Here is a 71,223-nt window from a genome sequence, read left to right as displayed (position 1 = left end):
AATGGGACCTCCACGTCTTTTCTGAGGGGCATTAAAAGCGTCTTGTTAAGCTACTGGGACCTCCACGACTTTTCAGACGGGCATTAAAAGCGTCTTGTTAAGCTACTGGGACCTCCATGTCTCTTCTGAGGGGCATGAAAAGCGTACCGTTAAGTTACTAGGACCTCCACCACTTTTCCGAGGGGCATTAAAAAAGTCTTGTTAAGCTACTGGGACCTCCACGTCTTTTCTTAGGGGTATTAAAAGCTTCCTGTTAAGCTACTGGGACCTTCACTACTTTTCCGAGGGGCATTAAAATCGTCTTTTTAAGCTACTGGGACCACCACATCTATCCTGAGGTGCATTAAAAGCGTCTTGTTAAACTACTGGGACCTCCACGTCTCTTCTGAGGGTCATTAAAAGCGTCTTGTTAAGCTACTGGGACCTCCACGTCTTTTCTGAGGGGCAATAAAGCGTCTTGTTAAGCTACTGGGACCTTCACCACTTTTCCGAGGGGCATTAAAAGCGTCTTGTTAAGCTACTAGGACCTCCACCACTTTTCCGAGGGGCATTAAAAGCGTCTTGTTAAGCTACTGGGACCTCTACGTCTCTTCTGAGGGGCATTAAAAGCATCTTGTTAAGCTACTGGGACCTCCACGTCTCTTCTGAGGGGCATTAAAAGCGTCTTGATAAGCTTCTGGGAAGTACACTTCTCTTCTGAGGGGCATTATAAGCGTCTTGTTAAGCTAGTGGGACCTCCACCTCTTTTCCGAGGCGCATTAAAAGCGTCAGGTTAAGTTACTGCAACCTCCACGTCTCTTCTGAGGGGCATTAAAAGCGTCTTGTTAAGCTACTGGGACCTCCACCACTTTTCCGAGGGGCATTAAAAGCGTCAGGTTAAGCTACTGCGACCTCCATGTCTCTTCTGAGGGGCATTAAAAGCGTCTTGTTAAGCTACTGGGACCTCCACCACTTTTCTGAGGGGCATTAAAAGCGTCTTGTTAAGCTACTGGGACCTGCACGTCTTTTCTGAGGGGCATTAAAAGCGTCTTGTTAAGTTACTGGGACGTCCACCACTTTTCCGAGGGGCATTTAAAGCATTTTGTTAAGCTACTGGGACCTCCACGTCTTCTCTGAGTGTCATTAAAAGCATCTTGTTAAGCTACTGGCACCTCCTCGTCTTTTCTGAGGGGCATTAAAAGTGTCTTGTTAAGCTACTGGGACCTCCACCACTTTTCCGAGGGGCATTAAAAGTATCTTCTTAAGCTACTGGGACCTCCACGTCTCTTCTGAGGGGCATTAGAAGCGTCTTTCTAAGCTACTGGGACCTCCACAACTTTTCCGAGGGGCATTAAAAGCGTCTTTTTAAGCTATTGGGACCTCCACGTCTCTTCGGAGGGGCATTAAAAGCGTCTTGTTAAGCTACTGGGACCTCCACGTCTCTTCTGAGGGGCATTAATAGCATGTTGTTAAGCTACTGGGACCTCCACGTCTTTTCTGAGTTGCATTAAATGCGTCTTGTTAAGCTACTGGGACCTCCACGTTTCTTCTGACAGGCAGTAAAAGCGTCTTGTTAAGCTACTGGGACATCCACCACTTTTCCGAGGGGCGTTGAAAGCGTCTTGTTAAGCTGCTAGTACCTCCACGTCTCTTCTGAGGGGCATTTAAAGCGTCTTGTTAAGCTACTGGGACCTCCACCACTTTTCCGAGGTGCATTAAAAGCGTCTTGTTGAGCTACAGGGACCGCCACGTCTATTCTGAGGTGCATTAAAAGCGTCTTGTTAAGCTACTGGGACCTACACGTCTCTTCTGAGGGGCATTAAAAGCGTCTTGTTAAGCTACTGGGACCTCCACGTCTTTTTTGAGGGGCATTAAAAGGGTCTTTTTAAGCTACTGGGACCTCCACCACTTTTCCGAGGGGCATTAAAAGCATCTTGTTAAGCAACTGAGACCTCCACGTCTCTTCTGAGGGGCATTAAAAGCGTCTTGCAAAGCTACTGGGACCTCCACGTCTCTTCTGAGGGGCATTAAAAGTGTTTTGTTAAGCTTCTGGGACCTCCACGTCTCTTCTGAGGGTCATTAAAAGCGTCTTGTTAAGCTACTGGGACCTCCAGCACTTTTCCGAGGGGCATTAAAAGCGTATTGCTAAGCAACTAGGACCTCCACGTCTCTTCTGAGGGGCATTAAAAGCGTCTTGCAAAGCTACTGGGACCTCCACGTCTCTTCTGAGGGGCATTAAAAGTGTTTTGTTAAGCTACTGGGACCTCCACGTCTCTTCTGAGGGTCACTAAAAGCGTCTCGTTAAGCTACTGGGACCTCCACCACTTTACCGAGGGGCATTAAATGCGTCTTGTTAAGCTACTGGGACCTCCATGTCTCTTCTGAGGGGCATTAAAAGCGTCTTGTTAAGCTACTGGGACCTCCACCACTTTTCCGAGTTGCGTTAAAAGCGTCTTGTTAAGCTACTGGGAACTCCACGTCTCTTCTGAGGGGCATTAATAGCATCTTGTTAAGCTACTGGGACCTCCACCACTCTTCCGATGGACATTAAAAGCGTCTTGTTAAGCTACTGGGACCACCACGTCTATCCTGAGGTGCATTAAAAGCGTCTTGTTAAGCTACTGGGACCTCCACGTCTCTTCTGAGGGGCATTAAAAGCGTCTTGCAAAGCTACTGGGACCTCCACGTCTTTTCTGAGGGGCATTAAAAGCGTCTTGTTAAGCTAATGGGACCTCCACCTCTTTTCCGAGGGGCATTAAAAGCGTCTTGTTAAGCTACTGGGACCTCCATGTCTCTTCTGAGGGTCATTAAAAGCGTCTCGTTAAGCTACTAGGACCTCCACCACTTTTCCGAGGGGCAATAAAAGCGTCTTGTTAAGCTACTGGGACCACCATGTCTCTTCTGAGTGGCATTAAAAGCATCTTGTTAAGCTACTGGGACATCCACGTCTCTTCTGAGGGGCATTAAAAGCGTCTTGTTAAGCTACTGGGACCTCCACCACTTTTCCGAGGGGCATTAATAGCGTCTTGTTAAGCTATTGGGACCTCCACGTCTCTTCTGAGGGGCATTAAAAGCGTCTTGTTAAGCTACCGTGACCTCCACCACTCTTCCGAGGGGCATTAAAAGCGTTTTGTTAAGCTACTGGGACCACCACGTCTATCCTGTGCTGCATTAAAAGCATCTTGTTAAGCTACTGGGACCTCCACGTCTCTTCTGAGGGGCATTAAAAGCGTCTTGTTAAGCTACTGGGACCTCCACGTTTTTTCTAAGGGGCATTAAAAGCGTCTTGTTAAGCTACTGGGACCTCCACCACTTTTCCGAGGGGCATTAAAAGCGGCTTGTTAAGCTACAGGAACCTCCATGTCTCTTCTGAGGGGCATTAAAAGCGTCTTGTTAAGCTACTGGGACCTCCACCACTTTTCCGAGGGGCATTAAAAGCGTCTTGTTAAGCTACTGGGACCTCCACCACTTTTCCGAGGGGCATTAATAGCGTCTTGTTAAGCTACTGGGACCTCAACGTCTATTCTGAGGGGCATTAAAAGCGTCTTGTTAAGCTACTGGGACCTCCACGTCTCTTCTGAGGGGCATTAAAAGCATCTTGTTAAGCTATTGGGACCTCCACGTCTTTTCTGAGGGGCATTAAAAGCGTCTTGTGAAGCTACTGGGACCTCCACCACTTTTCCGAGGGGCATTAAAAGCGTCTTGTTAAGCTATTGGGACTTCCACGTCTCTTCTGAGGGGCATTAAAAGCATCTTGTTAAGCTACTGTAACCTCCACCACTTTTCCGAGGGGCATTAAAAGCATTTTGTCAAGGTACTGGGACCTCCACGTTTCTTCTGAGAGGCATTAGAAGAGTCTTGTTAAGCTACTGGGACCTCCACCACTTTTCCGAGGGGCATTAAGAGCGTCTTGTTAAGCTACTGGGACCTCCACGCCTCTTCTGGGGGCATTAAAAGCGTCTTGTTAAGCTACTGGGACCTCCTCGTCTCTTCTGAGGGGCATTAAAAGAGTCATGTTAAGCCACTGGGACCTCCAAGTCTGTTCTGAGGGGCATTGAAAGCGTCTTGTTAACCTACTGGGACCTCCACCACTTTTCCGAGGGGCATTAAAAGCGTCTTGTTAAGCTACTGGGACCTCCATGTCTCTTCTGAGGGGCATTAAAAGCGTCTTGTTAAGCTACTAGGACCTCCACCACTTTTCCGAGGGTCATTAAAAGCGTCTTGTTAAGCTACTGGGACCTCCACCACTTTTCCGAGGGGCATTAATAGCGTCTTGTTAAGCTACTGGGACCTCAACGTCTATTTTGAGGTTCATTAAAAGCGTCTTGTTAAGCTACTGGGACCTCCACGTCTCTTCTGAGGGGCATTAAAAGCATCTTGTTAAGCTATAGGGACCTCCACGTCTCTTCTGAGGGGCATTAAAAGCATCTTGTTAAGCTACTGGGACCTCCACCACTTTTCCGAGGGGCATTAAAAGCGTCTTGCTAAGCTACTGGGACTTCCACGTCTCTTCTGAAGGGCATTAAAAGCATCTTGTTAAGCTACTGTAACCTCCACCACTTTTCCGAGGGGCATTAAAAGCATCTTGTTAAGCTACTGGGACCTCCACGTTTCTTCTGAGAGGCATTAAAAGCATCTTGTTAAGCTACTGGGACCTCCACCACTTTTCCGAGGGGCATTAAGAGCGTTTTGTTAAGCTACTGGGACCTCCACGCCTCTTCTGGGGGCATTAAAAGCGTCTTGTTAAGCTACTGGGACCTCCTCGTCTCTTCTGAGGGGCATTAAAAGAGTCATGTTAAGCCACTGGGACCTCCAAGTCTGTTCTGAGGGGCATTGAAAGCGTCTTGTTAACCTACTGGGACCTCCACCACTTTTCCGAGGGGCATTAAAAGCGTCTTGTTAAGCTACTGGGACCTCCATGTCTCTTCTGAGGGGCATTAAAAGCGTCTTGTTAAGCTACTAGGACCTCCACCACTTTTCCGAGGGTCATTAAAAGCGTCTTGTTAAGCTACTGGGACCTCCACCACTTTTCCGAGGGGCATTAATAGCGTCTTGTTAAGCTACTGGGACCTCAACGTCTATTTTGAGGTTCAATAAAAGCGTCTTGTTAAGCTACTGGGACCTCCACGTCTCTTCTGAGGGGCATTAAAAGCATCTTGTTAAGCTATAGGGACCTCCACGTCTCTTCTGAGGGGCATTAAAAGCATCTTGTTAAGCTACTGGGACATCCACTTCTTTTCTGAGGGGCATTAAAAGCGTCTTCTTAAGCTACTGGGAAGTACACTTCTCTTCTGAGGGGCATTATAAGCGTCTTGTCAAGCTACTAGGACCCTCACCACTTTTCCGAGGTGCAGTAAATGCGTCTTGTTAAGCTACTGGGACCTCCACGTCTCTTCTGAGGGGCATTAAAAGAGTCTTGTTAAGCTACTGGGACCTCCACCACTTTTCCGAGGGGCATTAAGAGCGTCTTGTTAAGCTACTGGGACCTCCACGCCTCTTCTGGGGGCATTAAAAGCGTCTTGTTAAGCTACTGGGACCTCCTCGTCTCTTCTGAGGGGCATTAAAAGAGTCATGTTAAGCCACTGGGACCTCCAAGTCTGTTCTGAGGGGCATTGAAAGCGTCTTGTTAACCTACTGGGACCTCCACCACTTTTCCGAGGGGCATTAAAAGCGTCTTGTTAAGCTACTGGGACCTCCATGTCTCTTCTGAGGGGCATTAAAAGCGTCTTGTTAAGCTACTAGGACCTCCACCACTTTTCCGAGGGTCATTAAAAGCGTCTTGTTAAGCTATTGGGACCTCCACCACTTTTCCGAGGGGCATTAATAGCGTCTTGTTAAGCTACTGGGACCTCAACGTCTATTTTGAGGTTCATTAAAAGCGTCTTGTTAAGCTACTGGGACCTCCACGTCTCTTCTGAGGGGCATTAAAAGCATCTTGTTAAGCTATAGGGACCTCCACGTCTCTTCTGAGGGGCATTAAAAGCATCTTGTTAAGCTACTGGGACCTCCACCACTTTTCCGAGGGGCATTAAAAGCGTCTTGCTAAGCTACTGGGACTTCCACGTCTCTTCTGAAGGGCATTAAAAGCATCTTGTTAAGCTACTGTAACCTCCACCACTTTTCCGAGGGGCATTAAAAGCATCTTGTTAAGCTACTGGGACCTCCACGTTTCTTCTGAGAGGCATTAAAAGCATCTTGTTAAGCTACTGGGACCTCCACCACTTTTCCGAGGGGCGTTAAAAGCGTCTTGTTAAGCTACTGGGACCTCCACGTCTCTTCTGAGGGGCATTAAAAGCGTCTTGTTAAGCTACTGGGACCTCCACCACTCTTCCGAGGGGCATTAAAAGCATCATGTTAAGCTAGAGGGACCAACACATCTATCCTGAGGTGCATTAAAATCATCTTGTTAAGCTACTGGGACCTCCACGTCTCTTCTGAGGGGCATTAAAAGCATCTTGCAAAGCTACTGGGACCTCCACGTCTTATCTGAGGGGCATTAAAATCGTCTTGTTAAGCTACTGGGACCTCCACCACTTTTCCGAGGGGCATTAAAAGCGTCTTGTTAAGCTACTGGGAACTCCATGTCTCATCTGAGGGGCATTAAAAGCATCTCGTTAAGCTACTAGGACCTCCACCACTTTTCCGAGGGGCATTAAAAGAGTCTTGTTAAGCTACTGGGACCTCCACGTCTCTTCTGAGGGGCATTAAAAGCATCTTAAGCAACTGGGACCTCCACGTCTCTTCTGAGGGGCATTGAAAGCGTCTTTTTAAGCTACTAGGACCTCCACGTCTCTTCTGAGGGGCATTAAAAACATCTTGTTAAGCTTTTGGGACCTCCACGTCTTTTCTGAGGGGCATTAAAAGCGTCTTGTGAAGCTACTGGGACCTCCACAACTTTTCCGAGGGGCATTAAAAGCGTCTTGTTAAGCTATTGGGACTTCCACGTCTCTTCTGAGGGGCATTAAAAGCATCTTGTTAAGCTACTGTAACCTCCACCACTTTTCCGCGGGGCATTAAAAGCATTTTGTTAAGCTACTGGGACCTCCACGTTTCTTCTGAGAGGCATTAAAAGCGTCTTGTTAAGCTATTGGGACCTCCACCACTTTTCCGAGGGGCGTTAAAAGCGGCTTGTTAAGCTACTGGGAAGTACACTTCTCTTCTGAGGGGCATTATAAGCGTCTTGTCAAGCTACTGGGACCCTCACCACTTTTCCGAGGCGCAAGAAAAGCGTCTTGTTAAGCTACTGGGACCTCCACGTCTCTTCTGAGGGGCATTAAAAGAGTCTTGTTAAGCTACTGGGACCTCCACCACTTTTCCGAGGGGCATTAAGAGCGTCTTGTTAAGCTACTGGGACATCCACGTCTATTCTGAGGGGCATTAAAAGCGTCTTGTTGAGCTACTGAGACCTCCACCACTTTTCTGAGGGGCATTTAAAGCGTCTTGTTAAGCTACTGGGACCTCCACGTCTCTTCTGAGGGGCATTAAAAGCATCTTGTTAAGCTATTGGGACCTCCACGTCTTTTCTGAGGGGCATTAAAAGCGTCTTGTGAAGCTACTGGGACCTCCACCACTTTTCCGAGGGGCATTAAAAGCGTCTTGTTAAGCTATTGGGACTTCCACGTCTCTTCTGAGGGGCATTAAAAGCATCTTGTTAAGCTACTGTAACCTCACCACTTTTCCGAGGGGCATTAAAAGCATTTTGTCAAGGTACTGGGACCTCCACGTTTCTTCTGAGAGGCATTAAAAGAGTCTTGTTAAGCTACTGGGACCTCCACCACTTTTCCGAGGGGCATTAAGAGCGTCTTGTTAAGCTACTGGGACATCCACGCCTCTTCTGGGGGCATTAAAAGCGTCTTATTAAGCTACTGGGACCTCCTCGTCTCTTCTGAGGGGCATTAAAAGAGTCATGTTAAGCCACTGGGACCTCCAAGTCTGTTCTGAGGGGCATTGAAAGCGTCTTGTTAACCTACTGGGACCTCCACCACTTTTCCGAGGGGCATTAAAAGCGTCTTGTTAAGCTACTGGGACCTCCATGTCTCTTCTGAGGGGCATTAAAAGCGTCTTGTTAAGCTACTAGGACCTCCACCACTTTTCCGAGGGTCATTAAAAGCGTCTTGTTAAGATACTGGGACCTCCACCACTTTTCCGAGGGGCATTAATAGCGTCTTGTTAAGCTACTGGGACCTCAACGTCTATTTTGAGGGGCATTAAAAGCATCTTGTTAAGCTACTGGGACCTCCACGTCTCTTCTGAGGGGCATTAAAAGCATCTTGTTAAGCTTTAGGGACCTCCACTTCTCTTCTGAGGGGCATTAAAAGCATCTTGTTAAGCTACTGGGACCTCCACCACTTTTCCGAGGGGCATTAAAAGCGTCTTGTTAAGCTACTGGGACTTCCACGTCTCTTCTGAAGGGCATTAAAAGCATCTTGTTAAGCTACTGTAACCTCCATCACTTTTCCGACGGGCATTAAAAGCATCTTGTTAAGCTACTGGGACCTCCACGTTTCTTCTGAGAGGCATTAAAAGCATCTTGTTAAGCTACTGGGACCTCCACCACTTTTCCGAGGGGCATTAAAAGCGTCTTGTTAAGCTACTGCGACCTCCACGTCTCTTCTGAGGGGCATTAAAAGCGTCTTGTTAAGCTACTGGGACCTCCACCACTCTTACGAGGGGCATTAAAAGCATCTTGTTAAGCTAGAGGGACCACCACGTCTATCCTGAGGTGCATTAAAAGCATCTTGTTAAGCTACTGGGACCTCTACGTCTCTTCTGAGGGGCATTAAAAGCGTCTTGCAAAGCTACTGGGACCTCCACGTCTTTTCTGAGGGGCATTAAAATCGTCTTGTTAAGCTACTGGGACCTCCACCATTTTTCCGAGGGGCATTAAAAGCGTCTTGTTAAGCTACTGGGACCTCCATGTCTCATCTGAGGGGCATTAAAAGCATCTCGTTAAGCTACTAGGACCTCCACCACTTTTCCGAGGGGCATTTAAAGAGTCTTGTTAAGCTACTGGGACCTCCACGTCTCTTCTGAGGGGCATTAAAAGCATCTTAAGCAACTGGGACCTCCACGTCTCTTCTGAGGGGCATTGAAAGCGTCTTGTTAAGCTACTGGGACCTCCATGTCTCTTCTGAGGGGCATTAAAAGCATCTTGTTAAGCTACTGGGACCTCCACTTCTTTTCTGAGGGGCATTAAAAGCGGCTTCTTAAGCTACTGGGAAGTACACTTCTCTTCTGAGGGGCATTATAAGCGTCTTTTCAAGCTACTAGGACCCTCACCACTTTTCCGAGGTGCAGTAAATGCGTCTTGTTAAGCTACTGGGACCTCCACGTCTCTTCTGAGGGGCATTAAAAGAGTCTTGTTAAGCTACTGGGACCTCCACCACTTTTCCGAGGGGCATTAAGAGCGTCTTGTTAAGCTACTGGGACCTCCACGCCTCTTCTGGGGGCATTAAAAGCGTCTTGTTAAGCTACTGGGACCTCCTCGTCTCTTCTGAGGGGCATTAAAAGAGTCATGTTAAGCCACTGGGACCTCCAAGTCTGTTCTGAGGGGCATTGAAAGCGTCTTGTTAACCTACTGGGACCTCCACCACTTTTCCGAGGGGCATTAAAAGCGTCTTGTTGAGCTACTGGGACCTCCATGTCTCTTCTGAGGGGCATTAAAAGCGTCTTGTTAAGCTACTAGGACCTCCACCACTTTTCCGAGGGTCATTAAAAGCGTTTTGTTAAGCTACTGGGACCTCCACCACTTTTCCGAGGGGCATTAATAGCGTCTTGTTAAGCTACTGGGACCTCAACGTCTATTTTGAGGTTCATTAAAAGCGTCTTGTTAAGCTACTGGGACCTCCACGTCTCTTCTGAGGGGCATTAAAAGCATCTTGTTAAGCTATAGGGACCTCCACGTCTCTTCTGAGGGGCATTAAAAGCATCTTGTTAAGCTACTGGGACCTCCAACACTTTTCCGAGGGGCATTAAAAGCGTCTTGCTAAGCTACTGGGACTTCCACGTCTCTTCTGAAGGGCATTAAAAGCATCTTGTTAAGCTACTGTAACCTCCACCACTTTTCCGAGGGGCATTAAAAGCATCTTGTTAAGCTACTGGGACCTCCACGTTTCTTCTGAGAGGCATTAAAAGCATCTTGTTAAGCTACTGGGACCTCCACCACTTTTCCGAGGGGCGTTAAAAGCGTCTTGTTAAGCTACTGGGACCTTCACGTCTCTTCTGAGGGGCATTAAAAGTGTGTTGTTAAGCTACTGGGACCTCCACCACTCTTCCGAGGGGCATTAAAAGCATCATGTTAAGCTAGAGGGACCAACACATCTATCCTGAGGTGCATTAAAATCATCTTGTTAAGCTACTGGGACCTCCACGTCTCTTCTGAGGGGCATTAAAAGCGTCTTGCAAAGCTACTGGGACCTCCACGTCTTATCTGAGGGGCATTAAAATCGTCTTGTTAAGCTACTGGGACCTCCACCACTTTTCCGAGGGGCATTAAAAGCGTCTTGTTAAGCTACTGGGAACTCCATGTCTCATCTGAGGGGCATTAAAAGCATCTCGTTAAGCTACTAGGACCTCCACCACTTTTCCGAGGGGCATTAAAAGAGTCTTGTTAAGCTACTGGGACCTCCACGTCTCTTCTGAGGGGCATTAAAAGCATCTTAAGCAACTGGGACCTCCACGTCTCTTCTGAGGGGCATTGAAAGCGTCTTTTTAAGCTACTAGGACCTCCACGTCTCTTCTGAGGGGCATTAAAAGCATCTTGTTAAGCTTTTGGGACCTCCACGTCTTTTCTGAGGGGCATTAAAAGCGTCTTGTGAAGCTACTGGGACCTCCACAACTTTTCCGAGGGGCATTAAAAGCGTCTTGTTAAGCTATTGGGACTTCCACGTCTCTTCTGAGGGGCATTAAAAGCATCTTGTTAAGCTACTGTAACCTCCACCACTTTTCCGCGGGGCATTAAAAGCATTTTGTTAAGCTACTGGGACCTCCACGTTTCTTCTGAGAGGCATTAAAAGCGTCTTGTTAAGCTATTGGGACCTCCACCACTTTTCCGAGGGGCGTTAAAAGCGGCTTGTTAAGCTACTGGGAAGTACACTTCTCTTCTGAGGGGCATTATAAGCGTCTTGTCAAGCTACTGGGACCTTCACCACTTTTCCGAGGCGCAAGAAAAGCGTCTTGTTAAGCTACTGGGACCTCCACGTCTCTTCTGAGGGACATTAAAAGAGTCTTGTTAAGCTACTGGGACCTCCACCACTTTTCCGAGGGGCATTAAGAGCGTCTTGTTAAGCTACTGGGACATCCACGTCTATTCTGAGGGGCATTAAAAGCGTCTTGTTGAGCTACTGAGACCTCCACCACTTTTCTGAGGGGCATTTAAAGCGTCTTGTTAAGCTACTGGGACCTCCACGTCTCTTCTGAGGGGCATTAAAAGCATCTTGTTAAGCTATTGGGACCTCCACGTCTTTTCTGAGGGGCATTAAAAGCGTCTTGTGAAGCTACTGGGACCTCCACCACTTTTCCGAGGGGCATTAAAAGCGTCTTGTTAAGCTATTGGGACTTCCACGTCTCTTCTGAGGGGCATTAAAAGCATCTTGTTAAGCTACTGTAACCTCACCACTTTTCCGAGGGGCATTAAAAGCATTTTGTCAAGGTACTGGGACCTCCACGTTTCTTCTGAGAGGCATTAAAAGAGTCTTGTTAAGCTACTGGGACCTCCACCACTTTTCCGAGGGGCATTAAGAGCGTCTTGTTAAGCTACTGGGACATCCACGCCTCTTCTGGGGGCATTAAAAGCGTCCTATTAAGCTACTGGGACCTCCTCGTCTCTTCTGAGGGGCATTAAAAGAGTCATGTTAAGCCACTGGGACCTCCAAGTCTGTTCTGAGGGGCATTGAAAGCGTCTTGTTAACCTACTGGGACCTCCACCACTTTTCCGAGGGGCATTAAAAGCGTCTTGTTAAGCTACTGGGACCTCCATGTCTCTTCTGAGGGGCATTAAAAGCGTCTTGTTAAGCTACTAGGACCTCCACCACTTTTCCGAGGGTCATTAAAAGCGTCTTGTTAAGCTACTGGGACCTCCACCACTTTTCCGAGGGGCATTAATAGCGTCTTGTTAAGCTACTGGGACCTCAACGTCTATTTTGAGGGGCATTAAAAGCATCTTGTTAAGCTACTGGGACCTCCACGTCTCTTCTGAGGGGCATTAAAAGCATCTTGTTAAGCTTTAGGGACCTCCACTTCTCTTCTGAGGGGCATTAAAAGCATCTTGTTAAGCTACTGGGACCTCCACCACTTTTCCGAGGGGCATTAAAAGCGTCTTGTTAAGCTACTGGGACTTCCACGTCTCTTCTGAAGGGCATTAAAAGCATCTTGTTAAGCTACTGTAACCTCCACCACTTTTCCGACGGGCATTAAAAGCATCTTTTTAAGCTACTGGGACCTCCACGTTTCTTCTGAGAGGCATTAAAAGCATCTTGTTAAGCTACTGGGACCTCCACCACTTTTCCGAGGGGCGTTAAAAGCGTCTTGTTAAGCTACTGGGACCTCCATGTCTCTTCTGAGGGGCATTAAAAGCGTCTTGTTAAGCTACTGGGACCTCCACCACTCTTACGAGGGGCATTAAAAGCATCTTGTTAAGCTAGAGGGACCACCACGTCTATCCTGAGGTGCATTAAAAGCATCTTGTTAAGCTACTGGGACCTCCACGTCTCTTCTGAGGGGCATTAAAAGCGTCTTGCAAAACTACTGGGACCTCCACGTCTTTTCTGAGGGGCATTAAAATCGTCTTGTTAAGCTACTGGGACCTCCACCATTTTTCCGAGGGGCATTAAAAGCGTCTTGTTAAGCTACTGGGACCTCCATGTCTCATCTGAGGGGCATTAAAAGCATCTCGTTAAGCTACTAGGACCTCCACCACTTTTCCGAGGGGCATTTAAAGAGTCTTGTTAAGCTACTGGGACCTCCACGTCTCTTCTGAGGGGCATTAAAAGCATCTTAAGCAACTGGGACCTCCACGTCTCTTCTGAGGGGCATTGAAAGCGTCTTGTTAAGCTACTGGGACCTCCATGTCTCTTCTGAGGGGCATTAAAAGCATCTTGTTAAGCTACTGGGACCTCCACTTCTTTTCTGAGGGGCATTAAAAGCGGCTTCTTAAGCTACTGGGAAGTACACTTCTCTTCTGAGGGGCATTATAAGCGTCTTGTCAAGCTACTAGGACCCTCACCACTTTTCCGAGGTGCAGTAAATTCGTCTTGTTAAGCTACTGGGACCTCCACGTCTCTTCTGAGGGGCATTAAAAGAGTCTTGTTAAGCTACTGGGACCTCCACCACTTTTCCGAGGGGCATTAAGAGCGTCTTGTTAAGCTACTGGGACCTCCACGCCTCTTCTGGGGGCATTAAAAGCGTCTTGTTAAGCTACTGGGACCTCCTCGTCTCTTCTGAGGGGCATTAAAAGAGTCATGTTAAGCCACTGGGACCTCCAAGTCTGTTCTGAGGGGCATTGAAAGCGTCTTGTTAACCTACTGGGACCTCCACCACTTTTCCGAGGGGCATTAAAAGCGTCTTGTTAAGCTACTGGGACCTCCATGTCTCTTCTGAGGGGCATTAAAAGCGTCTTGTTAAGCTACTAGGACCTCCACCACTTTTCCGAGGGTCATTAAAAGCGTCTTGTTAAGCTACTGGGACCTCCACCACTTTTCCGAGGGGCATTAATAGCGTCTTGTTAAGCTACTGGGACCTCAACGTCTATTTTGAGGTTCATTAAAAGCGTCTTGTTAAGCTACTGGGACCTCCACGTCTCTTCTGAGGGGCATTAAAAGCATCTTGTTAAGCTATAGGGACCTCCACGTCTCTTCTGAGGGGCATTAAAAGCATCTTGTTAAGCTACTGGGACCTCCACCACGTTTCCGAGGGGCATTAAAAGCGTCTTGCTAAGCTACTGGGACTTCCACGTCTCTTCTGAAGGGCATTAAAAGCATCTTGTTAAGCTACTGTAACCTCCACCACTTTTCCGAGGGGCATTAAAAGCATCTTGTTAAGCTACTGGGACCTCCACGTTTCTTCTGAGAGGCATTAAAAGCATCTTGTTAAGCTACTGGGACCTCCACCACTTTTCCGAGGGGCGTTAAAAGCGTCTTTTTAAGCTACTGGGACCTCCACGTCTCTTCTGAGGGGCATTAAAAGCGTCTTGTTAAGCTACTGGGACCTCCACCACTCTTCCGAGGGGCATTAAAAGCATCATGTTAAGCTAGAGGGACCAACACATCTATCCTGAGGTGCATTAAAAGCATCTTGTTAAGCTACTGGGACCTCCACGTCTCTTCTGAGGGGCATTAAAAGCGTCTTGCAAAGCTACTGGGACCTCCACGTCTTATCTGAGGGGCATTAAAATCGTCTTGTTAAGCTACTGGGACCTCCACCACTTTTCCGAGGGGCATTAAAAGCGTCTTGTTAAGCTACTGGGAACTCCATGTCTCATCTGAGGGGCATTAAAAGCATCTCGTTAAGCTACTAGGACCTCCACCACTTTTCCGAGGGGCATTAAAAGAGTCTTGTTAAGCTACTGGGACCTCCACGTCTCTTCTGAGGGGCATTAAAAGCATCTTAAGCAACTGGGACCTCCACGTCTCTTCTGAGGGGCATTGAAAGCGTCTTTTTAAGCTACTAGGACCTCCACGTCTCTTCTGAGGGGCATTAAAAGCATCTTGTTAAGCTTTTGGGACCTCCACGTCTTTTCTGAGGGGCATTAAAAGCGTCTTGTGAAGCTACTGGGACCTCCACAACTTTTCCGAGGGGCATTAAAAGCGTCTTGTTAAGCTATTGGGACTTCCACGTCTCTTCTGAGGGGCATTAAAAGCATCTTGTTAAGCTACTGTAACCTCCACCACTTTTCCGCGGGGCATTAAAAGCATTTTGTTAAGCTACTGGGACCTCCACGTTTCTTCTGAGAGGCATTAAAAGCGTCTTGTTAAGCTATTGGGACCTCCACCACTTTTCCGAGGGGCGTTAAAAGCGGCTTGTTAAGCTACTGGGAAGTACACTTCTCTTCTGAGGGGCATTATAAGCGTCTTGTCAAGCTACTGGGACCCTCACCACTTTTCCGAGGCGCAAGAAAAGCGTCTTGTTAAGCTACTGGGACCTCCACGTCTCTTCTGAGGGGCATTAAAAGAGTCTTGTTAAGCTACTGGGACCTCCACCACTTTTCCGAGGGGCATTAATAGCGTCTTGTTAAGCTACTGGGACATCCACGTCTATTCTGAGGGGCATTAAAAGCGTCTTGTTGAGCTACTGAGACCTCCACCACTTTTCTGAGGGGCATTTAAAGCGTCTTGTTAAGCTACTGGGACCTCCACGTCTCTTCTGAGGGGCATTAAAAGCGTCTTGTTAAGCTACTGGGACTTCCACGTCTCTTCTGAAGGGCATTAAAAGCATCTTGTTAAGCTACTGTAACCTCCACCACTTTTCCGACGGGCATTAAAAGCATCTTGTTAAGCTACTGGGACCTCCACGTTTCTTCTGAGAGGCATTAAAAGCATCTTGTTAAGCTACTGGGACCTCCACCACTTTTCCGAGGGGCATTAAAAGCGTCTTGTTAAGCTATTGGGACTTCCACGTCTCTTCTGAGGGGCATTAAAAGCATCTTGTTAAGCTACTGTAACCTCACCACTTTTCCGAGGGGCATTAAAAGCATTTTGTCAAGGTACTGGGACCTCCACGTTTCTTCTGAGAGGCATTAAAAGAGTCTTGTTAAGCTACTGGGACCTCCACCACTTTTCCGAGGGGCATTAAGAGCGTCTTGTTAAGCTACTGGGACATCCACGCCTCTTCTGGGGGCATTAAAAGCGTCTTATTAAGCTACTGGGACCTCCTCGTCTCTTCTGAGGGGCATTAAAAGAGTCATGTTAAGCCACTGGGACCTCCAAGTCTGTTCTGAGGGGCATTGAAAGCGTCTTCTTAACCTACTGGGACCTCCACCACTTTTCCGAGGGGCATTAAAAGCGTCTTGTTAAGCTACTGGGACCTCCATGTCTCTTCTGAAGGGCATTAAAAGCGTATTGTTAAGCTACTAGGACCTCCACCACTTTTCCGAGGGTCATTAAAAGCGTCTTGTTAAGCTACTGGGACCTCCACCACTTTTCCGAGGGGCATTAATAGCGTCTTGTTAAGCTACTGGGACCTCAACGTCTATTTTGAGGGGCATTAAAAGCATCTTGTTAAGCTACTGGGACCTCCACGTCTCTTCTGAGGGGCATTAAAAGCATCTTGTTAAGCTTTAGGGACCTCCACTTCTCTTCTGAGGGGCATTAAAAGCATCTTGTTAAGCTACTGGGACCTCCACCACTTTTCCGAGGGGCATTAAAAGCGTCTTGTTAAGCTACTGGGACTTCCACGTCTCTTCTGAAGGGCATTAAAAGCATCTTGTTAAGCTACTGTAACCTCCACCACTTTTCCGACGGGCATTAAAAGCATCTTGTTAAGCTACTGGGACCTCCACGTTTCTTCTGAGAGGCATTAAAAGCATCTTGTTAAGCTACTGGGACCTCCACCACTTTTCCGAGGAGCGTTAAAAGCGTCTTGTTAAGCTACTGGGACCTCCACGTCTCTTCTGAGGGGCATTAAAAGCGTCTTGTTAAGCTACTGGGACCTCCACCACTCTTCCGAGGGGCATTAAAAGCATCTTGTTAAGCTAGAGGGACCACCACGTCTATCCTGAGGTGCATTAAAAGCATCTTGTTAAGCTACTGGGACCTCCACGTCTCTTCTGAGGGGCATTAAAAGCGTCTTGCAAAGCTACTGGGACCTCCACGTCTTTTCTGAGGGGCATTAAAATCGTCTTGTTAAGCTACTGGGACCTCCACCATTTTTCCGAGGGGCATTAAAAGCGTCTTGTTAAGCTACTGGGACCTCCATGTCTCATCTGAGGGGCATTAAAAGCATCTCGTTAAGCTACTAGGACCTCCACCACTTTTCCGAGGGGCATTTAAAGAGTCTTGTTAAGCTACTGGGACCTCCACGTCTCTTCTGAGGGGCATTAAAAGCGTCTTGTGAAGCTACTGGGACCTCCACCACTTTTCCGAGGGGCATTAAAAGCGTCTTGTTAAGCTATTGGGACTTCCACGTCTCTTCTGAGGGGCATTAAAAGCATCTTGTTAAGCTACTGTAACCTCACCACTTTTCCGAGGGGCATTAAAAGCATTTTGTCAAGGTACTGGGACCTCCACGTTTCTTCTGAGAGGCATTAAAAGAGTCTTGTTAAGCTACTGGGACCTCCACCACTTTTCCGAGGGGCATTAAGAGCGTCTTGTTAAGCTACTGGGACATCCACGCCTCTTCTGGGGGCATTAAAAGCGTCTTATTAAGCTACTGGGACCTCCTCGTCTCTTCTGAGGGGCATTAAAAGAGTCATGTTAAGCCACTGGGACCTCCAAGTCTGTTCTGAGGGGCATTGAAAGCGTCTTGTTAACCTACTGGGACCTCCACCACTTTTCCGAGGGGCATTAAAAGCGTCTTGTTAAGCTACTGGGACCTCCATGTCTCATCTGAGGGGCATTAAAAGCATCTTGTTAAGCTACTAGGACCTCCACCACTTTTCCGAGGGTCATTAAAAGCGTCTTGTTAAGCTACTGGGACCTCCACCACTTTTCCGAGGGGCATTAATAGCGTCTTGTTAAGCTACTGGGACCTCAACGTCTATTTTGAGGGGCATTAAAAGCATCTTGTTAAGCTACTGGGACCTCCACGTCTCTTCTGAGGGGCATTAAAAGCATCTTGTTAAGCTTTAGGGACCTCCACTTCTCTTCTGAGGGGCATTAAAAGCATCTTGTTAAGCTACTGGGACCTCCACCACTTTTCCGAGGGGCATTAAAAGCGTCTTGTTAAGCTACTGGGACTTCCACGTCTCTTCTGAAGGGCATTAAAAGCATCTTGTTAAGCTACTGTAACCTCCACCACTTTTCCGACGGGCATTAAAAGCATCTTGTTAAGCTACTGGGACCTCCACGTTTCTTCTGAGAGGCATTAAAAGCATTTTGTTAAGCTACTGGGACCTCCACCACTTTTCCGAGGGGCGTTAAAAGCGTCTTGTTAAGCTACTGGGACCTCCACGTCTCTTCTGAGGGGCATTAAAAGCGTCTTGTTAAGCTACTGGGACCTCCACCACTCTTCCGAGGGGCATTAAAAGCATCTTGTTAAGCTAGAGGGACCACCACGTCTATCCTGAGGTGCATTAAAAGCATCTTGTTAAGCTACTGGGACCTCCACGTCTCTTCTGAGGGGCATTAAAAGCGTCTTGCAAAGCTACTGGGACCTCCACGTCTTTTCTGAGGGGCATTAAAATCGTCTTGTTAAGCTACTGGGACCTCCACCATTTTTCCGAGGGGCATTAAAAGCGTCTTGTTAAGCTACTGGGACCTCCATGTCTCATCTGAGGGGCATTAAAAGCATCTCGTTAAGCTACTAGGACCTCCACCACTTTTCCGAGGGGCATTTAAAGAGTCTTGTTAAGCTACTGGGACCTCCACGTCTCTTCTGAGGGGCATTAAAAGCATCTTAAGCAACTGGGACCTCCACGTCTCTTCTGAGGGGCATTGAAAGCGTCTTGTTAAGCTACTGGGACCTCCATGTCTCTTCTGAGGGGCATTAAAAGCATCTTGTTAAGCTACTGGGACCTCCACTTCTTTTCTGAGGGGCATTAAAAGCGGCTTCTTAAGCTACTGGGAAGTACACTTCTCTTCTGAGGGGCATTATAAGCGTCTTGTCAAGCTACTAGGACCCTCACCACTTTTCCGAGGTGCAGTAAATGCGTCTTGTTAAGCTACTGGGACCTCCACCACTTTTCCGAGGGGCATTAAGAGCGTCTTGTTAAGCTACTGGGACCTCCACGCCTCTTCTGGGGGCATTAAAAGCGTCTTGTTAAGCTACTGGGACCTCCTCGTCTCTTCTGAGGGGCATTAAAAGAGTCATGTTAAGCCACTGGGACCTCCAAGTCTGTTCTGAGGGGCATTGAAAGCGTCTTGTTAACCTACTGGGACCTCCACCACTTTTCCGAGGGGCATTAAAAGCGTCTTGTTAAGCTACTGGGACCTCCATGTCTCTTCTGAGGGGCATTAAAAGCGTCTTGTTAAGCTACTAGGACCTCCACCACTTTTCCGAGGGTCATTAAAAGCGTCTTGTTAAGCTACTGGGACCTCCACCACTTTTCCGAGGGGCATTAATAGCGTCTTGTTAAGCTACTGGGACCTCAACGTCTATTTTGAGGGGCATTAAAAGCATCTTGTTAAGCTACTGGGACCTCCACGTCTCTTCTGAGGGGCATTAAAAGCATCTTGTTAAGCTTTAGGGACCTCCACTTCTCTTCTGAGGGGCATTAAAAGCATCTTGTTAAGCTACTGGGACCTCCACCACTTTTCCGAGGGGCATTAAAAGCGTCTTGTTAAGCTACTGGGACTTCCACGTCTCTTCTGAAGGGCATTAAAAGCATCTTGTTAAGCTACTGTAACCTCCACCACTTTTCCGACGGGCATTAAAAGCATCTTGTTAAGCTACTGGGACCTCCACGTTTCTTCTGAGAGGCATTAAAAGCATCTTGTTAAGCTACTGGGACCTCCACCACTTTTCCGAGGGGCGTTAAAAGCGTCTTGTTAAGCTACTGGGACCTCCACGTCTCTTCTGAGGGGCATTAAAAGCGTCTTGTTAAGCTACTGGGACCTCCTCGTCTCTTCTGAGGGGCATTAAAAGAGTCATGTTAAGCCACTGGGACCTCCAAGTCTGTTCTGAGGGGCATTGAAAGCGTCTTGTTAACCTACTGGGACCTCCACCACTTTTCCGAGGGGCATTAAAAGCGTCTTGTTAAGCTACTGGGACCTCCATGTCTCTTCTGAGGGGCATTAAAAGCGTCTTGTTAAGCTACTAGGACCTCCACCACTTTTCCGAGGGTCATTAAAAGCGTCTTGTTAAGCTACTGGGACCTCCACCACTTTTCCGAGGGGCATTAATAGCGTCTTGTTAAGCTACTGGGACCTCAACGTCTATTTTGAGGGGCATTAAAAGCATCTTGTTAAGCTACGGGGACCTCCACGTCTCTTCTGAGGGGCATTAAAAGCATCTTGTTAAGCTTTAGGGACCTCCACTTCTCTTCTGAGGGGCATTAAAAGCATCTTGTTAAGCTACTGGGACCTCCACCACTTTTCCGAGGGGCATTAAAAGCGTCTTGTTAAGCTACTGGGACTTCCACGTCTCTTCTGAAGGGCATTAAAAGCATCTTGTTAAGCTACTGTAACCTCCACCACTTTTCCGACGGGCATTAAAAGCATCTTGTTAAGCTACTGGGACCTCCACGTTTCTTCTGAGAGGCATTAAAAGCATCTTGTTAAGCTACTGGGACCTCCACCACTTTTCCGAGGGGCGTTAAAAGCGTCTTGTTAAGCTACTGGGACCTCCACGTCTCTTCTGAGGGGCATTAAAAGCGTCTTGTTAAGCTACTGGGACCTCCACGTCTCTTCTGAGGGGCATTAAAAGCATCTTGTTAAGCTATTGGGACCTCCACGTCTTTTCTGAGGGGCATTAAAAGCGTCTTGTGAAGCTACTGGGACCTCCACCACTTTTCCGAGGGGCATTAAAAGCGTCTTGTTAAGCTATTGGGACTTCCACGTCTCTTCTGAGGGGCATTAAAAGCATCTTGTTAAGCTACTGTAACCTCACCACTTTTCCGAGGGGCATTAAAAGCATTTTGTCAAGGTACTGGGACCTCCACGTTTCTTCTGAGAGGCATTAAAAGAGTCTTGTTAAGCTACTGGGACCTCCACCACTTTTCCGAGGGGCATTAAGAGCGTCTTGTTAAGCTACTGGGACATCCACGCCTCTTCTGGGGGCATTAAAAGCGTCTTATTAAGCTACTGGGACCTCCTCGTCTCTTCTGAGGGGCATTAAAAGAGTCATGTTAAGCCACTGGGACCTCCAAGTCTGTTCTGAGGGGCATTGAAAGCGTCTTGTTAACCTACTGGGACCTCCACCACTTTTCCGAGGGGCATTAAAAGCGTCTTGTTAAGCTACTGGGACCTCCATGTCTCTTCTGAGGGGCATTAAAAGCGTCTTGTTAAGCTACTAGGACCTCCACCACTTTTCCGAGGGTCATTAAAAGCGTCTTGTTAAGCTACTGGGACCTCCACCACTTTTCCGAGGGGCATTAATAGCGTCTTGTTAAGCTACTGGGACCTCAACGTCTATTTTGAGGGGCATTAAAAGCATCTTGTTAAGCTACTGGGACCTCCACGTCTCTTCTGAGGGGCATTAAAAGCATCTTGTTAAGCTTTAGGGACCTCCACTTCTCTTCTGAGGGGCATTAAAAGCATCTTGTTAAGCTACTGGGACCTCCACCACTTTTCCGAGGGGCATTAAAAGCGTCTTGTTAAGCTACTGGGACTTCCACGTCTCTTCTGAAGGGCATTAAAAGCATCTTGTTAAGCTACTGTAACCTCCACCACTTTTCCGACGGGCATTAAAAGCATCTTGTTAAGCTACTGGGACCTCCACGTTTCTTCTGAGAGGCATTAAAAGCATCTTGTTAAGCTACTGGGACCTCCACCACTTTTCCGAGGGGCGTTAAAAGCGTCTTGTTAAGCTACTGGGACCTCCACGTCTCTTCTGAGGGGCATTAAAAGCGTCTTGTTAAGCTACTGGGACCTCCACCACTCTTACGAGGGGCATTAAAAGCATCTTGTTAAGCTAGAGGGACCACCACGTCTATCCTGAGGTGCATTAAAAGCATCTTGTTAAGCTACTGGGACCTCCACGTCTCTTCTGAGGGGCATTAAAAGCGTCTTGCAAAGCTACTGGGACCTCCACGTCTTTTCTGAGGGGCATTAAAATCGTCTTGTTAAGCTACTGGGACCTCCACCATTTTTCCGAGGGGCATTAAAAGCGTCTTGTTAAGCTACTGGGACCTCCATGTCTCATCTGAGGGGCATTAAAAGCATCTCGTTAAGCTACTAGGACCTCCACCACTTTTCCGAGGGGCATTTAAAGAGTCTTGTTAAGCTACTGGGACCTCCACGTCTCTTCTGAGGGGCATTAAAAGCATCTTAAGCAACTGGGACCTCCACGTCTCTTCTGAGGGGTATTGAAAGCGTCTTGTTAAGCTACTGGGACCTCCATGTCTCTTCTGAGGGGCATTAAAAGCATCTTGTTAAGCTACTGGGACCTCCACTTCTTTTCTGAGGGGCATTAAAAGCGGCTTCTTAAGCTACTGGGAAGTACACTTCTCTTCTGAGGGGCATTATAAGCGTCTTGTCAAGCTACTAGGACCCTCACCACTTTTCCGAGGTGCAGTAAATGCGTCTTGTTAAGCTACTGGGACCTCCACGTCTCTTCTGAGGGGCATTAAAAGAGTCTTGTTAAGCTACTGGGACCTCCACCACTTTTCCGAGGGGCATTAAGAGCGTCTTGTTAAGCTACTGGGACCTCCACGCCTCTTCTGGGGGCATTAAAAGCGTCTTGTTAAGCTACTGGGACCTCCTCGTCTCTTCTGAGGGGCATTAAAAGAGTCATGTTAAGCCACTGGGACCTCCAAGTCTGTTCTGAGGGGCATTGAAAGCGTCTTGTTAACCTACTGGGACCTCCACCACTTTTCCGAGGGGCATTAAAAGCGTCTTGTTAAGCTACTGGGACCTCCATGTCTCTTCTGAGGGGCATTAAAAGCGTCTTGTTAAGCTACTAGGACCTCCACCACTTTTCCGAGGGTCATTAAAAGCGTCTTGTTAAGCTACTGGGACCTCCACCACTTTTCCGAGGGGCATTAATAGCGTCTTGTTAAGCTACTGGGACCTCAACGTCTATTTTGAGGTTCATTAAAAGCGTCTTGTTAAGCTACTGGGACCTCCACGTCTCTTCTGAGGGGCATTAAAAGCATCTTGTTAAGCTATAGGGACCTCCACGTCTCTTCTGAGGGGCATTAAAAGCATCTTGTTAAGCTACTGGGACCTCCACCACGTTTCCGAGGGGCATTAAAAGCGTCTTGCTAAGCTACTGGGACTTCCACGTCTCTTCTGAAGGGCATTAAAAGCATCTTGTTAAGCTACTGTAACCTCCACCACTTTTCCGAGGGGCATTAAAAGCATCTTGTTAAGCTACTGGGACCTCCACGTTTCTTCTGAGAGGCATTAAAAGCATCTTGTTAAGCTACTGGGACCTCCACCACTTTTCCGAGGGGCGTTAAAAGCGTCTTGTTAAGCTACTGGGACCTCCACGTCTCTTCTGAGGGGCATTAAAAGCGTCTTGTTAAGCTACTGGGACCTCCACCACTCTTCCGAGGGGCATTAAAAGCATCATGTTAAGCTAGAGGGACCAACACATCTATCCTGAGGTGCATTAAAAGCATCTTGTTAAGCTACTGGGACCTCCACGTCTCTTCTGAGGGGCATTAAAAGCGTCTTGCAAAGCTACTGGGACCTCCACGTCTTATCTGAGGGGCATTAAAATCGTCTTGTTAAGCTACTGGGACCTCCACCACTTTTCCGAGGGGCATTAAAAGCGTCTTGTTAAGCTACTGGGAACTCCATGTCTCATCTGAGGGGCATTAAAAGCATCTCGTTAAGCTACTAGGACCTCCACCACTTTTCCGAGGGGCATTAAAAGAGTCTTGTTAAGCTACTGGGACCTCCACGTCTCTTCTGAGGGGCATTAAAAGCATCTTAAGCAACTGGGACCTCCACGTCTCTTCTGAGGGGCATTTAAAGCGTCTTTTTAAGCTACTAGGACCTCCACGTCTCTTCTGAGGGGCATTAAAAGCATCTTGTTAAGCTTTTGGGACCTCCACGTCTTTTCTGAGGGGCATTAAAAGCGTCTTGTGAAGCTACTGGGACCTCCACAACTTTTCCGAGGGGCATTAAAAGCGTCTTGTTAAGCTATTGGGACTTCCACGTCTCATCTGAGAGGCATTAAAAGCATCTTGTTAAGCTACTGTAACCTCCACCACTTTTCCGCGGGGCATTAAAAGCATTTTGTTAAGCTACTGGGACCTCCACGTTTCTTCTGAGAGGCATTAAAAGCGTCTTGTTAAGCTATTGGGACCTCCACCACTTTTCCGAGGGGCGTTAAAAGCGGCTTGTTAAGCTACTGGGAAGTACACTTCTCTTCTGAGGGGCATTATAAGCGTCTTGTCAAGCTACTGGGACCCTCACCACTTTTCCGAGGCGCAAGAAAAGCGTCTTGTTAAGCTACTGGGACCTCCACGTCTCTTCTGAGGGGCATTAAAAGAGTCTTGTTAAGCTACTGGGACCTCCACCACTTTTCCGAGGGGCATTAATAGCGTCTTGTTAAGCTACTGGGACATCCACGTCTATTCTGAGGGGCATTAAAAGCGTCTTGTTGAGCTACTGAGACCTCCACCACTTTTCTGAGGGGCATTTAAAGCGTCTTGTTAAGCTACTGGGACCTCCACGTCTCTTCTGAGGGGCATTAAAAGCATCTTGTTAAGCTATTGGGACCTCCACGTCTTTTCTGAGGGGCATTAAAAGCGTCTTGTGAAGCTACTGGGACCTCCACCACTTTTCCGAGGGGCATTAAAAGCGTCTTGTTAAGCTATTGGGACTTCCACGTCTCTTCTGAGGGGCATTAAAAGCATCTTGTTAAGCTACTGTAACCTCACCACTTTTCCGAGGGGCATTAAAAGCATTTTGTCAAGGTACTGGGACCTCCACGTTTCTTCTGAGAGGCATTAAAAGAGTCTTGTTAAGCTACTGGGACCTCCACCACTTTTCCGAGGGGCATTAAGAGCGTCTTGTTAAGCTACTGGGACATCCACGCCTCTTCTGGGGGCATTAAAAGCGTCTTATTAAGCTACTGGGACCTCCTCGTCTCTTCTGAGGGGCATTAAAAGAGTCATGTTAAGCCACTGGGACCTCCAAGTCTGTTCTGAGGGGCATTGAAAGCGTCTTGTTAACCTACTGGGACCTCCACCACTTTTCCGAGGGGCATTAAAAGCGTCTTGTTAAGCTACTGGGACCTCCATGTCTCTTCTGAGGGGCATTAAAAGCGTATTGTTAAGCTACTAGGACCTCCACCACTTTTCCGAGGGTCATTAAAAGCGTCTTGTTAAGCTACTGGGACCTCCACCACTTTTCCGAGGGGCATTAATAGCGTCTTGTTAAGCTACTGGGACCTCAACGTCTATTTTGAGGGGCATTAAAAGCATCTTGTTAAGCTACTGGGACCTCCACGTCTCTTCTGAGGGGCATTAAAAGCATCTTGTTAAGCTTTAGGGACCTCCACTTCTCTTCTGAGGGGCATTAAAAGCATCTTGTTAAGCTACTGGGACCTCCACCACTTTTCCGAGGGGCATTAAAAGCGTCTTGTTAAGCTACTGGGACTTCCACGTCTCTTCTGAAGGGCATTAAAAGCATCTTGTTAAGCTACTGTAACCTCCACCACTTTTCCGACGGGCATTAAAAGCATCTTGTTAAGCTACTGGGACCTCCACGTTTCTTCTGAGAGGCATTAAAAGCATCTTGTTAAGCTACTGGGACCTCCACCACTTTTCCGAGGGGCGTTAAAAGCGTCTTGTTAAGCTACTGGGACCTCCACGTCTCTTCTGAGGGGCATTAAAAGCGTCTTGTTAAGCTACTGGGACCTCCACCACTCTTCCGAGGGGCATTAAAAGCATCTTGTTAAGCTAGAGGGACCACCACGTCTATCCTGAGGTGCATTAAAAGCATCTTGTTAAGCTACTGGGACCTCCACGTCTCTTCTGAGGGGCATTAAAAGCGTCTTGCAAAGCTACTGGGACCTCCACGTGTTTTCTGAGGGGCATTAAAATCGTCTTGTTAAGCTACTGGGACCTCCACCATTTTTCCGAGGGGCATTAAAAGCGTCTTGTTAAGCTACTGGGACCTCCATGTCTCATCTGAGGGGCATTAAAAGCATCTCGTTAAGCTACTAGGACCTCCACCACTTTTCCGAGGGGCATTCAAAGAGTCTTGTTAAGCTACTGGGACCTCCACGTCTCTTCTGAGGGGCATTAAAAGCGTCTTGTGAAGCTACTGGGACCTCCACCACTTTTCCGAGGGGCATTAAAAGCGTCTTGTTAAGCTATTGGGACTTCCACGTCTCTTCTGAGGGGCATTAAAAGCATCTTGTTAAGCTACTGTAACCTCACCACTTTTCCGAGGGGCATTAAAAGCATTTTGTCAAGGTACTGGGACCTCCACGTTTCTTCTGAGAGGCATTAAAAGAGTCTTGTTAAGCTACTGGGACCTCCACCACTTTTCCGAGGGGCATTAAGAGCGTCTTGTTAAGCTACTGGGACATCCACGCCTCTTCTGGGGGCATTAAAAGCGTCTTATTAAGCTACTGGGACCTCCTCGTCTCTTCTGAGGGGCATTAAAAGAGTCATGTTAAGCCACTGGGACCTCCAAGTCTGTTCTGAGGGGCATTGAAAGCGTCTTGTTAACCTACTGGGACCTCCACCACTTTTCCGAGGGGCATTAAAAGCGTCTTGTTAAGCTACTGGGACCTCCATGTCTCATCTGAGGGGCATTAAAAGCATCTTGTTAAGCTACTAGGACCTCCACCACTTTTCCGAGGGTCATTAAAAGCGTCTTGTTAAGCTACTGGGACCTCCACCACTTTTCCGAGGGGCATTAATAGCGTCTTGTTAAGCTACTGGGACCTCAACGTCTATTTTGAGGGGCATTAAAAGCATCTTGTTAAGCTACTGGGACCTCCACGTCTCTTCTGACGGGCATTAAAAGCATCTTGTTAAGCTTTAGGGACCTCCACTTCTCTTCTGAGGGGCATTAAAAGCATCTTGTTAAGCTACTGGGACCTCCACCACTTTTCCGAGGGGCATTAAAAGCGTCTTGTTAAGCTACTGGGACTTCCACGTCTCTTCTGAAGGGCATTAAAAGCATCTTGTTAAGCTACTGTAACCTCCACCACTTTTCCGACGGGCATTAAAAGCATCTTGTTAAGCTACTGGGACCTCCACGTTTCTTCTGAGAGGCATTAAAAGCATTTTGTTAAGCTACTGGGACCTCCACCACTTTTCCGAGGGGCGTTAAAAGCGTCTTGTTAAGCTACTGGGACCTCCACGTCTCTTCTGAGGGGCATTAAAAGCGTCTTGTTAAGCTACTGGGACCTCCACCACTCTTCCGAGGGGCATTAAAAGCATCTTGTTAAGCTAGAGGGACCACCACGTCTATCCTGAGGTGCATTAAAAGCATCTTGTTAAGCTACTGGGACCTCCACGTCTCTTCTGAGGGGCATTAAAAGCGTCTTGCAAAGCTACTGGGACCTCCACGTCTTTTCTGAGGGGCATTAAAATCGTCTTGTTAAGCTACTGGGACCTCCACCATTTTTCCGAGGGGCATTAAAAGCGTCTTGTTAAGCTACTGGGACCTCCATGTCTCATCTGAGGGGCATTAAAAGCATCTCGTTAAGCTACTAGGACCTCCACCACTTTTCCGAGGGGCATTTAAAGAGTCTTGTTAAGCTACTGGGACCTCCACGTCTCTTCTGAGGGGCATTAAAAGCATCTTAAGCAACTGGGACCTCCACGTCTCTTCTGAGGGGCATTGAAAGCGTCTTGTTAAGCTACTGGGACCTCCATGTCTCTTCTGAGGGGCATTAAAAGCATCTTGTTAAGCTACTGGGACCTCCACTTCTTTTCTGAGGGGCATTAAAAGCGGCTTCTTAAGCTACTGGGAAGTACACTTCTCTTCTGAGGGGCATTATAAGCGTCTTGTCAAGCTACTAGGACCCTCACCACTTTTCCGAGGTGCAGTAAATGCGTCTTGTTAAGCTACTGGGACCTCCACCACTTTTCCGAGGGGCATTAAGAGCGTCTTGTTAAGCTACTGGGACCTCCACGCCTCTTCTGGGGGCATTAAAAGCGTCTTGTTAAGCTACTGGGACCTCCTCGTCTCTTCTGAGGGGCATTAAAAGAGTCATGTTAAGCCACTGGGACCTCCAAGTCTGTTCTGAGGGGCATTGAAAGCGTCTTGTTAACCTACTGGGACCTCCACCACTTTTCCGAGGGGCATTAAAAGCGTCTTGTTAAGCTACTGGGACCTCCATGTCTCTTCTGAGGGGCATTAAAAGCGTCTTGTTAAGCTACTAGGACCTCCACCACTTTTCCGAGGGTCATTAAAAGCGTCTTGTTAAGCTACTGGGACCTCCACCACTTTTCCGAGGGGCATTAATAGCGTCTTGTTAAGCTACTGGGACCTCAACGTCTATTTTGAGGGGCATTAAAAGCATCTTGTTAAGCTACTGGGACCTCCACGTCTCTTCTGAGGGGCATTAAAAGCATCTTGTTAAGCTTTAGGGACCTCCACTTCACTTCTGAGGGGCATTAAAAGCATCTTGTTAAGCTACTGGGACCTCCACCACTTTTCCGAGGGGCATTAAAAGCGTCTTGTTAAGCTACTGGGACTTCCACGTCTCTTCTGAAGGGCATTAAAAGCATCTTGTTAAGCTACTGTAACCTCCACCACTTTTCCGACGGGCATTAAAAGCATCTTGTTAAGCTACTGGGACCTCCACGTTTCTTCTGAGAGGCATTAAAAGCATCTTGTTAAGCTACTGGGACCTCCACCACTTTTCCGAGGGGCGTTAAAAGCGTCTTGTTAAGCTACTGGGACCTCCACGTCTCTTCTGAGGGGCATTAAAAGCGTCTTGTTAAGCTACTGGGACCTCCACCACTCTTACGAGGGGCATTAAAAGCATCTTGTTAAGCTAGAGGGACCACCACGTCTATCCTGAGGTGCATTAAAAGCATCTTGTTAAGCTACTGGGACCTCCACGTCTCTTCTGAGGGGCATTAAAAGCGTCTTGCAAAGCTACTGGGACCTCCACGTCTTTTCTGAGGGGCATTAAAATCGTCTTGTTAAGCTACTGGGACCTCCACCATTTTTCCGAGGGGCATTAAAAGCGTCTTGTTAAGCTACTGGGACCTCCATGTCTCATCTGAGGGGCATTAAAAGCATCTCGTTAAGCTACTAGGACCTCCACCACTTTTCCGAGGGGCATTTAAAGAGTCTTGTTAAGCTACTGGGACCTCCACGTCTCTTCTGAGGGGCATTAAAAGCATCTTAAGCAACTGGGACCTCCACGTCTCTTCTGAGGGGCATTGAAAGCGTCTTGTTAAGCTACTGGGACCTCCATGTCTCTTCTGAGGGGCATTAAAAGCATCTTGTTAAGCTACTGGGACCTCCACTTCTTTTCTGAGGGGCATTAAAAGCGGCTTCTTAAGCTACTGGGAAGTACACTTCTCTTCTGAGGGGCATTATAAGCGTCTTGTCAAGCTACTAGGACCCTCACCACTTTTCCGAGGTGCAGTAAATGCGTCTTGTTAAGCTACTGGGACCTCCACGTCTCTTCTGAGGGGCATTAAAAGAGTCTTGTTAAGCTACTGGGACCTCCACCACTTTTCCGAGGGGCATTAAGAGCGTCTTGTTAAGCTACTGGGACCTCCACGCCTCTTCTGGGGGCATTAAAAGCGTCTTGTTAAGCTACTGGGACCTCCTCGTCTCTTCTGAGGGGCATTAAAAGAGTCATGTTAAGCCACTGGGACCTCCAAGTCTGTTCTGAGGGGCATTGAAAGCGTCTTGTTAACCTACTGGGACCTCCACCACTTTTCCGAGGGGCATTAAAAGCGTCTTGTTAAGCTACTGGGACCTCCATGTCTCTTCTGAGGGGCATTAAAAGCGTCTTGTTAAGCTACTAGGACCTCCACCACTTTTCCGAGGGTCATTAAAAGCGTCTTGTTAAGCTACTGGGACCTCCACCACTTTTCCGAGGGGCATTAATAGCGTCTTGTTAAGCTACTGGGACCTCAACGTCTATTTTGAGGTTCATTAAAAGCGTCTTGTTAAGCTACTGGGACCTCCACGTCTCTTCTGAGGGGCATTAAAAGCATCTTGTTAAGCTATAGGGACCTCCACGTCTCTTCTGAGGGGCATTAAAAGCATCTTGTTAAGCTACTGGGACCTCCACCACTTTTCCGACGGGCATTAAAAGCGTCTTGCTAATCTACTGGGACTTCCACGTCTCTTCTGAAGGGCATTAAAAGCATCTTGTTAAGCTACTGTAACCTCCACCACTTTTCCGAGGGGCATTAAAAGCATCTTGTTAAGCTACTGGGACCTCCACGTCTCTTCTGAGGGGCATTAAAAGCGTCTTGTTAAGCTACTGGGACCTCCACCACTCTTCCGAGGGGCATTAAAAGCATCATGTTAAGCTAGAGGGACCAACACATCTATCCTGAGGTGCATTAAAAGCATCTTGTTAAGCTACTGGGACCTCCACGTCTCTTCTGAGGGGCATTAAAAGCGTCTTGCAAAGCTACTGGGACCTCCACGTCTTATCTGAGGGGCATTAAAATCGTCTTGTTAAGCTACTGGGACCTCCACCACTTTTCCGAGGGGCATTAAAAGCGTCTTGTTAAGCTACTGGGAACTCCATGTCTCATCTGAGGGGCATTAAAAGCATCTCGTTAAGCTACTAGGACCTCCACCACTTTTCCGAGGGGCATTAAAAGAGTCTTGTTAAGCTACTGGGACCTCCACGTCTCTTCTGAGGGGCATTAAAAGCATCTTAAGCAACTGGGACCTCCACGTCTCTTCTGAGGGGCATTGAAAGCGTCTTTTTAAGCTACTAGGACCTCCACGTCTCTTCTGAGGGGCATTAAAAGCATCTTGTTAAGCTTTTGGGACCTCCACGTCTTTTCTGAGGGGCATTAAAAGCGTCTTGTGAAGCTACTGGGACCTCCACAACTTTTCCGAGGGGCATTAAAAGCGTCTTGTTAAGCTATTGGGACTTCCACGTCTCTTCTGAGGGGCATTAAAAGCATCTTGTTAAGCTACTGTAACCTCCACCACTTTTCCGCGGGGCATTAAAAGCATTTTGTTAAGCTACTGGGACCTCCACGTTTCTTCTGAGAGGCATTAAAAGCGTCTTGTTAAGCTATTGGGACCTCAACCACTTTTCCGAGGGGCGTTAAAAGCGGCTTGTTAAGCTACTGGGAAGTACACTTCTCTTCTGAGGGGCATTATAAGCGTCTTGTCAAGCTACTGGGACCCTCACCACTTTTCCGAGGCGCAAGAAAAGCGTCTTGTTAAGCTACTGGGACCTCCACGTCTCTTCTGAGGGGCATTAAAAGAGTCTTGTTAAGCTACTGGGACCTCCACCACTTTTCCGAGGGGCATTAATAGCGTCTTGTTAATCTACTGGGACATCCACGTCTATTCTGAGGGGCATTAAAAGCGTCTTGTTGAGCTACTGAGACCTCCACCACTTTTCTGAGGGGCATTTAAAGCGTCTTGTTAAGCTACTGGGACCTCCACGTCTCTTCTGAGGGGCATTAAAAGCATCTTGTTAAGCTATTGGGACCTCCACGTCTTTTCTGAGGGGCATTAAAAGCGTCTTGTGAAGCTACTGGGACCTCCACCACTTTTCCGAGGGGCATTAAAAGCGTCTTGTTAAGCTATTGGGACTTCCACGTCTCTTCTGAGGGGCATTAAAAGCATCTTGTTAAGCTACTGTAACCTCACCACTTTTCCGAGGGGCATTAAAAGCATTTTGTCAAGGTACTGGGACCTCCACGTTTCTTCTGAGAGGCATTAAAAGAGTCTTGTTAAGCTACTGGGACCTCCACCACTTTCCCGAGGGGCATTAAGAGCGTCTTGTTAAGCTACTGGGACATCCACGCCTCTTCTGGGGGCATTAAAAGCGTCTTATTAAGCTACTGGGACCTCCTCGTCTCTTCTGAGGGGCATTAAAAGAGTCATGTTAAGCCACTGGGACCTCCAAGTCTGTTCTGAGGGGCATTGAAAGCGTCTTGTTAACCTACTGGGACCTCCACCACTTTTCCGAGGGGCATTAAAAGCGTCTTGTTAAGCTACTGGGACCTCCATGTCTCTTCTGAGGGGCATTAAAAGCGTCTTGTTAAGCTACTAGGACCTCCACCACTTTTCCGAGGGTCATTAAAAGCGTCTTGTTAAGCTACTGGGACCTCCACCACTTTTCCGAGGGGCATTAATAGCGTCTTGTTAAGCTACTGGGACCTCAATGTCTATTTTGAGGGGCATTAAAAGCATCTTGTTAAGCTACTGGGACCTCCACGTCTCTTCTGAGGGGCATTAAAAGCATCTTGTTAAGCTTTAGGGACCTCCACTTCTCTTCTGAGGGGCATTAAAAGCATCTTGTTAAGCTACTGGGACCTCCACCACTTTTCCGAGGGGCATTAAAAGCGTCTTGTTAAGCTACTGGGACTTCCACGTCTCTTCTGAAGGGCATTAAAAGCATCTTGTTAAGCTACTGTAACCTCCACCACTTTTCCGACGGGCATTAAAAGCATCTTGTTAAGCTACTGGGACCTCCACGTTTCTTCTGAGAGGCATTAAAAGCATTTTGTTAAGCTACTGGGACCTCCACCACTTTTGCGAGGGGCGTTAAAAGCGTCTTGTTAAGCTACTGGGACCTCCACGTCTCTTCTGAGGGGCATTAAAAGCGTCTTGTTAAGCTACTGGGACCTCCACCACTCTTCCGAGGGGCATTAAAAGCATCTTGTTAAGCTAGAGGGACCACCACGTCTATCCTGAGGTGCATTAAAAGCATCTTGTTAAGCTACTGGGACCTCCACGTCTCTTCTGAGGGGCATTAAAAGCGTCTTGCAAAGCTACTGGGACCTCCACGTCTTTTCTGAGGGGCATTAAAATCGTCTTGTTAAGCTACTGGGACCTCCACCATTTTTCCGAGGGGCATTAAAAGCGTCTTGTTAAGCTACTGGGACCTCCATGTCTCATCTGAGGGGCATTAAAAGCATCTCGTTAAGCTACTAGGACCTCCACCACTTTTCCGAGGGGCATTTAAAGAGTCTTGTTAAGCTACTGGGACCTCCACGTCTCTTCTGAGGGGCATTAAAAGCGTCTTGTGAAGCTACTGGGACCTCCACCACTTTTCCGAGGGGCATTAAAAGCGTCTTGTTAAGCTATTGGGACTTCCACGTCTCTTCTGAGGGGCATTAAAAGCATCTTGTTAAGCTACTGTAACCTCACCACTTTTCCGAGGGGCATTAAAAGCATTTTGTCAAGGTACTGGGACCTCCACGTTTCTTCTGAGAGGCATTAAAAGAGTCTTGTTAAGCTACTGGGACCTCCACCACTTTTCCGAGGGGCATTAAGAGCGTCTTGTTAAGCTACTGGGACATCCACGCCTCTTCTGGGGGCATTAAAAGCGTCTTATTAAGCTACTGGGACCTCCTCGTCTCTTCTGAGGGGCATTAAAAGAGTCATGTTAAGCCACTGGGACCTCCAAGTCTGTTCTGAGGGGCATTGAAAGCGTCTTGTTAACCTACTGGGACCTCCACCACTTTTCCGAGGGGCATTAAAAGCGTCTTGTTAAGCTACTGGGACCTCCATGTCTCATCTGAGGGGCATTAAAAGCATCTTGTTAAGCTACTAGGACCTCCACCACTTTTCCGAGGGTCATTAAAAGCGTCTTGTTAAGCTACTGGGACCTCCACCACTTTTCCGAGGGGCATTAATAGCGTCTTGTTAAGCTACTGGGACCTCAACGTCTATTTTGAGGGGCATTAAAAGCATCTTGTTAAGCTACTGGGACCTCCACGTCTCTTCTGAGGGGCATTAAAAGCATCTTGTTAAGCTTTAGGGACCTCCACTTCTCTTCTGAGGGGCATTAAAAGCATCTTGTTAAGCTACTGGGACCTCCACTACTTTTCCGAGGGGCATTAAAAGCGTCTTGTTAAGCTACTGGGACTTCCACGTCTCTTCTGAAGGGCATTAAAAGCATCTTGTTAAGCTACTGTAACCTCCACCACTTTTCCGACGGGCATTAAAAGCATCTTGTTAAGCTACTGGGACCTCCACGTTTCTTCTGAGAGGCATTAAAAGCATTTTGTTAAGCTACTGGGACCTCCACCACTTTTCCGAGGGGCGTTAAAAGCGTCTTGTTAAGCTACTGGGACCTCCACGTCTCTTCTGAGGGGCATTAAAAGCGTCTTGTTAAGCTACTGGGACCTCCACCACTCTTCCGAGGGGCATTAAAAGCATCTTGTTAAGCTAGAGGGACCACCACGTCTATCCTGAGGTGCATTAAAAGCATCTTGTTAACCTACTGGGACCTCCACGTCTCTTCTGAGGGGCATTAAAAGCGTCTTGCAAAGCTACTGGGACCTCCACGTCTTTTCTGAGGGGCATTAAAATCGTCTTGTTAAGCTACTGGGACCTCCACCATTTTTCCGAGGGGCATTAAAAGCGTCTTGTTAAGCTACTGGGACCTCCATGTCTCATCTGAGGGGCATTAATAGCATCTCGTTAAGCTACTAGGACCTCCACCACTTTTCCGAGGGGCATTTAAAGAGTCTTGTTAAGCTACTGGGACCTCCACGTCTCTTCTGAGGGGCATTAAAAGCATCTTAAGCAACTGGGACCTCCACGTCTCTTCTGAGGGGCATTGAAAGCGTCTTGTTAAGCTACTGGGACCTCCATGTCTCTTCTGAGGGGCATTAAAAGCATCTTGTTAAGCTACTGGGACCTCCACTTCTTTTCTGAGGGGCATTAAAAGCGGCTTCTTAAGCTACTGGGAAGTACACTTCTCTTCTGAGGGGCATTATAAGCGTCTTGTCAAGCTACTAGGACCCTCACCCCTTTTCCGAGGTGCAGTAAATGCGTCTTGTTAAGCTACTGGGACCTCCACGTCTCTTCTGAGGGGCATTAAAAGAGTCTTGTTAAGCTACTGGGACCTCCACCACTTTTCCGAGGGGCATTAAGAGCGTCTTGTTAAGCTACTGGGACCTCCACGCCTCTTCTGGGGGCATTAAAAGCGTCTTGTTAAGCTACTGGGACCTCCTCGTCTCTTCTGAGGGGCATTAAAAGAGTCATGTTAAGCCACTGGGACCTCCAAGTCTGTTCTGAGGGGCATTGAAAGCGTCTTGTTAACCTACTGGGACCTCCACCACTTTTCCGAGGGGCATTAAAAGCGTCTTGTTAAGCTACTGGGACCTCCATGTCTCTTCTGAGGGGCATTAAAAGCGTCTTGTTAAGCTACTAGGACCTCCACCACTTTTCCGAGGGTCATTAAAAGCGTCTTGTTAAGCTACTGGGACCTCCACCACTTTTCCGAGGGGCATTAATAGCGTCTTGTTAAGCTACTGGGACCTCAACGTCTATTTTGAGGTTCATTAAAAGCGTCTTGTTAAGCTACTGGGACCTCCACGTCTCTTCTGAGGGGCATTAAAAGCATCTTGTTAAGCTATAGGGACCTCCACGTCTCTTCTGAGGGGCATTAAAAGCATCTTGTTAAGCTACTGGGACCTCCACCACTTTTCCGACGGGCATTAAAAGCGTCTTGCTAATCTACTGGGACTTCCACGTCTCTTCTGAAGGGCATTAAAAGCATCTTGTTAAGCTACTGTAACCTCCACCACTTTTCCGAGGGGCATTAAAAGCATCTTGTTAAGCTACTGGGACCTCCACGTCTCTTCTGAGGGGCATTAAAAGCGTCTTGTTAAGCTACTGGGACCTCCACCACTCTTCCGAGGGGCATTAAAAGCATCATGTTAAGCTAGAGGGACCAACACATCTATCCTGAGGTGCATTAAAAGCATCTTGTTAAGCTACTGGGACCTCCACGTCTCTTCTGAGGGGCATTAAAAGCGTCTTGCAAAGCTACTGGGACCTCCACGTCTTATCTGAGGGGCATTAAAATCGTCTTGTTAAGCTACTGGGACCTCCACCACTTTTCCGAGGGGCATTAAAAGCGTCTTGTTAAGCTACTGGGAACTCCATGTCTCATCTGAGGGGCATTAAAAGCATCTCGTTAAGCTACTAGGACCTCCACCACTTTTCCGAGGGGCATTAAAAGAGTCTTGTTAAGCTACTGGGACCTCCACGTCTCTTCTGAGGGGCATTAAAAGCATCTTAAGCAACTGGGACCTCCACGTCTCTTCTGAGGGGCATTGAAAGCGTCTTTTTAAGCTACTAGGACCTCCACGTCTCTTCTGAGGGGCATTAAAAGCATCTTGTTAAGCTTTTGGGACCTCCACGTCTTTTCTGAGGGGCATTAAAAGCGTCTTGTGAAGCTACTGGGACCTCCACAACTTTTCCGAGGGGCATTAAAAGCGTCTTGTTAAGCTATTGGGACTTCCACGTCTCTTCTGAGGGGCATTAAAAGCATCTTGTTAAGCTACTGTAACCTCCACCACTTTTCCGCGGGGCATTAAAAGCATTTTGTTAAGCTACTGGGACCTCCACGTTTCTTCTGAGAGGCATTAAAAGCGTCTTGTTAAGCTATTGGGACCTCAACCACTTTTCCGAGGGGCGTTAAAAGCGGCTTGTTAAGCTACTGGGAAGTACACTTCTCTTCTGAGGGGCATTATAAGCGTCTTGTCAAGCTACTGGGACCCTCACCACTTTTCCGAGGCGCAAGAAAAGCGTCTTGTTAAGCTACTGGGACCTCCACGTCTCTTCTGAGGGGCATTAAAAGAGTCTTGTTAAGCTACTGGGACCTCCACCACTTTTCCGAGGGGCATTAATAGCGTCTTGTTAATCTACTGGGACATCCACGTCTATTCTGAGGGGCATTAAAAGCGTCTTGTTGAGCTACTGAGACCTCCACCACTTTTCTGAGGGGCATTTAAAGCGTCTTGTTAAGCTACTGGGACCTCCACGTCTCTTCTGAGGGGCATTAAAAGCATCTTGTTAAGCTATTGGGACCTCCACGTCTTTTCTGAGGGGCATTAAAAGCGTCTTGTGAAGCTACTGGGACCTCCACCACTTTTCCGAGGGGCATTAAAAGCGTCTTGTTAAGCTATTGGGACTTCCACGTCTCTTCTGAGGGGCATTAAAAGCATCTTGTTAAGCTACTGTAACCTCACCACTTTTCCGAGGGGCATTAAAAGCATTTTGTCAAGGTACTGGGACCTCCACGTTTCTTCTGAGAGGCATTAAAAGAGTCTTGTTAAGCTACTGGGACCTCCACCACTTTCCCGAGGGGCATTAAGAGCGTCTTGTTAAGCTACTGGGACATCCACGCCTCTTCTGGGGGCATTAAAAGCGTCTTATTAAGCTACTGGGACCTCCTCGTCTCTTCTGAGGGGCATTAAAAGAGTCATGTTAAGCCACTGGGACCTCCAAGTCTGTTCTGAGGGGCATTGAAAGCGTCTTGTTAACCTACTGGGACCTCCACCACTTTTCCGAGGGGCATTAAAAGCGTCTTGTTAAGCTACTGGGACCTCCATGTCTCTTCTGAGGGGCATTAAAAGCGTCTTGTTAAGCTACTAGGACCTCCACCACTTTTCCGAGGGTCATTAAAAGCGTCTTGTTAAGCTACTGGGACCTCCACCACTTTTCCGAGGGGCATTAATAGCGTCTTGTTAAGCTACTGGGACCTCAACGTCTATTTTGAGGGGCATTAAAAGCATCTTGTTAAGCTACTGGGACCTCCACGTCTCTTCTGAGGGGCATTAAAAGCATCTTGTTAAGCTTTAGGGACCTCCACTTCTCTTCTGAGGGGCATTAAAAGCATCTTGTTAAGCTACTGGGACCTCCACCACTTTTCCGAGGGGCATTAAAAGCGTCTTGTTAAGCTACTGGGACTTCCACGTCTCTTCTGAAGGGCATTAAAAGCATCTTGTTAAGCTACTGTAACCTCCACCACTTTTCCGACGGGCATTAAAAGCATCTTGTTAAGCTACTGGGACCTCCACGTTTCTTCTGAGAGGCATTAAAAGCATTTTGTTAAGCTACTGGGACCTCCACCACTTTTCCGAGGGGCGTTAAAAGCGTCTTGTTAAGCTCCTGGGACCTCCACGTCTCTTCTGAGGGGCATTAAAAGCGTCTTGTTAAGCTACTGGGACCTCCACCACTCTTCCGAGGGGCATTAAAAGCATCTTGTTAAGCTAGAGGGACCACCACGTCTATCCTGAGGTGCATTAAAAGCATCTTGTTAAGCTACTGGGACCTCCACGTCTCTTCTGAGGGGCATTAAAAGCGTCTTGCAAAGCTACTGGGACCTCCACGTCTTTTCTGAGGGGCATTAAAATCGTCTTGTTAAGCTACTGGGACCTCCACCATTTTTCCGAGGGGCATTAAAAGCGTCTTGTTAAGCTACTGGGACCTCCATGTCTCATCTGAGGGGCATTAAAAGCATCTCGTTAAGCTACTAGGACCTCCACCACTTTTCCGAGGGGCATTTAAAGAGTCTTGTTAAGCTACTGGGACCTCCACGTCTCTTCTGAGGGGCATTAAAAGCGTCTTGTGAAGCTACTGGGACCTCCACCACTTTTCCGAGGGGCATTAAAAGCGTCTTGTTAAGCTATTGGGACTTCCACGTCTCTTCTGAGGGGCATTAAAAGCATCTTGTTAAGCTACTGTAACCTCACCACTTTTCCGAGGGGCATTAAAAGCATTTTGTCAAGGTACTGGGACCTCCACGTTTCTTCTGAGAGGCATTAAAAGAGTCTTGTTAAGCTACTGGGACCTCCACCACTTTTCCGAGGGGCATTAAGAGCGTCTTGTTAAGCTACTGGGACATCCACGCCTCTTCTGGGGGCATTAAAAGCGTCTTATTAAGCTACTGGGACCTCCTCGTCTCTTCTGAGGGGCATTAAAAGAGTCATGTTAAGCCACTGGGACCTCCAAGTCTGTTCTGAGGGGCATTGAAAGCGTCTTGTTAACCTACTGGGACCTCCACCACTTTTCCGAGGGGCATTAAAAGCGTCTTGTTAAGCTACTGGGACCTCCATGTCTCATCTGAGGGGCATTAAAAGCATCTTGTTAAGCTACTAGGACCTCCACCACTTTTCCGAGGGTCATTAAAAGCGTCTTGTTAAGCTACTGGGACCTCCACCACTTTTCCGAGGGGCATTAATAGCGTCTTGTTAAGCTACTGGGACCTCAACGTCTATTTTGAGGGGCATTAAAAGCATCTTGTTAAGCTACTGGGACCTCCACGTCTCTTCTGAGGGGCATTAAAAGCATCTTGTTAAGCTTTAGGGACCTCCACTTCTCTTCTGAGGGGCATTAAAAGCATCTTGTTAAGCTACTGGGACCTCCACCACTTTTCGAAGGGGCATTAAAAGCGTCTTGTTAAGCTACTGGGACTTCCACGTCTCTTCTGAAGGGCATTAAAAGCATCTTGTTAAGCTACTGTAACCTCCACCACTTTTCCGACGGGCATTAAAAGCATCTTGTTAAGCTACTGGGACCTCCACGTTTCTTCTGAGAGGCATTAAAAGCATTTTGTTAAGCTACTGGGACCTCCACCACTTTTCCGAGGGGCGTTAAAAGCGTCTTGTTAAGCTACTGGGACCTCCACGTCTCTTCTGAGGGGCATTAAAAGCGTCTTGTTAAGCTACTGGGACCTCCACCACTCTTCCGAGGGGCATTAAAAGCATCTTGTTAAGCTAGAGGGACCACCACGTCTATCCTGAGGTGCATTAAAAGCATCTTGTTAAGCTACTGGGACGTCCACGTCTCTTCTGAGGGGCATTAAAAGCGTCTTGCAAAGCTACTGGGACCTCCACGTCTTTTCTGAGGGGCATTAAAATCGTCTTGTTAAGCTACTGGGACCTCCACCATTTTTCCGAGGGGCATTAAAAGCGTCTTGTTAAGCTACTGGGACCTCCATGTCTCATCTGAGGGGCATTAAAAGCATCTCGTTAAGCTACTAGGACCTCCACCACTTTTCCGAGGGGCATTTAAAGAGTCTTGTTAAGCTACTGGGACCTCCACGTCTCTTCTGAGGGGCATTAAAAGCATCTTAAGCAACTGGGACCTCCACGTCTCTTCTGAGGGGCATTGAAAGCGTCTTGTTAAGCTACTGGGACCTCCATGTCTCTTCTGAGGGGCATTAAAAGCATCTTGTTAAGCTACTGGGACCTCCACTTCTTTTCTGAGGGGCATTAAAAGCGGCTTCTTAAGCTACTGGGAAGTACACTTCTCTTCTGAGGGGCATTATAAGCGTCTTGTCAAGCTACTAGGACCCTCACCACTTTTCCGAGGTGCAGTAAATGCGTCTTGTTAAGCTACTGGGACCTCCACCACTTTTCCGAGGGGCATTAAGAGCGTCTTGTTAAGCTACTGGGACCTCCACGCCTCTTCTGGGGGCATTAAAAGCGTCTTGTTAAGCTTCTGGGACCTCCTCGTCTCTTCTGAGGGGCATTAAAAGAGTCATGTTAAGCCACTGGGACCTCCAAGTCTGTTCTGAGGGGCATTGAAAGCGTCTTGTTAACCTACTGGGACCTCCACCACTTTTCCGAGGGGCATTAAAAGCGTCTTGTTAAGCTACTGGGACCTCCATGTCTCTTCTGAGGGGCATTAAAAGCGTCTTGTTAAGCTACTAGGACCTCCACCACTTTTCCGAGGGTCATTAAAAGCGTCTTGTTAAGCTACTGGGACCTCCACCACTTTTCCGAGGGGCATTAATAGCGTCTTGTTAAGCTACTGGGACCTCAACGTCTATTTTGAGGGGCATTAAAAGCATCTTGTTAAGCTACTGGGACCTCCACGTCTCTTCTGAGGGGCATTAAAAGCATCTTGTTAAGCTTTAGGGACCTCCACTTCTCTTCTGAGGGGCATTAAAAGCATCTTGTTAAGCTACTGGGACCTCCACCACTTTTCCGAGGGGCATTAAAAGCGTCTTGTTAAGCTACTGGGACTTCCACGTCTCTTCTGAAGGGCATTAAAAGCATCTTGTTAAGCTACTGTAACCTCCACCACTTTTCCGACGGGCATTAAAAGCATCTTGTTAAGCTACTGGGACCTCCACGTTTCTTCTGAGAGGCATTAAAAGCATCTTGTTAAGCTACTGGGACCTCCACCACTTTTCCGAGGGGCGTTAAAAGCGTCTTGTTAAGCTACTGGGACCTCCACGTCTCTTCTGAGGGGCATTAAAAGCGTCTTGTTAAGCTACTGGGACCTCCACCACTCTTACGAGGGGCATTAAAAGCATCTTGTTAAGCTAGAGGGACCACCACGTCTATCCTGAGGTGCATTAAAAGCATCTTGTTAAGCTACTGGGACCTCCACGTCTCTTCTGAGGGGCATTAAAAGCGTCTTGCAAAGCTACTGGGACCTCCACGTCTTTTCTGAGGGGCATTAAAATCGTCTTGTTAAGCTACTGGGACCTCCACCATTTTTCCGAGGGGCATTAAAAGCGTCTTGTTAAGCTACTGGGACCTCCATGTCTCATCTGAGGGGCATTAAAAGCATCTCGTTAAGCTACTAGGACCTCCACCACTTTTCCGAGGGGCATTTAAAGAGTCTTGTTAAGCTACTGGGACCTCCACGTCTCTTCTGAGGGGCATTAAAAGCATCTTAAGCAACTGGGACCTCCACGTCTCTTCTGAGGGGCATTGAAAGCGTCTTGTTAAGCTACTGGGACCTCCATGTCTCTTCTGAGGGGCATTAAAAGCATCTTGTTAAGCTACTGGGACCTCCACTTCTTTTCTGAGGGGCATTAAAAGCGGCTTCTTAAGCTACTGGGAAGTACACTTCTCTTCTGAGGGGCATTATAAGCGTCTTGTCAAGCTACTAGGACCCTCACCACTTTTCCGAGGTGCAGTAAATGCGTCTTGTTAAGCTACTGGGACCTCCACGTCTCTTCTGAGGGGCATTAAAAGAGTCTTGTTAAGCTACTGGGACCTCCACCACTTTTCCGAGGGGCATTAAGAGCGTCTTGTTAAGCTACTGGGACCTCCACGCCTCTTCTGGGGGCATTAAAAGCGTCTTGTTAAGCTACTGGGACCTCCTCGTCTCTTCTGAGGGGCATTAAAAGAGTCATGTTAAGCCACTGGGACCTCCAAGTCTGTTCTGATGGGCATTGAAAGCGTCTTGTTAACCTACTGGGACCTCCACCACTTTTCCGAGGGGCATTAAAAGCGTCTTGTTAAGCTACTGGGACCTCCATGTCTCTTCTGAGGGGCATTAAAAGCGTCTTGTTAAGCTACTAGGACCTCCACCACTTTTCCGAGGGTCATTAAAAGCGTCTTGTTAAGCTACTGGGACCTCCACCACTTTTCCGAGGGGCATTAATAGCGTCTTGTTAAGCTACTGGGACCTCAACGTCTATTTTGAGGTTCATTAAAAGCGTCTTGTTAAGCTACTGGGACCTCCACGTCTCTTCTGAGGGGCATTAAAAGCATCTTGTTAAGCTATAGGGACCTCCACGTCTCTTCTGAGGGGCATTAAAAGCATCTTGTTAAGCTACTGGGACCTCCACCACTTTTCCGACGGGCATTAAAAGCGTCTTGCTAATCTACTGGGACTTCCACGTCTCTTCTGAAGGGCATTAAAAGCATCTTGTTAAGCTACTGTAACCTCCACCACTTTTCCGAGGGGCATTAAAAGCATCTTGTTAAGCTACTGGGACCTCCACGTCTCTTCTGAGGGGCATTAAAAGCGTCTTGTTAAGCTACTGGGACCTCCACCACTCTTCCGAGGGGCATTAAAAGCATCATGTTAAGCTAGAGGGACCAACACATCTATCCTGAGGTGCATTAAAAGCATCTTGTTAAGCTACTGGGACCTCCACGTCTCTTCTGAGGGGCATTAAAAGCGTCTTGCAAAGCTACTGGGACCTCCACGTCTTATCTGAGGGGCATTAAAATCGTCTTGTTAAGCTACTGGGACCTCCACCACTTTTCCGAGGGGCATTAAAAGCGTCTTGTTAAGCTACTGGGAACTCCATGTCTCATCTGAGGGGCATTAAAAGCATCTCCTTAAGCTACTAGGACCTCCACCACTTTTCCGAGGGGCATTAAAAGAGTCTTGTTAAGCTACTGGGACCTCCACGTCTCTTCTGAGGGGCATTAAAAGCATCTTAAGCAACTGGGACCTCCACGTCTCTTCTGAGGGGCATTGAAAGCGTCTTTTTAAGCTACTAGGACCTCCACGTCTCTTCTGAGGGGCATTAAAAGCATCTTGTTAAGCTTTTGGGACCTCCACGTCTTTTCTGAGGGGCATTAAAAGCGTCTTGTGAAGCTACTGGGACCTCCACAACTTTTCCGAGGGGCATTAAAAGCGTCTTGTTAAGCTATTGGGACTTCCACGTCTCTTCTGAGGGGCATTAAAAGCATCTTGTTAAGCTACTGTAACCTCCACCACTTTTCCGCGGGGCATTAAAAGCATTTTGTTAAGCTACTGGGACCTCCACGTTTCTTCTGAGAGGCATTAAAAGCGTCTTGTTAAGCTATTGGGACCTCAACCACTTTTCCGAGGGGCGTTAAAAGCGGCTTGTTAAGCTACTGGGAAGTACACTTCTCTTCTGAGGGGCATTATAAGCGTCTTGTCAAGCTACTGGGACCCTCACCACTTTTCCGAGGCGCAAGAAAAGCGTCTTGTTAAGCTACTGGGACCTCCACGTCTCTTCTGAGGGGCATTAAAAGAGTCTTGTTAAGCTACTGGGACCTCCACCACTTTTCCGAGGGGCATTAATAGCGTCTTGTTAATCTACTGGGACATCCACGTCTATTCTGAGGGGCATTAAAAGCGTCTTGTTGAGCTACTGAGACCTCCACCACTTTTCTGAGGGGCATTTAAAGCGTCTTGTTAAGCTACTGGGACCTCCACGTCTCTTCTGAGGGGCATTAAAAGCATCTTGTTAAGCTATTGGGACCTCCACGTCTTTTCTGAGGGGCATTAAAAGCGTCTTGTGAAGCTACTGGGACCTCCACCACTTTTCCGAGGGGCATTAAAAGCGTCTTGTTAAGCTATTGGGACTTCCACGTCTCTTCTGAGGGGCATTAAAAGCATCTTGTTAAGCTACTGTAACCTCACCACTTTTCCGAGGGGCATTAAAAGCATTTTGTCAAGGTACTGGGACCTCCACGTTTCTTCTGAGAGGCATTAAAAGAGTCTTGTTAAGCTACTGGGACCTCCACCACTTTTCCGAGGGGCATTAAGAGCGTCTTGTTAAGCTACTGGGACATCCACGCCTCTTCTGGGGGCATTAAAAGCGTCTTATTAAGCTACTGGGACCTCCTCGTCTCTTCTGAGGGGCATTAAAAGAGTCATGTTAAGCCACTGGGACCTCCAAGTCTGTTCTGAGGGGCATTGAAAGCGTCTTGTTAACCTACTGGGACCTCCACCACTTTTCCGAGGGGCATTAAAAGCGTCTTGTTAAGCTACTGGGACCTCCATGTCTCTTGTGAGGGGCATTAAAAGCGTCTTGTTAAGCTACTAGGACCTCCACCACTTTTCCGAGGGTCATTAAAAGCGTCTTGTTAAGCTACTGGGACCTCCACCACTTTTCCGAGGGGCATTAATAGCGTCTTGTTAAGCTACTGGGACCTCAACGTCTATTTTGAGGGGCATTAAAAGCATCTTGTTAAGCTACTGGGACCTCCACGTCTCTTCTGAGGGGCATTAAAAGCATCTTGTTAAGCTTTAGGGACCTCCACTTCTCTTCTGAGGGGCATTAAAAGCATCTTGTTAAGCTACTGGGACCTCCACCACTTTTCCGAGGGGCATTAAAAGCGTCTTGTTAAGCTACTGGGACTTCCACGTCTCTTCTGAAGGGCATTAAAAGCATCTTGTTAAGCTACTGTAACCTCCACCACTTTTCCGACGGGCATTAAAAGCATCTTGTTAAGCTACTGGGACCTCCACGTTTCTTCTGAGAGGCATTAAAAGCATCTTGTTAAGCTACTGGGACCTCCACCACTTTTCCGAGGGGCGTTAAAAGCGTCTTGTTAAGCTACTGGGACCTCCACGTCTCTTCTGAGGGGCATTAAAAGCGTCTTGTTAAGCTACTGGGACCTCCACCACTCTTCCGAGGGGCATTAAAAGCATCTTGTTAAGCTAGAGGGACCACCACGTCTATCCTGAGGTGCATTAAAAGCATCTTGTTAAGCTACTGGGACCTCCACGTCTCTTCTGAGGGGCATTAAAAGCGTCTTGCAAAGCTACTGGGACCTCCACGTCTTTTCTGAGGGGCATTAAAATCGTCTTGTTAAGCTACTGGGACCTCCACCATTTTTCCGAGGGGCATTAAAAGCGTCTTGTTAAGCTACTGGGACCTCCATGTCTCATCTGAGGGGCATTAAAAGCATCTCGTTAAGCTACTAGGACCTCCACCACTTTTCCGAGGGGCATTTAAAGAGTCTTGTTAAGCTACTGGGACCTCCACGTCTCTTCTGAGGGGCATTAAAAGCGTCTTGTGAAGCTACTGGGACCTCCACCACTTTTCCGAGGGGCATTAAAAGCGTCTTGTTAAGCTATTGGGACTTCCACGTCTCTTCTGAGGGGCATTAAAAGCATCTTGTTAAGCTACTGTAACCTCACCACTTTTCCGAGGGGCATTAAAAGCATTTTGTCAAGGTACTGGGACCTCCACGTTTCTTCTGAGAGGCATTAAAAGAGTCTTGTTAAGCTACTGGGACCTCCACCACTTTTCCGAGTGGCATTAAGAGCGTCTTGTTAAGCTACTGGGACATCCACGCCTCTTCTGGGGGCATTAAAAGCGTCTTATTAAGCTACTGGGACCTCCTCGTCTCTTCTGAGGGGCATTAAAAGAGTCATGTTAAGCCACTGGGACCTCCAAGTCTGTTCTGAGGGGCATTGAAAGCGTCTTGTTAACCTACTGGGACCTCCACCACTTTTCCGAGGGGCATTAAAAGCGTCTTGTTAAGCTACTGGGACCTCCATGTCTCATCTGAGGGGCATTAAAAGCATCTTGTTAAGCTACTAGGACCTCCACCACTTTTCCGAGGGTCATTAAAAGCATCTTGTTAAGCTACTGGGACCTCCACCACTTTTCCGAGGGGCATTAATAGCGTCTTGTTAAGCTACTGGGACCTCAACGTCTATTTTGAGGGGCATTAAAAGCATCTTGTTAAGCTACTGGGACCTCCACGTCTCTTCTGAGGGGCATTAAAAGCATCTTGTTAAGCTTTAGGGACCTCCACTTCTCTTCTGAGGGGCATTAAAAGCATCTTGTTAAGCTACTGGGACCTCCACCACTTTTCCGAGGGGCATTAAAAGCGTCTTGTTAAGCTACTGGGACTTCCACGTCTCTTCTGAAGGGCATTAAAAGCATCTTGTTAAGCTACTGTAACCTCCACCACTTTTCCGACGGGCATTAAAAGCATCTTGTTAAGCTACTGGGACCTCCACGTTTCTTCTGAGAGGCATTAAAAGCATTTTGTTAAGCTACTGGGACCTCCACCACTTTTCCGAGGGGCGTTAAAAGCGTCTTGTTAAGCTACTGGGACCTCCACGTCTCTTCTGAGGGGCATTAAAAGCGTCTTGTTAAGCTACTGGGACCTCCACCACTCTTCCGAGGGGCATTAAAAGCATCTTGTTAAGCTAGAGGGACCACCACGTCTATCCTGAGGTGCATTAAAAGCATCTTGTTAAGCTACTGGGACCTCCACGTCTCTTCTGAGGGGCATTAAAAGCGTCTTGCAAAGCTACTGGGACCTCCACGTCTTTTCTGAGGGGCATTAAAATCGTCTTGTTAAGCTACTGGGACCTCCACCATTTTTCCGAGGGGCATTAAAAGCGTCTTGTTAAGCTACTGGGACCTCCATGTCTCATCTGAGGGGCATTAAAAGCATCTCGTTAAGCTACTAGGACCTCCACCACTTTTCCGAGGGGCATTTAAAGAGTCTTGTTAAGCTACTGGGACCTCCACGTCTCTTCTGAGGGGCATTAAAAGCATCTTAAGCAACTGGGACCTCCACGTCTCTTCTGAGGGGCATTGAAAGCGTCTTGTTAAGCTACTGGGACCTCCATGTCTCTTCTGAGGGGCATTAAAAGCATCTTGTTAAGCTACTGGGACCTCCACTTCTTTTCTGAGGGGCATTAAAAGCGGCTTCTTAAGCTACTGGGAAGTACACTTCTCTTCTGAGGGGCATTATAAGCGTCTTGTCAAGCTACTAGGACCCTCACCACTTTTCCGAGGTGCAGTAAATGCGTCTTGTTAAGCTACTGGGACCTCCACCACTTTTCCGAGGGGCATTAAGAGCGTCTTGTTAAGCTACTGGGACCTCCACGCCTCTTCTGGGGGCATTAAAAGCGTCTTGTTAAGCTACTGGGACCTCCTCGTCTCTTCTGAGGGGCATTAAAAGAGTCATGTTAAGCCACTGGGACCTCCAAGTCTGTTCTGAGGGGCATTGAAAGCGTCTTGTTAACCTACTGGGACCTCCACCACTTTTCCGAGGGGCATTAAAAGCGTCTTGTTAAGCTACTGGGACCTCCATGTCTCTTCTGAGGGGCATTAAAAGCGTCTTGTTAAGCTACTAGGACCTCCACCACTTTTCCGAGGGTCATTAAAAGCGTCTTGTTAAGCTACTGGGACCTCCACCACTTTTCCGAGGGGCATTAATAGCGTCTTGTTAAGCTACTGGGACCTCAACGTCTATTTTGAGGGGCATTAAAAGCATCTTGTTAAGCTACTGGGACCTCCACGTCTCTTCTGAGGGGCATTAAAAGCATCTTGTTAAGCTTTAGGGACCTCCACTTCTCTTCTGAGGGGCATTAAAAGCATCTTGTTAAGCTACTGGGACCTCCACCACTTTTCCGAGGGGCATTAAAAGCGTCTTGTTAAGCTACTGGGACTTCCACGTCTCTTCTGAAGGGCATTAAAAGCATCTTGTTAAGCTACTGTAACCTCCACCACTTTTCCGACGGGCATTAAAAGCATCTTGTTAAGCTACTGGGACCTCCACGTTTCTTCTGAGAGGCATTAAAAGCATCTTGTTAAGCTACTGGGACCTCCACCACTTTTCCGAGGGGCGTTAAAAGCGTCTTGTTAAGCTACTGGGACCTCCACGTCTCTTCTGAGGGGCATTAAAAGCGTCTTGTTAAGCTACTGGGACCTCCACCACTCTTCCGAGGGGCATTAAAAGCATCTTGTTAAGCTAGAGGGACCACCACGTCTATCCTGAGGTGCATTAAAAGCATCTTGTTAAGCTACTGGGACCTCCACGTCTCTTCTGAGGGGCATTAAAAGCGTCTTGCAAAGCTACTGGGACCTCCACGTGTTTTCTGAGGGGCATTAAAATCGTCTTGTTAAGCTACTGGGACCTCCACCATTTTTCCGAGGGGCATTAAAAGCGTCTTGTTAAGCTACTGGGACCTCCATGTCTCATCTGAGGGGCATTAAAAGCATCTCGTTAAGCTACTAGGACCTCCACCACTTTTCCGAGGGGCATTTAAAGAGTCTTGTTAAGCTACTGGGACCTCCACGTCTCTTCTGAGGGGCATTAAAAGCGTCTTGTGAAGCTACTGGGACCTCCACCACTTTTCCGAGGGGCATTAAAAGCGTCTTGTTAAGCTATTGGGACTTCCACGTCTCTTCTGAGGGGCATTAAAAGCATCTTGTTAAGCTACTGTAACCTCACCACTTTTCCGAGGGGCATTAAAAGCATTTTGTCAAGGTACTGGGACCTCCACGTTTCTTCTGAGAGGCATTAAAAGAGTCTTGTTAAGCTACTGGGACCTCCACCACTTTTCCGAGGGGCATTAAGAGCGTCTTGTTAAGCTACTGGGACATCCACGCCTCTTCTGGGGGCATTAAAAGCGTCTTATTAAGCTACTGGGACCTCCTCGTCTCTTCTGAGGGGCATTAAAAGAGTCATGTTAAGCCACTGGGACCTCCAAGTCTGTTCTGAGGGGCATTGAAAGCGTCTTGTTAACCTACTGGGACCTCCACCACTTTTCCGAGGGGCATTAAAAGCGTCTTGTTAAGCTACTGGGACCTCCATGTCTCATCTGAGGGGCATTAAAAGCATCTTGTTAAGCTACTAGGACCTCCACCACTTTTCCGAGGGTCATTAAAAGCGTCTTGTTAAGCTACTGGGACCTCCACCACTTTTCCGAGGGGCATTAATAGCGTCTTGTTAAGCTACTGGGACCTCAACGTCTATTTTGAGGGGCATTAAAAGCATCTTGTTAAGCTACTGGGACCTCCACGTCTCTTCTGAGGGGCATTAAAAGCATCTTGTTAAGCTTTAGGGACCTCCACTTCTCTTCTGAGGGGCATTAAAAGCATCTTGTTAAGCTACTGGGACCTCCACCACTTTTCCGAGGGGCATTAAAAGCGTCTTGTTAAGCTACTGGGACTTCCACGTCTCTTCTGAAGGGCATTAAAAGCATCTTGTTAAGCTACTGTAACCTCCACCACTTTTCCGACGGGCATTAAAAGCATCTTGTTAAGCTACTGGGACCTCCACGTTTCTTCTGAGAGGCATTAAAAGCATTTTGTTAAGCTACTGGGACCTCCACCACTTTTCCGAGGGGCGTTAAAAGCGTCTTGTTAAGCTACTGGGACCTCCACGTCTCTTCTGAGGGGCATTAAAAGCGTCTTGTTAAGCTACTGGGACCTCCACCACTCTTCCGAGGGGCATTAAAAGCATCTTGTTAAGCTAGAGGGACCACCACGTCTATCCTGAGGTGCATTAAAAGCATCTTGTTAAGCTACTGGGACCTCCACGTCTCTTCTGAGGGGCATTAAAAGCGTCTTGCAAAGCTACTGGGACCTCCACGTCTTTTCTGAGGGGCATTAAAATCGTCTTGTTAAGCTACTGGGACCTCCACCATTTTTCCGAGGGGCATTAAAAGCGTCTTGTTAAGCTACTGGGACCTCCATGTCTCATCTGAGGGGCATTAAAAGCATCTCGTTAAGCTACTAGGACCTCCACCACTTTTCCGAGGGGCATTTAAAGAGTCTTGTTAAGCTACTGGGACCTCCACGTCTCTTCTGAGGGGCATTAAAAGCATCTTAAGCAACTGGGACCTCCACGTCTCTTCTGAGGGGCATTGAAAGCGTCTTGTTAAGCTACTGGGACCTCCATGTCTCTTCTGAGGGGCATTAAAAGCATCTTGTTAAGCTACTGGGACCTCCACTTCTTTTCTGAGGGGCATTAAAAGCGGCTTCTTAAGCTACTGGGAAGTACACTTCTCTTCTGAGGGGCATTATAAGCGTCTTGTCAAGCTACTAGGACCCTCACCACTTTTCCGAGGTGCAGTAAATGCGTCTTGTTAAGCTACTGGGACCTCCACCACTTTTCCGAGGGGCATTAAGAGCGTCTTGTTAAGCTACTGGGACCTCCACGCCTCTTCTGGGGGCATTAAAAGCGTCTTGTTAAGCTACTGGGACCTCCTCGTCTCTTCTGAGGGGCATTAAAAGAGTCATGTTAAGCCACTGGGACCTCCAAGTCTGTTCTGAGGGGCATTGAAAGCGTCTTGTTAACCTACTGGGACCTCCACCACTTTTCCGAGGGGCATTAAAAGCGTCTTGTTAAGCTACTGGGACCTCCATGTCTCTTCTGAGGGGCATTAAAAGCGTCTTGTTAAGCTACTAGGACCTCCACCACTTTTCCGAGGGTCATTAAAAGCGTCTTGTTAAGCTACTGGGACCTCCACCACTTTTCCGAGGGGCATTAATAGCGTCTTGTTAAGCTACTGGGACCTCAACGTCTATTTTGAGGGGCATTAAAAGCATCTTGTTAAGCTACTGGGACCTCCACGTCTCTTCTGAGGGGCATTAAAAGCATCTTGTTAAGCTTTAGGGACCTCCACTTCTCTTCTGAGGGGCATTAAAAGCATCTTGTTAAGCTACTGGGACCTCCACCACTTTTCCGAGGGGCATTAAAAGCGTCTTGTTAAGCTACTGGGACTTCCACGTCTCTTCTGAAGGGCATTAAAAGCATCTTGTTAAGCTACTGTAACCTCCACCACTTTTCCGACGGGCATTAAAAGCATCTTGTTAAGCTACTGGGACCTCCACGTTTCTTCTGAGAGGCATTAAAAGCATCTTGTTAAGCTACTGGGACCTCCACCACTTTTCCGAGGGGCGTTAAAAGCGTCTTGTTAAGCTACTGGGACCTCCACGTCTCTTCTGAGGGGCATTAAAAGCGTCTTGTTAAGCTACTGGGACCTCCACCACTCTTACGAGGGGCATTAAAAGAATCTTGTTAAGCTAGAGGGACCACCACGTCTATCCTGAGGTGCATTAAAAGCATCTTGTTAAGCTACTGGGACCTCCACGTCTCTTCTGAGGGGCATTAAAAGCGTCTTGCAAAGCTACTGGGACCTCCACGTCTTTTCTGAGGGGCATTAAAATCGTCTTGTTAAGCTACTGGGACCTCCACCATTTTTCCGAGGGGCATTAAAAGCGTCTTGTTAAGCTACTGGGACCTCCATGTCTCATCTGAGGGGCATTAAAAGCATCTCGTTAAGCTACTAGGACCTCCACCACTTTTCCGAGGGGCATTTAAAGAGTCTTGTTAAGCTACTGGGACCTCCACGTCTCTTCTGAGGGGCATTAAAAGCATCTTAAGCAACTGGGACCTCCACGTCTCTTCTGAGGGGCATTGAAAGCGTCTTGTTAAGCTACTGGGACCTCCATGTCTCTTCTGAGGGGCATTAAAAGCATCTTGTTAAGCTACTGGGACCTCCACTTCTTTTCTGAGGGGCATTAAAAGCGGCTTCTTAAGCTACTGGGAAGTACACTTCTCTTCTGAGGGGCATTATAAGCGTCTTGTCAAGCTACTAGGACCCTCACCACTTTTCCGAGGTGCAGTAAATGCGTCTTGTTAAGCTACTGGGACCTCCACGTCTCTTCTGAGGGGCATTAAAAGAGTCTTGTTAAGCTACTGGGACCTCCACCACTTTTCCGAGGGGCATTAAGAGCGTCTTGTTAAGCTACTGGGACCTCCACGCCTCTTCTGGGGGCATTAAAAGCGTCTTGTTAAGCTACTGGGACCTCCTCGTCTCTTCTGAGGGGCATTAAAAGAGTCATGTTAAGCCACTGGGACCTCCAAGTCTGTTCTGAGGGGCATTGAAAGCGTCTTGTTAACCTACTGGGACCTCCACCACTTTTCCGAGGGGCATTAAAAGCGTCTTGTTAAGCTACTGGGACCTCCATGTCTCTTCTGAGGGGCATTAAAAGCGTCTTGTTAAGCTACTAGGACCTCCACCACTTTTCCGAGGGTCATTAAAAGCGTCTTGTTAAGCTACTGGGACCTCCACCACTTTTCCGAGGGGCATTAATAGCGTCTTGTTAAGCTACTGGGACCTCAACGTCTATTTTGAGGTTCATTAAAAGCGTCTTGTTAAGCTACTGGGACCTCCACGTCTCTTCTGAGGGGCATTAAAAGCATCTTGTTAAGCTATAGGGACCTCCACGTCTCTTCTGAGGGGCATTAAAAGCATCTTGTTAAGCTACTGGGACCTCCACCACTTTTCCGACGGGCATTAAAAGCGTCTTGCTAATCTACTGGGACTTCCACGTCTCTTCTGAAGGGCATTAAAAGCATCTTGTTAAGCTACTGTAACCTCCACCACTTTTCCGAGGGGCATTAAAAGCATCTTGTTAAGCTACTGGGACCTCCACGTCTCTTCTGAGGGGCATTAAAAGCGTCTTGTTAAGCTACTGGGACCTCCACCACTCTTCCGAGGGGCATTAAAAGCATCATGTTAAGCTAGAGGGACCAACACATCTATCCTGAGGTGCATTAAAAGCATCTTGTTAAGCTACTGGGACCTCCACGTCTCTTCTGAGGGGCATTAAAAGCGTCTTGCAAAGCTACTGGGACCTCCACGTCTTATCTGAGGGGCATTAAAATCGTCTTGTTAAGCTACTGGGACCTCCACCACTTTTCCGAGGGGCATTAAAAGCGTCTTGTTAAGCTACTGGGAACTCCATGTCTCATCTGAGGGGCATTAAAAGCATCTCGTTAAGCTACTAGGACCTCCACCACTTTTCCGAGGGGCATTAAAAGAGTCTTGTTAAGCTACTGGGACCTCCACGTCTCTTCTGAGGGGCATTAAAAGCATCTTAAGCAACTGGGACCTCCACGTCTCTTCTGAGGGGCATTGAAAGCGTCTTTTTAAGCTACTAGGACCTCCACGTCTCTTCTGAGGGGCATTAAAAGCATCTTGTTAAGCTTTTGGGACCTCCACGTCTTTTCTGAGGGGCATTAAAAGCGTCTTGTGAAGCTACTGGGACCTCCACAACTTTTCCGAGGGGCATTAAAAGCGTCTTGTTAAGCTATTGGGACTTCCACGTCTCTTCTGAGGGGCATTAAAAGCATCTTGTTAAGCTACTGTAACCTCCACCACTTTTCCGCGGGGCATTAAAAGCATTTTGTTAAGCTACTGGGACCTCCACGTTTCTTCTGAGAGGCATTAAAAGCGTCTTGTTAAGCTATTGGGACCTCAACCACTTTTCCGAGGGGCGTTAAAAGCGGCTTGTTAAGCTACTGGGAAGTACACTTCTCTTCTGAGGGGCATTATAAGCGTCTTGTCAAGCTACTGGGACCCTCACCACTTTTCCGAGGCGCAAGAAAAGCGTCTTGTTAAGCTACTGGGACCTCCACGTCTCTTCTGAGGGGCATTAAAAGAGTCTTGTTAAGCTACTGCTACCTCCACCACTTTTCCGAGGGGCATTAATAGCGTCTTGTTAATCTACTGGGACATCCACGTCTATTCTGAGGGGCATTAAAAGCGTCTTGTTGAGCTACTGAGACCTCCACCACTTTTCTGAGGGGCATTTAAAGCGTCTTGTTAAGCTACTGGGACCTCCACGTCTCTTCTGAGGGGCATTAAAAGCATCTTGTTAAGCTATTGGGACCTCCACGTCTTTTCTGAGGGGCATTAAAAGCGTCTTGTGAAGCTACTGGGACCTCCACCACTTTTCCGAGGGGGATTAAAAGCGTCTTGTTAAGCTATTGGGACTTCCACGTCTCTTCTGAGGGGCATTAAAAGCATCTTGTTAAGCTACTGTAACCTCACCACTTTTCCGAGGGGCATTAAAAGCATTTTGTCAAGGTACTGGGACCACCACGTTTCTTCTGAGAGGCATTAAAAGAGTCTTGTTAAGCTACTGGGACCTCCACCACTTTTCCGAGGGGCATTAAGAGCGTCTTGTTAAGCTACTGGGACATCCACGCCTCTTCTGGGGGCATTAAAAGCGTCTTATTAAGCTACTGGGACCTCCTCGTCTCTTCTGAGGGGCATTAAAAGAGTCATGTTAAGCCACTGGGACCTCCAAGTCTGTTCTGAGGGGCATTGAAAGCGTCTTGTTAACCTACTGGGACCTCCACCACTTTTCCGAGGGGCATTAAAAGCGTCTTGTTAAGCTACTGGGACCTCCATGTCTCTTCTGAGGGGCATTAAAAGCGTCTTGTTAAGCTACTAGGACCTCCACCACTTTTCCGAGGGTCATTAAAAGCGTCTTGTTAAGCTACTGGGACCTCCACCACTTTTCCGAGGGGCATTAATAGCGTCTTGTTAAGCTACTGGGACCTCAACGTCTATTTTGAGGGGCATTAAAAGCATCTTGTTAAGCTACTGGGACCTCCACGTCTCTTCTGAGGGGCATTAAAAGCATCTTGTTAAGCTTTAGGGACCTCCACTTCTCTTCTGAGGGGCATTAAAAGCATCTTGTTAAGCTACTGGGACCTCCACCACTTTTCCGAGGGGCATTAAAAGCGTCTTGTTAAGCTACTGGGACTTCCACGTCTCTTCTGAAGGGCATTAAAAGCATCTTGTTAAGCTACTGTAACCTCCACCACTTTTCCGACGGGCATTAAAAGCATCTTGTTAAGCTACTGGGACCTCCACGTTTCTTCTGAGAGGCATTAAAAGCATCTTGTTAAGCTACTGGGACCTCCACCACTTTTCCGAGGGGCGTTAAAAGCGTCTTGTTAAGCTACTGGGACCGCCACGTCTCTTCTGAGGGGCATTAAAAGCGTCTTGTTAAGCTACTGGGACCTCCACCACTCTTCCGAGGGGCATTAAAAGCATCTTGTTAAGCTAGAGGGACCACCACGTCTATCCTGAGGTGCATTAAAAGCATCTTGTTAAGCTACTGGGACCTCCACGTCTCTTCTGAGGGGCGTTAAAAGCGTCTTGCAAAGCTACTGGGACCTCCACGTCTTTTCTGAGGGGCATTAAAATCGTCTTGTTAAGCTACTGGGACCTCCACCATTTTTCCGAGGGGCATTAAAAGCGTCTTGTTAAGCTACTGGGACCTCCATGTCTCATCTGAGGGGCATTAAAAGCATCTCGTTAAGCTACTAGGACCTCCACCACTTTTCCGAGGGGCATTTAAAGAGTCTTGTTAAGCTACTGGGACCTCCACGTCTCTTCTGAGGGGCATTAAAAGCGTCTTGTGAAGCTACTGGGACCTCCACCACTTTTCCGAGGGGCATTAAAAGCGTCTTGTTAAGCTATTGGGACTTCCACGTCTCTTCTGAGGGGCATTAAAAGCATCTTGTTAAGCTACTGTAACCTCACCACTTTTCCGAGGGGCATTAAAAGCATTTTGTCAAGGTACTGGGACCTCCACGTTTCTTCTGAGAGGCATTAAAAGAGTCTTGTTAAGCTACTGGTACCTCCACCACTTTTCCGAGGGGCATTAAGAGCGTCTTGTTAAGCTACTGGGACATCCACGCCTCTTCTGGGGGCATTAAAAGCGTCTTATTAAGCTACTGGGACCTCCTCGTCTCTTCTGAGGGGCATTAAAAGAGTCATGTTAAGCCACTGGGACCTCCAAGTCTGTTCTGAGGGGCATTGAAAGCGTCTTGTTAACCTACTGGGACCTCCACCACTTTTCCGAGGGGCATTAAAAGCGTCTTGTTAAGCTACTGGGACCTCCATGTCTCATCTGAGGGGCATTAAAAGCATCTTGTTAAGCTACTAGGACCTCCACCACTTTTCCGAGGGTCATTAAAAGCGTCTTGTTAAGCTACTGGGACCTCCACCACTTTTCCGAGGGGCATTAATAACGTCTTGTTAAGCTACTGGGACCTCAACGTCTATTTTGAGGGGCATTAAAAGCATCTTGTTAAGCTACTGGGACCTCCACGTCTCTTCTGAGGGGCATTAAAAGCATCTTGTTAAGCTTTAGGGACCTCCACTTCTCTTCTGAGGGGCATTAAAAGCATCTTGTTAAGCTACTGGGACCTCCACCACTTTTCCGAGGGGCATTAAAAGCGTCTTGTTAAGCTACTGGGACTTCCACGTCTCTTCTGAAGGGCATTAAAAGCATCTTGTTAAGCTACTGTAACCTCCACCACTTTTCCGACGGGCATTAAAAGCATCTTGTTAAGCTACTGGGACCTCCACGTTTCTTCTGAGAGGCATTAAAAGCATTTTGTTAAGCTACTGGGACCTCCACCACTTTTCCGAGGGGCGTTAAAAGCGTCTTGTTAAGCTACTGGGACCTCCACGTCTCTTCTGAGGGGCATTTAAAGCGTCTTGTTAAGCTACTGGGACCTCCACGTCTCTTCTGAGGGGCATTAAAAGCATCTTGTTAAGCTATTGGGACCTCCACGTCTTTTCTGAGGGGCATTAAAAGCGTCTTGTGAAGCTACTGGGACCTCCACCACTTTTCCGAGGGGGATTAAAAGCGTCTTGTTAAACTATTGGGACTTCCACGTCTCTTCTGAGGGGCATTAAAAGCATCTTGTTAAGCTACTGTAACCTCACCACTTTTCCGAGGGGCATTAAAAGCATTTTGTCAAGGTACTGGGACCACCACGTTTCTTCTGAGAGGCATTAAAAGAGTCTTGTTAAGCTACTGGGACCTCCACCACTTTTCCGAGGGGCATTAAGAGCGTCTTGTTAAGCTACTGGGACATCCACGCCTCTTCTGGGGGCATTAAAAGCGTCTTATTAAGCTACTGGGACCTCCTCGTCTCTTCTGAGGGGCATTAAAAGAGTCATGTTAAGCCACTGGGACCTCCAAGTCTGTTCTGAGGGGCATTGAAAGCGTCTTGTTAACCTACTGGGACCTCCACCACTTTTCCGAGGGGCATTAAAAGCGTCTTGTTAAGCTACTGGGACCTCCATGTCTCTTCTGAGGGGCATTAAAAGCGTCTTGTTAAGCTACTAGGACCTCCACCACTTTTCCGAGGGTCATTAAAAGCGTCTTGTTAAGCTACTGGGACCTCCACCACTTTTCCGAGGGGCATTAATAGCGTCTTGTTAAGCTACTGGGACCTCAACGTCTATTTTGAGGGGCATTAAAAGCATCTTGTTAAGCTACTGGGACCTCCACGTCTCTTCTGAGGGGCATTAAAAGCATCTTGTTAAGCTTTAGGGACCTCCACTTCTCTTCTGAGGGGCATTAAAAGCATCTTGTTAAGCTACTGGGACCTCCACCACTTTTCCGAGGGGCATTAAAAGCGTCTTGTTAAGCTACTGGGACTTCCACGTCTCTTCTGAAGGGCATTAAAAGCATCTTGTTAAGCTACTGTAACCTCCACCACTTTTCCGACGGGCATTAAAAGCATCTTGTTAAGCTACTGGGACCTCCACGTTTCTTCTGAGAGGCATTAAAAGCATCTTGTTAAGCTACTGGGACCTCCACCACTTTTCCGAGGGGCGTTAAAAGCGTCTTGTTAAGCTACTGGGACCTCCACGTCTCTTCTGAGGGGCATTAAAAGCGTCTTGTTAAGCTACTGGGACCTCCACCACTCTTCCGAGGGGCATTAAAAGCATCTTGTTAAGCTAGAGGGACCACCACGTCTATCCTGAGGTGCATTAAAAGCATCTTGTTAAGCTACTGGGACCTCCACGTCTCTTCTGAGGGGCGTTAAAAGCGTCTTGCAAAGCTACTGGGACCTCCACGTCTTTTCTGAGGGGCATTAAAATCGTCTTGTTAAGCTACTGGGACCTCCACCATTTTTCCGAGGGGCATTAAAAGCGTCTTGTTAAGCTACTGGGACCTCCATGTCTCATCTGAGGGGCATTAAAAGCATCTCGTTAAGCTACTAGGACCTCCACCACTTTTCCGAGGGGCATTTAAAGAGTCTTGTTAAGCTACTGGGACCTCCACGTCTCTTCTGAGGGGCATTAAAAGCGTCTTGTGAAGCTACTGGGACCTCCACCACTTTTCCGAGGGGCATTAAAAGCGTCTTGTTAAGCTATTGGGACTTCCACGTCTCTTCTGAGGGGCATTAAAAGCATCTTGTTAAGCTACTGTAACCTCACCACTTTTCCGAGGGGCATTAAAAGCATTTTGTCAAGGTACTGGGACCTCCACGTTTCTTCTGAGAGGCATTAAAAGAGTCTTGTTAAGCTACTGGGACCTCCACCACTTTTCCGAGGGGCATTAAGAGCGTCTTGTTAAGCTACTGGGACATCCACGCCTCTTCTGGGGGCATTAAAAGCGTCTTATTAAGCTACTGGGACCTCCTCGTCTCTTCTGAGGGGCATTAAAAGAGTCATGTTAAGCCACTGGGACCTCCAAGTCTGTTCTGAGGGGCATTGAAAGCGTCTTGTTAACCTACTGGGACCTCCACCACTTTTCCGAGGGGCATTAAAAGCGTCTTGTTAAGCTACTGGGACCTCCATGTCTCATCTGAGGGGCATTAAAAGCATCTTGTTAAGCTACTAGGACCTCCACCACTTTTCCGAGGGTCATTAAAAGCGTCTTGTTAAGCTACTGGGACCTCCACCACTTTTCCGAGGGGCATTAATAACGTCTTGTTAAGCTACTGGGACCTCAACGTCTATTTTGAGGGGCATTAAAAGCATCTTGTTAAGCTACTGGGACCTCCACGTCTCTTCTGAGGGGCATTAAAAGCATCTTGTTAAGCTTTAGGGACCTCCACTTCTCTTCTGAGGGGCATTAAAAGCATCTTGTTAAGCTACTGGGACCTCCACCACTTTTCCGAGGGGCATTAAAAGCGTCTTGTTAAGCTACTGGGACTTCCACGTCTCTTCTGAAGGGCATTAAAAGCATCTTGTTAAGCTACTGTAACCTCCACCACTTTTCCGACGGGCATTAAAAGCATCTTGTTAAGCTACTGGGACCTCCACGTTTCTTCTGAGAGGCATTAAAAGCATTTTGTTAAGCTACTGGGACCTCCACCACTTTTCCGAGGGGCGTTAAAAGCGTCTTGTTAAGCTACTGGGACCTCCACGTCTCTTCTGAGGGGCATTAAAAGCGTCTTGTTAAGCTACTGGGACCTCCACCACTCTTCCGAGGGGCATTAAAAGCATCTTGTTAAGCTAGAGGGACCACCACGTCTATCCTGAGGTGCATTAAAAGCATCTTGTTAAGCTACTGGGACCTCCACGTCTCTTCTGAGGGGCATTAAAAGCGTCTTGCAAAGCTACTGGGACCTCCACGTCTTTTCTGAGGGGCATTAAAATCGTCTTGTTAAGCTACTGGGACCTCCACCATTTTTCCGAGGGGCATTAAAAGCGTCTTGTTAAGCTACTGGGACCTCCATGTCTCATCTGAGGGGCATTAAAAGCATCTCGTTAAGCTACTAGGACCTCCACCACTTTTCCGAGGGGCATTTAAAGAGTCTTGTTAAGCTACTGGGACCTCCACGTCTCTTCTGAGGGGCATTAAAAGCATCTTAAGCAACTGGGACCTCCACGTCTCTTCTGAGGGGCATTGAAAGCGTCTTGTTAAGCTACTGGGACCTCCATGTCTCTTCTGAGGGGCATTAAAAGCATCTTGTTAAGCTACTGGGACCTCCACTTCTTTTCTGAGGGGCATTAAAAGCGGCTTCTTAAGCTACTGGGAAGTACACTTCTCTTCTGAGGGGCATTATAAGCGTCTTGTCAAGCTACTAGGACCCTCACCACTTTTCCGAGGTGCAGTAAATGCGTCTTGTTAAGCTACTGGGACCTCCACCACTTTTCCGAGGGGCATTAAGAGCGTCTTGTTAAGCTACTGGGACCTCCACGCCTCTTCTGGGGGCATTAAAAGCGTCTTGTTAAGCTACTGGGACCTCCTCGTCTCTTCTGAGGGGCATTAAAAGAGTCATGTTAAGCCACTGGGACCTCCAAGTCTGTTCTGAGGGGCATTGAAAGCGTCTTGTTAACCTACTGGGACCTCCACCACTTTTCCGAGGGGCATTAAAAGCGTCTTGTTAAGCTACTGGGACCTCCATGTCTCTTCTGAGGGGCATTAAAAGCGTCTTGTTAAGCTACTAGGACCTCCACCACTTTTCCGAGGGTCATTAAAAGCGTCTTGTTAAGCTACTGGGACCTCCACCACTTTTCCGAGGGGCATTAATAGCGTCTTGTTAAGCTACTGGGACCTCAACGTCTATTTTGAGGGGCATTAAAAGCATCTTGTTAAGCTACTGGGACCTCCACGTCTCTTCTGAGGGGCATTAAAAGCATCTTGTTAAGCTTTAGGGACCTCCACTTCTCTTCTGAGGGGCATTAAAAGCATCTTGTTAAGCTACTGGGACCTCCACCACTTTTCCGAGGGGCATTAAAAGCGTCTTGTTAAGCTACTGGGACTTCCACGTCTCTTCTGAAGGGCATTAAAAGCATCTTGTTAAGCTACTGTAACCTCCACCACTTTTCCGACGGGCATTAAAAGCATCTTGTTAAGCTACTGGGACCTCCACGTTTCTTCTGAGAGGCATTAAAAGCATCTTGTTAAGCTACTGGGACCTCCACAACTTTTCCGAGGGGCGTTAAAAGCGTCTTGTTAAGCTACTGGGACCTCCACGTCTCTTCTGAGGGGCATTAAAAGCGTCTTGTTAAGCTACTGGGACCTCCACCACTCTTACGAGGGGCATTAAAAGCATCTTGTTAAGCTAGAGGGACCACCACGTCTATCCTGAGGTGCATTAAAAGCATCTTGTTAAGCTACTGGGACCTCCACGTCTCTTCTGAGGGGCATTAAAAGCGTCTTGCAAAGCTACTGGGACCTCCACGTCTTTTCTGAGGGGCATTAAAATCGTCTTGTTAAGCTACTGGGACCTCCACCATTTTTCCGAGGGGCATTAAAAGCGTCTTGTTAAGCTACTGGGACCTCCATGTCTCATCTGAGGGGCATTAAAAGCATCTCGTTAAGCTACTAGGACCTCCACCACTTTTCCGAGGGGCATTTAAAGAGTCTTGTTAAGCTACTGGGACCTCCACGTCTCTTCTGAGGGGCATTAAAAGCATCTTAAGCAACTGGGAACTCCACGTCTCTTCTGAGGGGCATTGAAAGCGTCTTGTTAAGCTACTGGGACCTCCATGTCTCTTCTGAGGGGCATTAAAAGCATCTTGTTAAGCTACTGGGACCTCCACTTCTTTTCTGAGGGGCATTAAAAGCGGCTTCTTAAGCTACTGGGAAGTACACTTCTCTTCTGAGGGGCATTATAAGCGTCTTGTCAAGCTACTAGGACCCTCACCACTTTTCCGAGGTGCAGTAAATGCGTCTTGTTAAGCTACTGGGACCTCCACGTCTCTTCTGAGGGGCATTAAAAGAGTCTTGTTAAGCTACTGGGACCTCCACCACTTTTCCGAGGGGCATTAAGAGCGTCTTGTTAAGCTACTGGGACCTCCACGCCTCTTCTGGGGGCATTAAAAGCGTCTTGTTAAGCTACTGGGACCTCCTCGTCTCTTCTGAGGGGCATTAAAAGAGTCATGTTAAGCCACTGGGACCTCCAAGTCTGTTCTGAGGGGCATTGAAAGCGTCTTGTTAACCTACTGGGACCTCCACCACTTTTCCGAGGGGCATTAAAAGCGTCTTGTTAAGCTACTGGGACCTCCATGTCTCTTCTGAGGGGCATTAAAAGCGTCTTGTTAAGCTACTAGGACCTCCACCACTTTTCCGAGGGTCATTAAAAGCGTCTTGTTAAGCTACTGGGACCTCCACCACTTTTCCGAGGGGCATTAATAGCGTCTTGTTAAGCTACTGGGACCTCAACGTCTATTTTGAGGTTCATTAAAAGCGTCTTGTTAAGCTACTGGGACCTCCACGTCTCTTCTGAGGGGCATTAAAAGCATCTTGTTAAGCTATAGGGACCTCCACGTCTCTTCTGAGGGGCATTAAAAGCATCTTGTTAAGCTACTGGGACCTCCACCACTTTTCCGAGGGGCATTAAAAGCGTCTTGCTAAGCTACTGGGACTTCCACGTCTCTTCTGAAGGGCATTAAAAGCATCTTGTTAAGCTACTGTAACCTCCACCACTTTTCCGAGGGGCATTAAAAGCATCTTGTTAAGCTACTGGGACCTCCACGTCTCTTCTGAGGGGCATTAAAAGCGTCTTGTTAAGCTACTGGGACCTCCACCACTCTTCCGAGGGGCATTAAAAGCATCATGTTAAGCTAGAGGGACCAACACATCTATCCTGAGGTGCATTAAAAGCATCTTGTTAAGCTACTGGGACCTCCACGTCTCTTCTGAGGGGCATTAAAAGCGTCTTGCAAAGCTACTGGGACCTCCACGTCTTATCTGAGGGGCATTAAAATCGTCTTGTTAAGCTACTGGGACCTCCACCACTTTTCCGAGGGGCATTAAAAGCGTCTTGTTAAGCTACTGGGAACTCCATGTCTCATCTGAGGGGCATTAAAAGCATCTCGTTAAGCTACTAGGACCTCCACCACTTTTCCGAGGGGCATTAAAAGAGTCTTGTTAAGCTACTGGGACCTCCACGTCTCTTCTGAGGGGCATTAAAAGCATCTTAAGCAACTGGGACCTCCACGTCTCTTCTGAGGGGCATTGAAAGCGTCTTTTTAAGCTACTAGGACCTCCACGTCTCTTCTGAGGGGCATTAAAAGCATCTTGTTAAGCTTTTGGGACCTCCACGTCTTTTCTGAGGGGCATTAAAAGCGTCTTGTGAAGCTACTGGGACCTCCACAACTTTTCCGAGGGGCATTAAAAGCGTCTTGTTAAGCTATTGGGACTTCCACGTCTCTTCTGAGGGGCATTAAAAGCATCTTGTTAAGCTACTGTAACCTCCACCACTTTTCCGCGGGGCATTAAAAGCATTTTGTTAAGCTACTGGGACCTCCACGTTTCTTCTGAGAGGCATTAAAAGCGTCTTGTTAAGCTATTGGGACCTCAACCACTTTTCCGAGGGGCGTTAAAAGCGGCTTGTTAAGCTACTGGGAAGTACACTTCTCTTCTGAGGGGCATTATAAGCGTCTTGTCAAGCTACTGGGACCCTCACCACTTTTCCGAGGCGCAAGAAAAGCGTCTTGTTAAGCTACTGGGACCTCCACGTCTCTTCTGAGGGGCATTAAAAGAGTCTTGTTAAGCTACTGGGACCTCCACCACTTTTCCGAGGGGCATTAATAGCGTCTTGTTAATCTACTGGGACATCCACGTCTATTCTGAGGGGCATTAAAAGCGTCTTGTTGAGCTACTGAGACCTCCACCACTTTTCTGAGGGGCATTTAAAGCGTCTTGTTAAGCTACTGGGACCTCCACGTCTCTTCTGAGGGGCATTAAAAGCATCTTGTTAAGCTATTGGGACCTCCACGTCTTTTCTGAGGGGCATTAAAAGCGTCTTGTGAAGCTACTGGGACCTCCACCACTTTTCCGAGGGGCATTAAAAGCGTCTTGTTAAGCTATTGGGACTTCCACGTCTCTTCTGAGGGGCATTAAAAGCATCTTGTTAAGCTACTGTAACCTCACCACTTTTCCGAGGGGCATTAAAAGCATTTTGTCAAGGTACTGGGACCTCCACGTTTCTTCTGAGAGGCATTAAAAGAGTCTTGTTAAGCTACTGGGACCTCCACCACTTTTCCGAGGGGCATTAAGAGCGTCTTGTTAAGCTACTGGGACATCCACGCCTCTTCTGGGGGCATTAAAAGCGTCTTATTAAGCTACTGGGACCTCCTCGTCTCTTCTGAGGGGCATTAAAAGAGTCATGTTAAGCCACTGGGACCTCCAAGTCTGTTCTGAGGGGCATTGAAAGCGTCTTGTTAACCTACTGGGACCTCCACCACTTTTCCGAGGGGCATTAAAAGCGTCTTGTTAAGCTACTGGGACCTCCATGTCTCTTCTGAGGGGCATTAAAAGCGTCTTGTTAAGCTACTAGGACCTCCACCACTTTTCCGAGGGTCATTAAAAGCGTCTTGTTAAGCTACTGGGACCTCCACCACTTTTCCGAGGGGCATTAATAGCGTCTTGTTAAGCTACTGGGACCTCAACGTCTATTTTGAGGGGCATTAAAAGCATCTTGTTAAGCTACTGGGACCTCCACGTCTCTTCTGAGGGGCATTAAAAGCATCTTGTTAAGCTTTAGGGACCTCCACTTCTCTTCTGAGGGGCATTAAAAGCATCTTGTTAAGCTACTGGGACCTCCACCACTTTTCCGAGGGGCATTAAAAGCGTCTTGTTAAGCTACTGGGACTTCCACGTCTCTTCTGAAGGGCATTAAAAGCATCTTGTTAAGCTACTGTAACCTCCACCACTTTTCCGACGGGCATTAAAAGCATCTTGTTAAGCTACTGGGACCTCCACGTTTCTTCTGAGAGGCATTAAAAGCATCTTGTTAAGCTACTGGGACCTCCACCACTTTTCCGAGGGGCGTTAAAAGCGTCTTGTTAAGCTACTGGGACCTCCACGTCTCTTCTGAGGGGCATTAAAAGCGTCTTGTTAAGCTACTGGGACCTCCACCACTCTTCCGAGGGGCATTAAAAGCATCTTGTTAAGCTAGAGGGACCACCACGTCTATCCTGAGGTGCATTAAAAGCATCTTGTTAAGCTACTGGGACCTCCACGTCTCTTCTGAGGGGCATTAAAAGCGTCTTGCAAAGCTACTGGGACCTCCACGTCTTTTCTGAGGGGCATTAAAATCGTCTTGTTAAGCTACTGGGACCTCCACCATTTTTCCGAGGGGCATTAAAAGCGTCTTGTTAAGCTACTGGGACCTCCATGTCTCATCTGAGGGGCATTAAAAGCATCTCGTTAAGCTACTAGGACCTCCACCACTTTTCCGAGGGGCATTTAAAGAGTCTTGTTAAGCTACTGGGACCTCCACGTCTCTTCTGAGGGGCATTAAAAGAGTCTTGTTAAGCTACTGGGACCTCCACCACTTTTCCGAGGGGCATTAATAGCGTCTTGTTAAGCTACTGGGACATCCACGTCTATTCTGAGGGGCATTAAAAGCGTCTTGTTGAGCTACTGAGACCTCCACCACTTTTCTGAGGGGCATTTAAAGCGTCTTGTTAAGCTACTGGGACCTCCACGTCTCTTCTGAGGGGCATTAAAAGCATCTTGTTAAGCTATTGGGACCTCCACGTCTTTTCTGAGGGGCATTAAAAGCGTCTTGTGAAGCTACTGGGACCTCCACCACTTTTCCGAGGGGCATTAAAAGCGTCTTGTTAAGCTATTGGGACTTCCACATCTCTTCTGAGGGGCATTAAAAGCATCTTGTTAAGCTACTGTAACCTCACCACTTTTCCGAGGGGCATTAAAAGCATTTTGTCAAGGTACTGGGACCTCCACGTTTCTTCTGAGAGGCATTAAAAGAGTCTTGTTAAGCTACTGGGACCTCCACCACTTTTCCGAGGGGCATTTAAAGAGTCTTGTTAAGCTACTGGGACCTCCACGTCTCTTCTGAGGGGCATTAAAAGCATCTTAAGCAACTGGGACCTCCACGTCTCTTCTGAGGGGCATTGAAAGCGTCTTGTTAAGCTACTGGGACCTCCATGTCTCTTCTGAGGGGCATTAAAAGCATCTTGTTAAGCTACTGGGACCTCCACTTCTTTTCTGAGGGGCATTAAAAGCGGCTTCTTAAGCTACTGGGAAGTACACTTCTCTTCTGAGGGGCATTATAAGCGTCTTGTCAAGCTACTAGGACCCTCACCACTTTTCCGAGGTGCAGTAAATGCGTCTTGTTAAGCTACTGGGACCTCCACGTCTCTTCTGAGGGGCATTAAAAGAGTCTTGTTAAGCTACTGGGACCTCCACCACTTTTCCGAGGGGCATTAAGAGCGTCTTGTTAAGCTACTGGGACCTCCACGCCTCTTCTGGGGGCATTAAAAGCGTCTTGTTAAGCTACTGGGACCTCCTCGTCTCTTCTGAGGGGCATTAAAAGAGTCATGTTAAGCCACTGGGACCTCCAAGTCTGTTCTGAGGGGCATTGAAAGCGTCTTGTTAACCTACTGGGACCTCCACCACTTTTCCGAGGGGCATTAAAAGCGTCTTGTTAAGCTACTGGGACCTCCATGTCTCTTCTGAGGGGCATTAAAAGCGTCTTGTTAAGCTACTAGGACCTCCACCACTTTTCCGAGGGTCATTAAAAGCGTCTTGTTAAGCTACTGGGACCTCCACCACTTTTCCGAGGGGCATTAATAGCGTCTTGTTAAGCTACTGGGACCTCAACGTCTATTTTGAGGTTCATTAAAAGCGTCTTGTTAAGCTACTGGGACCTCCACGTCTCTTCTGAGGGGCATTAAAAGCATCTTGTTAAGCTATAGGGACCTCCACGTCTCTTCTGAGGGGCATTAAAAGCATCTTGTTAAGCTACTGGGACCTCCACCACTTTTCCGACGGGCATTAAAAGTGTCTTGCTAATCTACTGGGACTTCCACGTCTCTTCTGAAGGGCATTAAAAGCATCTTGTTAAGCTACTGTAACCTCCACCACTTTTCCGAGGGGCATTAAAAGCATCTTGTTAAGCTACTGGGACCTCCACGTCTCTTCTGAGGGGCATTAAAAGCGTCTTGTTAAGCTACTGGGACCTCCACCACTCTTCCGAGGGGCATTAAAAGCATCATGTTAAGCTAGAGGGACCAACACATCTATCCTGAGGTGCATTAAAAGCATCTTGTTAAGCTACTGGGACCTCCACGTCTCTTCTGAGGGGCATTAAAAGCGTCTTGCAAAGCTACTGGGACCTCCACGTCTTATCTGAGGGGCATTAAAATCGTCTTGTTAAGCTACTGGGACCTCCACCACTTTTCCGAGGGGCATTAAAAGCGTCTTGTTAAGCTACTGGGAACTCCATGTCTCATCTGAGGGGCATTAAAAGCATCTCGTTAAGCTACTAGGACCTCCACCACTTTTCCGAGGGGCATTAAAAGAGTCTTGTTAAGCTACTGGGACCTCCACGTCTCTTCTGAGGGGCATTAAAAGCATCTTAAGCAACTGGGACCTCCACGTCTCTTCTGAGGGGCATTGAAAGCGTCTTTTTAAGCTACTAGGACCTCCACGTCTCTTCTGAGGGGCATTAAAAGCATCTTGTTAAGCTTTTGGGACCTCCACGTCTTTTCTGAGGGGCATTAAAAGCGTCTTGTGAAGCTACTGGGACCTCCACAACTTTTCCGAGGGGCATTAAAAGCGTCTTGTTAAGCTATTGGGACTTCCACGTCTCTTCTGAGGGGCATTAAAAGCATCTTGTTAAGCTACTGTAACCTCCACCACTTTTCCGCGGGGCATTAAAAGCATTTTGTTAAGCTACTGGGACCTCCACGTTTCTTCTGAGAGGCATTAAAAGCGTCTTGTTAAGCTATTGGGACCTCAACCACTTTTCCGAGGGGCGTTAAAAGCGGCTTGTTAAGCTACTGGGAAGTACACTTCTCTTCTGAGGGGCATTATAAGCGTCTTGTCAAGCTACTGGGACCCTCACCACTTTTCCGAGGCGCAAGAAAAGCGTCTTGTTAAGCTACTGGGACCTCCACGTCTCTTCTGAGGGGCATTAAAAGAGTCTTGTTAAGCTACTGGGACCTCCACCACTTTTCCGAGGGGCATTAATAGCGTCTTGTTAATCTACTGGGACATCCACGTCTATTCTGAGGGGCATTAAAAGCGTCTTGTTGAGCTACTGAGACCTCCACCACTTTTCTGAGGGGCATTTAAAGCGTCTTGTTAAGCTACTGGGACCTCCACGTCTCTTCTGAGGGGCATTAAAAGCATCTTGTTAAGCTATTGGGACCTCCACGTCTTTTCTGAGGGGCATTAAAAGCGTCTTGTGAAGCTACTGGGACCTCCACCACTTTTCCGAGGGGCATTAAAAGCGTCTTGTTAAGCTATTGGGACTTCCACGTCTCTTCTGAGGGGCATTAAAAGCATCTTGTTAAGCTACTGTAACCTCACCACTTTTCCGAGGGGCATTAAAAGCATTTTGTCAAGGTACTGGGACCTCCACGTTTCTTCTGAGAGGCATTAAAAGAGTCTTGTTAAGCTACTGGGACCTCCACCACTTTCCCGAGGGGCATTAAGAGCGTCTTGTTAAGCTACTGGGACATCCACGCCTCTTCTGGGGGCATTAAAAGCGTCTTATTAAGCTACTGGGACCTCCTCGTCTCTTCTGAGGGGCATTAAAAGAGTCATGTTAAGCCACTGGGACCTCCAAGTCTGTTCTGAGGGGCATTGAAAGCGTCTTGTTAACCTACTGGGACCTCCACCACTTTTCCGAGGGGCATTAAAAGCGTCTTGTTAAGCTACTGGGACCTCCATGTCTCTTCTGAGGGGCATTAAAAGCGTCTTGTTAAGCTACTAGGACCTCCACCACTTTTCCGAGGGTCATTAAAAGCGTCTTGTTAAGCTACTGGGACCTCCACCACTTTTCCGAGGGGCATTAATAGCGTCTTGTTAAGCTACTGGGACCTCAATGTCTATTTTGAGGGGCATTAAAAGCATCTTGTTAAGCTACTGGGACCTCCACGTCTCTTCTGAGGGGCATTAAAAGCATCTTGTTAAGCTTTAGGGACCTCCACTTCTCTTCTGAGGGGCATTAAAAGCATCTTGTTAAGCTACTGGGACCTCCACCACTTTTCCGAGGGGCATTAAAAGCGTCTTGTTAAGCTACTGGGACTTCCACGTCTCTTCTGAAGGGCATTAAAAGCATCTTGTTAAGCTACTGTAACCTCCACCACTTTTCCGACGGGCATTAAAAGCATCTTGTTAAGCTACTGGGACCTCCACGTTTCTTCTGAGAGGCATTAAAAGCATTTTGTTAAGCTACTGGGACCTCCACCACTTTTGCGAGGGGCGTTAAAAGCGTCTTGTTAAGCTACTGGGACCTCCACGTCTCTTCTGAGGGGCATTAAAAGCGTCTTGTTAAGCTACTGGGACCTCCACCACTCTTCCGAGGGGCATTAAAAGCATCTTGTTAAGCTAGAGGGACCACCACGTCTATCCTGAGGTGCATTAAAAGCATCTTGTTAAGCTACTGGGACCTCCACGTCTCTTCTGAGGGGCATTAAAAGCGTCTTGCAAAGCTACTGGGACCTCCACGTCTTTTCTGAGGGGCATTAAAATCGTCTTGTTAAGCTACTGGGACCTCCACCATTTTTCCGAGGGGCATTAAAAGCGTCTTGTTAAGCTACTGGGACCTCCATGTCTCATCTGAGGGGCATTAAAAGCATCTCGTTAAGCTACTAGGACCTCCACCACTTTTCCGAGGGGCATTTAAAGAGTCTTGTTAAGCTACTGGGACCTCCACGTCTCTTCTGAGGGGCATTAAAAGCGTCTTGTGAAGCTACTGGGACCTCCACCACTTTTCCGAGGGGCATTAAAAGCGTCTTGTTAAGCTATTGGGACTTCCACGTCTCTTCTGAGGGGCATTAAAAGCATCTTGTTAAGCTACTGTAACCTCACCACTTTTCCGAGGGGCATTAAAAGCATTTTGTCAAGGTACTGGGACCTCCACGTTTCTTCTGAGAGGCATTAAAAGAGTCTTGTTAAGCTACTGGGACCTCCACCACTTTTCCGAGGGGCATTAAGAGCGTCTTGTTAAGCTACTGGGACATCCACGCCTCTTCTGGGGGCATTAAAAGCGTCTTATTAAGCTACTGGGACCTCCTCGTCTCTTCTGAGGGGCATTAAAAGAGTCATGTTAAGCCACTGGGACCTCCAAGTCTGTTCTGAGGGGCATTGAAAGCGTCTTGTTAACCTACTGGGACCTCCACCACTTTTCCGAGGGGCATTAAAAGCGTCTTGTTAAGCTACTGGGACCTCCATGTCTCATCTGAGGGGCATTAAAAGCATCTTGTTAAGCTACTAGGACCTCCACCACTTTTCCGAGGGTCATTAAAAGCGTCTTGTTAAGCTACTGGGACCTCCACCACTTTTCCGAGGGGCATTAATAGCGTCTTGTTAAGCTACTGGGACCTCAACGTCTATTTTGAGGGGCATTAAAAGCATCTTGTTAAGCTACTGGGACCTCCACGTCTCTTCTGAGGGGCATTAAAAGCATCTTGTTAAGCTTTAGGGACCTCCACTTCTCTTCTGAGGGGCATTAAAAGCATCTTGTTAAGCTACTGGGACCTCCACTACTTTTCCGAGGGGCATTAAAAGCGTCTTGTTAAGCTACTGGGACTTCCACGTCTCTTCTGAAGGGCATTAAAAGCATCTTGTTAAGCTACTGTAACCTCCACCACTTTTCCGACGGGCATTAAAAGCATCTTGTTAAGCTACTGGGACCTCCACGTTTCTTCTGAGAGGCATTAAAAGCATTTTGTTAAGCTACTGGGACCTCCACCACTTTTCCGAGGGGCGTTAAAAGCGTCTTGTTAAGCTACTGGGACCTCCACGTCTCTTCTGAGGGGCATTAAAAGCGTCTTGTTAAGCTACTGGGACCTCCACCACTCTTCCGAGGGGCATTAAAAGCATCTTGTTAAGCTAGAGGGACCACCACGTCTATCCTGAGGTGCATTAAAAGCATCTTGTTAACCTACTGGGACCTCCACGTCTCTTCTGAGGGGCATTAAAAGCGTCTTGCAAAGCTACTGGGACCTCCACGTCTTTTCTGAGGGGCATTAAAATCGTCTTGTTAAGCTACTGGGACCTCCACCATTTTTCCGAGGGGCATTAAAAGCGTCTTGTTAAGCTACTGGGACCTCCATGTCTCATCTGAGGGGCATTAATAGCATCTCGTTAAGCTACTAGGACCTCCACCACTTTTCCGAGGGGCATTTAAAGAGTCTTGTTAAGCTACTGGGACCTCCACGTCTCTTCTGAGGGGCATTAAAAGCATCTTAAGCAACTGGGACCTCCACGTCTCTTCTGAGGGGCATTGAAAGCGTCTTGTTAAGCTACTGGGACCTCCATGTCTCTTCTGAGGGGCATTAAAAGCATCTTGTTAAGCTACTGGGACCTCCACTTCTTTTCTGAGGGGCATTAAAAGCGGCTTCTTAAGCTACTGGGAAGTACACTTCTCTTCTGAGGGGCATTATAAGCGTCTTGTCAAGCTACTAGGACCCTCACCCCTTTTCCGAGGTGCAGTAAATGCGTCTTGTTAAGCTACTGGGACCTCCACGTCTCTTCTGAGGGGCATTAAAAGAGTCTTGTTAAGCTACTGGGACCTCCACCACTTTTCCGAGGGGCATTAAGAGCGTCTTGTTAAGCTACTGGGACCTCCACGCCTCTTCTGGGGGCATTAAAAGCGTCTTGTTAAGCTACTGGGACCTCCTCGTCTCTTCTGAGGGGCATTAAAAGAGTCATGTTAAGCCACTGGGACCTCCAAGTCTGTTCTGAGGGGCATTGAAAGCGTCTTGTTAACCTACTGGGACCTCCACCACTTTTCCGAGGGGCATTAAAAGCGTCTTGTTAAGCTACTGGGACCTCCATGTCTCT

Source organism: Phyllobates terribilis, unplaced genomic scaffold, assembly GCF_046119375.1.
Source record: "Phyllobates terribilis strain yellow unplaced genomic scaffold, ASM4611937v1 Scaffold_4__5_contigs__length_816908805, whole genome shotgun sequence".
NCBI classification, from domain to species: domain Eukaryota; kingdom Metazoa; phylum Chordata; class Amphibia; order Anura; family Dendrobatidae; genus Phyllobates; species Phyllobates terribilis.
Note: the sequence above shows the minus strand (reverse complement) of the source record.